General features: G+C 34.7%; 3 protein-coding genes across 52 annotated transcripts; 1 reads left to right on the plus strand and 2 right to left on the minus strand.

Annotated features, from left to right (window-relative positions):
• Positions 1-376: 376 nt before the first annotated feature.
• On the minus strand, positions 377-3576 carry LOC123678468 (transcription factor SPT20 homolog). Its single transcript, XM_045615503.1, has 3 exons — positions 3449-3576; positions 1912-2010; positions 377-1736 (listed from the first exon to the last, which is right to left on the minus strand). The coding sequence occupies exons 1-3, from the start codon at positions 3449-3451 to the stop codon at positions 570-572; spliced, it is 1269 nt and encodes a 422-aa protein (XP_045471459.1). The 5' UTR covers positions 3452-3576; the 3' UTR covers positions 377-569.
• A 3485-nt stretch (positions 3577-7061) lies between these two features.
• Positions 7062-19088, plus strand: LOC123678262 (glutamate--cysteine ligase). The gene is made up of 8 exons (XM_045615175.1): positions 7062-7916; positions 8191-8363; positions 8985-9181; positions 10420-10788; positions 12711-12908; positions 13031-13219; positions 18275-18456; positions 18712-19088. The coding sequence occupies exons 1-8, from the start codon at positions 7471-7473 to the stop codon at positions 18872-18874; spliced, it is 1917 nt and encodes a 638-aa protein (XP_045471131.1). The 5' UTR covers positions 7062-7470; the 3' UTR covers positions 18875-19088.
• A 381-nt stretch (positions 19089-19469) lies between these two features.
• On the minus strand, positions 19470-54808 carry LOC123678263 (antichymotrypsin-2-like). 50 transcript variants are annotated; one of them, XM_045615189.1, is made up of 5 exons: positions 49616-49679; positions 48388-49280; positions 48086-48227; positions 20052-20230; positions 19470-19749 (listed from the first exon to the last, which is right to left on the minus strand). In XM_045615189.1, exons 1-5 carry the CDS (start codon positions 49662-49664, stop codon positions 19735-19737), a joined length of 1278 nt encoding a protein of 425 aa, XP_045471145.1. In that variant the 5' UTR covers positions 49665-49679; the 3' UTR covers positions 19470-19734. The 50 variants fall into 50 exon arrangements, with proteins under 50 accessions (XP_045471145.1, XP_045471167.1, XP_045471146.1 ...); XM_045615209.1 differs by lacking the exons at positions 19470-19749; positions 20052-20230 and adding exons at positions 23033-23173; positions 26109-26256; XM_045615210.1 differs by lacking the exons at positions 19470-19749; positions 20052-20230 and adding exons at positions 24360-24438; positions 26109-26256.
• Positions 54809-72089: the final 17281 nt, after the last annotated feature.

The following is a 72089-nucleotide window of genomic DNA, read 5'->3' on the forward strand; positions in this document are numbered from 1 at the left end:
TTCGATTGAAGACATTTCTTTTATAACTGCATATTCACACAATCTACACAGGTACTTCACAGAGTGATTAGGTGTCAAAAAATGATTTTGGTTCACTATTTTCAGTAATGAACTTTCCTCTGTTGGAAATTAAGATAATTGAATTAAAGAAAAAATAATTTCAGCTATGGAATTTGAATATGAAAACTAACAATGGGTTATAAATTCGATATGAACAACAACAAAGCAATTCAAGAGTACCTAACAGTAATTTGCAAGTTAATTGCTCATCTCATGTGATGTTTTCACCTTAAACCTCCAATAGTTGAGGATAAGTTCGATGATAATTTCAGCTAAAGATTAACTATTTCCAACTTTTAGAAAAGAAAAAAAATACTAAAAAAAAATATATATTTCTCAAAATTATAAAACAGTACAGTTATGTACATCGATATGGCAAAACACGAGAGATAACAACAATCTTGAGAAGAATCATTGCTATCAACTCCAACAAAAAACAAATTAACTATGACTAAATTAAATCACATAATTGAAGGTACACCCACTGAAGAAATATGGCATATCTGAACCTAGTTTCTAGGCTTGGAGTTGTGGACAGTGGCGTGGAAGCCAGTTTTCCAATCAGCGAAATATTTCACGGTTCTGACATTGCCATCTTTCTCGACCAGAGAATATTCCCCTTTTACTTCATCTCCAGCACGTTCTTCTTTATGACTCTTAATATCTCCAGTATGCTGATCGTTGACAGCGTATTGGAATTTGTAGTAGGCATCATGATCTTTCTTCTTCTTACCAGTTTCTATGTCGATCTCCTCAGATTCATCATATGCACCATCAGAATGATGATGAATTGGGTGGTGTCTTTCGATGTTGGTCGATGATTTAGCTTGGTTGTAGATGTTTGAGTTGCTCTGGTGCAGGTTGAAGCCTTGGTGTTGGTTGTAGCCTTGGTGCTGGTGGCTGACGTCGTAGTTGATGGTTTGCTTGATCTTTCCTTGATGTTCTTGACTCAACTCAGTCTTGACATGTTCATTCTGTTGGACATTTGCGTTCAGCAGCTGTTGCTGTTGAATTTGGGAAGAGAGATGAGCGTTGTTGAAGTGTTGACGTAAAGATTCATAGTCCTTTTGGATGTTGATGTTGGAAATCAGTTGTTGATGGATTTGTGAGTTTTGGGACTCTTTTTGAGATGACTGATAAGAAGTCTGGTAGATATCATTAGAAACTTGAGGTGGCAAATAACCCTTGTTGGTATTTTGGTATACAGCTTCCAAACCACCTTGCTGTAAGTCCTTGCTCAACTGTTGGTAAGACGATTGGTAGTTTTTCTGTTGATAAGCTTGATTAGCCTGATATTTCTGCAGCTCCGCGTCTAGCAACTGTTGGAGGGAGATCTTATTCAATTGTTGGTAAGAGGCTTGGTTATCTTTTTGTTTATAGCCACCGATTGTTTGTTGATAAGATACTTGGTATGCTTGTTGTTGTTGTTGTTGCTTTTGTTCCTGGCTTTGGTATTGAAGTTGGGCCTGGAAATTTTGCAAATTCTGCAACTGTTTCTGCTGGTCGTTGATCTCATATAACTGTTGATGCTCGATCGAGTGACCAAAAGGACATTTAGGGTAAGATTTTGCTACTATGACCGGATGTTGGTATTCTTGCTGTTGGATGGTCTGTGGCTGGAGCAAGTATTGAGGTTGTAGTACTTGGTACTGGGCTTGTTGGTGACATCTTAGACCCTGAAAATAATATATTATGTAGGATTATATTGAACAAATGTTGGATGTCTTTATGAAAACAAAAATTAGAAGATTTCGGTGAATATACTCATCGGGACTATGCTTGATTTTTCCCGAAAACGACAGTAATATAAAAAAATAATGAGATACAATAGTTTCTGCTAATGACACTTACTTCACATTTGGGGGCATACTGTAGAGGAACTGGAACTGAAGTTGATGTAGTATCTTGAAAATATATTAACACACTCAAAATCCAAAACCAAGTGGCCATCTGTAAGGAAAACAAAAGGATTATAGCACCTTCTATAGCTGCAATTATTCTTCATTATCGGTATCTTCAGGAGTATATCTTTGTTCGTCTTGGTTAGTTAATAAAATTTTAAATTATATTTTGGAAATTATGAAAGCACTAGAACAAGTACTACACCACACTGATCTTCCTAGCTCTAGAACACTATGTTTTTTAAATAAGATAAATCGAGTGATCAACTCAAAAATTTTCGATACCCATGAAGAAATTTCAGCGCAGAGTTCAAGCCTCAATGAATTATTATCAATATAAGAGTAAATTCAACAAATTCGTTGACTCGAAGTGATAATATGATTTTTGAAATGACAAAAAGTCGACCGTAGTCATATCGGGGACGTTTATTGGTTGTTCCATGAGTTTCATAGAAATTTTTCTCAGATATAGGTTACTAGTAATGAGCAAAACGTTTTCTTCTTACGAATCTAATAATTTTAAAAGAATTATGTAACATTTTTAGCGCTTTAACACGAAATTCCATTTGCAATACAATATTCAAGAAACTTTTTTTCGATATCTTTATCACTTGTAAAAAATCGTAAAACACTTCATATGAGTTGAACTGACAAAATGTAGCTTTGTGTAAACATAAGTGCGATAATCCTTTCAGTTGGATTTTGAGAGCTCATTCCCCGAACAGAGCACTATATTAATTCTTCACGATATTAAATTTTGAGCTAGGAATGTTCTCAATTGATAAGGTTCGACTCACTCACGAATCCATCCTCAAATTAAATTCTGTCCGTCCGTCCAGCTGTAAACACGATAACTCTCGAACGGAGAAATTTAGAAAATTGTAATTTTCAGGGTAGGTTTGGAGTTAGAATGCCCCTGATGAGTTCGTTAAACGGCAAAATCCGACTAAGGGTTCCGTAAATAAGGCCGTACGAAAATTTCTTCTCCCGATTATATCAAAATTATCAATTCGATTAGGATGAAATTTCACATTTGGAACTAAAATAATAATCATGTTGCTCGAGCCTTTCAACTAGAGAAAGTTCATGTAAAATGTTTAAAAAAATCAATATTTCAGTGACAAAAAAACCGATCGAGTTGAGATTTCACTTGTAGAGGTTTAAAATGAAATTATACGATGATCGCACTACCAAAACCATAGAAAAGTCAAATTTAAAATGTTCATCTATAATAATCACTCGAATACGATAGAATGAGCGCTCAAAAGCTCCCGACGACAATACGTGCTTTTCTCCATTTTTTCAAACATGTGGTGATATTTTGCATGAACAGATAAAACATAAAAAACCATAGTATAAAAATCGCACTGTTTTTTCACAAGATTTGAGATAATCTGAGGTACAGGACGAAATATTTCGCAATTTTCGCATTTTTTTACGAATCTTCGGGTGATATCTCCTTAAGATAGAAACGCACAAGCACTCACCATTTTTTCAAGACTACTTTGTGCGAATGTCCAGTTTTAAAGTGAAAAGCCCGACGGATTTGACTGATTCAAAATCGACGAACAGAATCTTATATAGACGGAAATGTAGTAGAGTGGATTTTTAGCGGTAGGTATCCTCAGAACACGAAATCCCTATCCCTCGCTGGACTTTCACAATCAGCATCCAACTGGACCACTTCGTTATCAACCTCCGCGGGGTGGGGTTTTGTGGCAATGTACGTTTTTTTCTTAATTTATTCCAAACCGGGCAATTAATATTATTTCTTGATAATGTAAGAGTTTTGTATCGTTTATCTTCCCGAATTAATCTGTTGATCTTCGATTTTGGCTCATTATATTGCAGATTAATTGGTTTACTAGTTTTGACCATTCTTTTTTTTAAGTTCGTACAGGGTGTTTAAAATACTGTACCAAGATTTAGGGGCGTATTTTCCAAATCGAAGTAGCACTTTTTTCCTTTCTTCGTTATTGATCTACAGAGCGTTTCAATTTTTTGAGCGCTCGTTCCCCGAACAGATAATTGCGTCACAATATCTGAATTTTCTTTTAATTTTGAGCAGGGAATGGTCTCAAACGGCTCACTGATAACGAATCCATCCTCAAATTCAATTCTGATGATCCTTCTGTCTTGTCGTCCAACCGTTAACACAATAACTTTCGAATGGAGTGATCTATAGAAACTTGAAATTTTCGTTGAGCAAAATTCGACTAGGGGTTCCGTAAAGTTGTTTTCCTGAATATTCCGAAATTACAGATTCTATTAGGTGTACAACTTTGCTTCCGCCGTTTTGCAAGAGATGCAGCAGTAAGTGGTAGTCGAAATAAATAGATCGTAGATGTCATACAATAAGCTAAGGTATTTTTAAACATAACGGCGTCGATTTGTGTCTGCATCTTAAAGATATTCTCTATTAAACATGTCAGCTTACGAGTCAAATTCTCGTCATTTGCGGGAGGTTTTTATTTTCTGCTTTAATATGAAGAAATCTGCTTCTGAGGCTCATCGAATGTGCTCAAATACCTATGGTGAGGCCGCTATTAGTGAGAGAACGTGCCGAGAGTGGTTTCAACGCTTCAAGAACGGTGATTTTGACGTCGAAGACCAGCATGGCGTTGAAAGAGGGAAAGTTTTCTGAAATGTAGAATTGTAGGCATAACTTGATAAAGACTCGTGTTAAACGCAACCAAAATTGGCAGGATCATTGGGAGCGACACAACAAGTCAATTCAAAACGCCTGAAAGTCTTGGGAATGATTCAGAAACAAGGAAATTGGGTGCCGTACAAGTTGAAGCCGAGAGATGTTGAAAGGTGCTTGTTTGCTTGTGAACAGCTGCTTGCAAGGCAAAGATGGAAGGGATATATGCATTGTGACTGAGGACGAAAAATGGGTTCATTACGATAATCCCAAGCACAGAAAATCATAAGGATATCCCGGCTATGCTTCCACATCGACGGCCAAACCGAATATTCACGATTCCAAGTTCATGCTCAGTATTTGGTGGGACCAGCTCGGCGTAGTGTATTATGAGTTGTTAAAACTCTAATTTCTCCACAGCACTCTTGACCAAGAAATCAAATGAATGCTCATTATAATAATGTGACAATTAGTACCGATTTTGAAGTATTGTTGAATTCATCACGTAATATCTAAATGATAGACGTTTCGTCACGCCCAATGCATAAAAATTTTCAATTTTTCAATTGTTTTAAGTTAGGATACATATTTCATTAAACATTCTGCATGCTCTATGATGTTTCATGGATATACTAAAAACAAATGGATCTTAATATTGCCATTTGGACGAAAAATTTTACCTATTAACTTTTTTTAATGAGAAAATCATATAATTTAGGTGTATGTTATATCGTCCGAAAGGACATTTCATTTTCTTTCAATATATCTTATGATATGCCGGCCATTCCATCTGAAAAAACCCCTTTTTTATCATTTTAGTATATCTCGTTGAACTTGCGATTCTGGACTACCCTGTATGATTAGGGGCATATTTTTAATACGTAAAATGATACACAACTTATTGGTAATCCATACATGAAATCACAGTTTTCTAGGATTGCAAGTACCGAAGTAATGAATGTTCAATTGAAGCTGAATGTTTTGCATAAAAAACACCAAAATCAATCTTTTCATGTCTTTTTATTAGCAAAATCTTAAAAAAAAACTTAGACAATCGTTTCAATCGAAAATACATAATTTTAAATGAAGAAAATCCATTTTCCTTGATTTTGTGCCGTTACATAATATAGGTGTACCTAATATAAGATTATATCCAAAGAGAAAAAATCGTACATATTAATACTTTTTCGTTCCCTAAAAAAATTGTCCCTAAAAGTTAAATATGGTATTTTGTTGAAAGTATCAGTATCATTACATACTTCCATGGCATGCATGCAACATTCAGAAGACTGAATGAAGTACAAGAAGCAAAAATCTACCTGAGAAATTTTGAGAATAACTTAGTACGAATTCAAACAAGCTCGCAAAATCTCTTTACTGTATTTCAGTGCTTTTCTCATTTCTTTATTGATATTTATTTTTTATTATGTATATTATATGTTGAGATAAAATGGAAATAATAAACCGTGAGTTAAAATTTGCTGCATTGCTTTCAATTTTTTCCCTTGCGACTTAGCCTTTAAAATTTATTGATCGGGTTCTCGAGTTTAGGTAACCAGTGCGGCACCTATAGCAATCGAACCCGTGAATATCGTAGCATTAAATCTAAAAGTTATAAGTATGCTGTTTCACCAAAATACCGTTACATTCATGCACTTACATTACTGAAAATTTCGCCAAAAGAGTGTTGTTATTGTATTCAACATTCGAAAGGATCTCGTTGGACTAGGATATCAACTCGATTAATCTACACGACAATCTGCGCCCGTTATGGATTGATCGATAATCGAAGATCTAGATTCCTACGATAACCTTAATCTCATCTAACCATGCAAATTTCTTAATCTATAAATCTCGATCTGCCGAAAGTTATAATTACGCCGTTTTTCTACTTCCAGATCCGAGATGAATTTGCTAGAAATTTTTTAATTCGCAGCTTGCAAAACGCCTGCATAGGAGCGCCTTTCTGTTACACCACTGTTGAAGCGACGTAACTTAGTCGTTAAAATATTCATATTTTCCTACCGTGCATAATGATAGTCTTTAATTTCACTCCAGATACGCCTACTAATTAAAAGGTGGCCAGAGGTACACATCTTTCGTTATCTTTTATTGGCGTTAGTGGATGCAAATGGGATTAATTAGTTTGATAGAAATTCTTGTTTTTATAGATTAACGAGAAGTGGGTAAGGTGAATCTATTTAGGAGATTCGATTAGCGAAAGCGGTTCAGTCTTTTCGGACTGTTCAAATGCTGAAGAATTGGAGGAAATATGCTTTGCAAGAATCAATATTGCAATTCTCACAAAAAACGATATTTATACCAATGAGAAACTTCAATATTTTTCGGGATACGGTCCTGTGAACTCCCGACCTATATTTGACGACCTAGATACTGACCTGTTGCGAAAGGATTCATTGACATCGATAGTAGCTCTACAAAAGCACTACTAATAGTTACGATGTGATCGTCAAGGTCACAAGTTCTGTCAAGTCACTAATCGCGGCTTTCCGCTCGATTAGTACAATACAAATAAAAATATTCTATATTATTTGTATTATAAAGTCTGGCTGCGAAATCGTTTCGCATTTTCAAATAGTACTTATGGTGATTTCGCACTCAGTCAGTTGGATCCACTCGTTCGGTTAGGTAGGGTTCAATTACAGCTGAAGCGCTTCAGATAAATTTAAATTTTATTATCTTTCCGATCGAAGTGAAGTGCAGGAATAATTGGTGTTAATAAGGAAATACTTTAAATAACTCGAAATCGTTTTGCGTCTCACAGATCATCGAATACTTCAGACAGTGTTGTGAAATATCGTGCTGTGATATAACTTTCAATTTCAAATTCTGTGAACTGTTATAATGGGACTCCTGTCTGAGGGTAGTCCATTATCTTGGGAAGAGACCAAAAAATATAGCCAACATGTACGCGAGCATGGTATTCAACAATTTATTAATCTCTACAAGAGACTGAAAGACAGACAAGGGGATGTTTTAAAATGGGGCGATGAAGTTGAATACATCATAGTGAAATTTAATGACGAAAGGCAAGAAGCAAAAGTTAGTTTGAGAGCTAAAGAAATTCTGGCTATTCTGACAGAAAAAGAACAAGCGGATCCTTTAAGCTGTAAATCTTTGTGGAGACCAGAATATGGAGCTTACATGGTTGAGGGAACACCAGGTAAACCGTATGGGGGTCTATTGGCACATTTCAATATTGTTGAGGCTAACATGAAGATGAGAAGAGAAGAAGTAACTCAGCTTTTGAAGGAAAATGAATGTGTTATGTCTATCACTAGTTTCCCAAGGTTTGTGGCATATTCACTTTACTCTTAATTTTTGATGGACACTTCATTAACTGTATGATTTTATCATCATAGAATGCTCTATTTAACATGGAAAAGAGTTCATTCGTAATGTCAAATCATTTCAATCCTTCAGTTGATTTTTCTTTATCAATCTTCTTGTTTAAATTTTTCATTCCAAAACTTCATAGTACACTATAGAAACAAATGATATTCTGAAGTACCTATAAATTGTTCAAAAATTGTTTTGGGTCTGAAAAAGTTTTAATGTTTTCAGATTGGGCTGTGAAAATTTCACAGAACCTCCTGTCAAAACAACTCCGGATGAGGGTTGTACCAGATCATTATTCTTTCCAGATGAGGCAATTTATTCTGGACATCCTAGGTTCAAGACATTGTCAAAAAATATACGTATGAGGAGAGGTCAAAAAGTTTCTATGAACTTGCCTAGTGAGTAATCCATTATTGCTTTGAAAATTAGGGAATCTTTGAGAGTTTTTAAATTTTCATAGTTATTTTGGAGAATTTTCAATTTTTTATTGTGAAATATTATGAAATATTACCGAACAGTTTCAAATTCAAAGAATTGGAAAATATCAGGAAGTTTGGGTTATCAATTAAAAATTTACACGGCAATATTGATTGTTTCTGATTACTCACCTTTGGGATATTGCTTATTGTTTAGGATGTTATCAGAGAGCTCACGGAATCGCATTCGATATTGATAAAATACTCAAGTTTCCTTATCTTGAAAATTTCCTTCAAGGAAAAAAGTATTTTTAATTAAGAACAAATGGCACTCTAGAAGTTTCAATATTGATTTGGAATTGTTTACAGATATCAAATTATGAAACCATATCTTAGGAATGTCATGATTTTTCAAATTTTTTCATTGCAATTGCCTTGATTGAGAATATTTGTTAGATAATCCCATACTTTTGTATTTTTGTAGGGATATAAGGATATATTTCACTTATTTTATTGTTTGTTTGGATGATTTAAGTTCCTATCCATCCTATGTTTGTGAAAACATTCCATTTAAAATATTTCCCCTTTGCAATTTTATCTTAGTTTTCAGAGATAAAAAAACTGTGATCCCCGTAGATGATTCTTACAAATATTCAAAAGCTGCCCTGCCTGATCATGTATATATGGATGCGATGGGCTTTGGCATGGGCTGCTGCTGTTTACAACTCACATTTCAGGCCTGTAACATTAAAGAGGCAAGGACTCTTTATGATCAACTCACTCCATTATGTCCTATAATGGTAAGTCAAAATATCTCATTTTAATAGTGCTGATAAACCTTGTACCGTAAAAACTATTTTGAGAATTGCTTAGATCTAGAAGAATATCAAGGCCATAATCACCAAGAGCTCAAATTAATTCATTCAGTAGTTGAAATAAACAGTAAAGTACAATAAACTCATTCATAAATACTCTATATATAACTTCATTAAAGTTAATGGTGAAAAGTTTTAAAATTTCTATTTGATGATTATATGCAGGTTATTGGAAGCAATCAAGTGCAAAGATAATAATAAAAAACGATTTTAAAAAATTAAGATAAGACAGTGATGTAATTATGTGATGATGAAAAGCATCCTGAGGTTTTTTTGATAAGCTTCTTGGCCGGACTTGATAACTGCGAAGTGATTTCTGGATTTATATTCGCAGAGATAAAAGATATTCCAAGAACTCTTAATAATTCTCAGAAGTTACAGGGTGTTTTCAAAAAGAAAATGAGAAGTAGAGTATTCATAGTAATATTTAAACAAGTTTTTGTGAATAATTAGGATGATTATATAATAGTTCTAAGACATTAAGGGATAGTCAAAGCCAATATCCACCATATTGATACATCTAAGATCATTAGGGTGGTATGTCCATTCGCTTTTACAAGATTGCCTTATTTTCATTTAATTTCCATATCATTCTGTAAAGCGCTCATATCAAATTTCCGTGTTGTGTCCATGACAGTTGCATTAAATAGCGCCACCTATGGAAGAAGGGCGAAACACTAGGAAACCCTGGTCCGATCTAATGAGTGGACACATCAGTATTTTTAGACATCTAAGATGCATAAAAATTAGTGGACACACCAGTATTCAAATATATCTTAGTGAGATGTCTGAATTCTATTCAGGTGACCCAAACTTGAGATTGCCAATAGTTTCCCTTTCTTCTGTAGATTGCGCCATTGATTGAAATTGTCATATTTCCATGAAAACGACAGCGGAATTCGATGTAAGCGTCATTGAAAACTATGCTTAAATCAAGTGAAGTAAAATTCAAGAAAACTGGTCCCCTAAAAATCGCCAGTTATCTTAAATTTTTTCAAGAGTGAGTGGACACACCAGTTTTTCTTGACATCTTGGTTTGATCTGAGCAGACATAGAGCTCTTTGGAAAGTCATAGAACTTCGCGTTTTTCTTATACAGCGCTGGCCATAGAATCAGTTTCCCTCATCCCCTCGAGAAAACGGTGACTTGAAGATTTTTTTCAGTTGGCATTTACTGCTGCCTCCCCAGCACACAGGGGGTTCCTCACAGACGTCGATTGCCGGTGGAGCATCATCGCAGCGTCCGTCGACTGCAGGACAGACGAGGAGAGGGGGTTGAAGCCGCTGAAGGAGAACAAATTCGTGATCAAAAAATCTAGGTACGATTCCATAGACTCCTACCTGTCTCCGCAGGGGGAGAAATTCAACGATATTCCCTTGATCTACGACCATGAGGTGTATCAAAAGTTGAGGGACAACGACATAGACCACCTTCTAGCCCAACACATCGCCCACCTCTTCATAAGGGACTCCCTGGTGCTTTTCTCAGAGAAGGTCAACCAGAATGATGAAGAGGACACGGATCATTTCGAGGTGAGTTAAAATATGTAAATTGATTCAGTAAATCATCACTCTTTTTGAGTTTAGACTTGAACTAGTGCTTATAATTTCGTTAGGATGCTTGTATCAGGTGTGTGAATAAGTCTTTCCCGTTTTTTGTAAAAGATGGCGCCACCAATACTGTGCGAGTATTTAATGGTTACATACGTCATAATCAAAGCTTATTCATCTGTCAACAATTCCACACTAACACATTAGTTGAAATTTTTTCGCATCATAAATTTTTGAAATCGTGAAAATGTCGAAATTTGAGCCGAGTCGACGTCATTTGCGGGAAGTTTCACTTTATTGGTTCAATTTGAAGAAATCTGCTGCCGAGGTGCATCGGTTGCTTCAGGAAGTTTATGGAGAAGGTTGTGTCGATGATTCAAGTGTTCGCGGATGGTTTCGACGCTTCAAAAGTGGCGATTTCGACGTGGAAGACAAGGAGCGTTCCGGGCGGCCGCAAATCTTTGAAGATCAAGAATTGGCGACTTTGCTTGATGAAGATTCGTGTCAAACGCAAGAAGAACTTGCTGAAGCATTGGGAGTTGACCGAACAACCATTTCCAAGCGTTTGAAAGCCATGGGAATGATCCAAAAGCAAGGAAATTGGGTGCCGTACGAACTGAAGCTGAGAGACGTCGAACGGCGTTTTTTCACTTGCGAACAGCTGCTTCAGCGACATAAAAGAAAGGGTTTTCTGCATCGTATCGTGACTGGCGATGAAAAGTGGATCCGTTACGATAATCCGAAGCGAAGAAAATCATGGGGACTACCCGGCCATGCATCATCATCGACGGCCAAGCCAAATATTCATGGCGCCAAGCTCATGCTCTGTATATGGTGGGACCAGCTAGGTGTGGTTTACTATGAGCTTCTGAAACCGAATGAAAGGATCACAGGCGAGGTCTATCGACGACAATTGATGCGTTTGAGCCGCGCACTGCGAGAAAAACGGCCACAATACTCCGACAAAGTTATTTTGCAACATGACAATGCTCGCCCACATGTTACACAGCCGGTGAAAACATACTTAGAAACGCTCAAATGGGAAGTCCTACCCCACCCGCCGTATAGTCCAGACATTGCTCCGTCTGATTACCATCTCTTCAGATCGATGACGCATGGCCTGGCTGACCAGCACTTCCATTCCTACGAGGAAGCCAAAAAATGGGTGGATGACTGGATAGAGGCCAAACCGGTCGAATTTTTTCGCAACGGGATTCGTATGTTGCCAGAAAGATGGGGAAAAGTTGTAGCTAGCGATGGCCAATACTTTCAATAATTCATTTGTAACCATTTTTTCACAATAAAGGCTCAAAATTTGAAAAAAAACGGGAAAGACTTATTCACACACCTGATATTTTTCGAATTTTTAGACGGGGATGGTCTTAAGAGGTAATACCACCACATGACTGGTCAGTTCTAAATTATTGATTTTTCCTCTTATAACCACCTATGACGATATGACAATATGTATTTTCAATTTGCGAATGTTATTAACTTTTTGGTTTTTCGCAAAAGATTTGATGATATGATCAATGTACAAAGCACTGATATATTTTTTAAATATTCCTGAAAACAACTCAAAAAAAATCATTACAAAAGAGTAAAAACTATAATTTTGTAAGAAAGTAATCGACCATCGTACAGTGCTGCCCCCTACTTATATGCTTCGTAAAGAGGAAGAGGATAAAGTGAATTTACACCGTACAAAGTTTGGTCATCGCAGGAGCGCCAGAGGGAAAATGAACGGGTATCTAATGTTTGGCTGATACATGGAAAGCCACGTGGTGGGAATCCCTCTTAAATGTTAAGATTCGACCCACTGAAGACGAATCTGTAGTCAAATATCCTTATTTGAAATTTAACGTTCCATTTCGTTAAAATTCTTCCGTTTTTTCTTGTTGCAGAACATCCAGTCGACCAACTGGCAGACCATGAGGTTCAAGCCCCCGCCTCCCAACTCGACGATTGGTTGGAGGGTGGAGTTCAGGCCGTGCGAGGTCCAACTGACCGATTTCGAGAACGCGGCCATCGTGTGCTTCGTGGTTCTACTGACCAGGGTCATCCTGTCCTACCAGCTGGACTTCCTGATACCGATCAGCAAGGTAAATTCCGAAAATCCGCCCTCCACAATCGAGAACAGACGCGGAACACAATAATATCGGCTCTAGGAGCGAGCCCTGAGGGACGCCACATACTCAATGCGACGGTTTCCCTTCGATTTCAGGTGGACGAGAATATGGTAAACGCGCAGAAGAGGAACGCCTGCGCGGAGGGTCTGTTCTGGTTCAGGAAGGACATCACCACTCAAGTAAGCCCGCCTGAAGCCAGCGAAGTCTGTCAGACGAGCAAAAGTGGGCAAAACCTATGCGACAGTTATGCCAAGATGACCGTGAACGAGATCATCAATGGGAAAGTGAGTAATTCAGAATGTTATTCATGTTATTTCAGGCGTCTCTATTTGAGAGGCGGCAATTCAGCCCAGTTTTCAACATTCCCTGCAATAAAAATCTCCAAATCGGCTTCACTAAACCGCCGCCTGTATAATAAATAAAACAGGACATCCAAACCAATATGAACTGAATTCCCTATTACGTTCATTGGAAGAGGGATAAAATCATTAGGTATTTCACAAAAACGAGAAACAACAATACCTTCGCTTTCGAATTATTTGGAAGCCGATGTTTAAACATTCCATATATGGAAAATTCCTAATTTTGCATTCGAAACTACTTACTGTTAGATGTCAAATGTTTTCAGCGGAACACATGTTTGTAATCCCAATTAGTTATCGAAACAATACTGAAACTTTGATTGCCCTACTGCCCTTTGTATCTTGGGGTGTGATAGGTAATCATTCTTCGGTCGTAAGCGGTGTCATGTGGATGTAAACTCAGATATAGTATATGGCCGGACAGAATCGACTTTAACGACAGATTCATCTTCAGTTTGTTGAACTTCATCATTTGAGACCATGTCCCGATCAAATTTAGATCCGAAAGCCGATAAAGCATTCGGTGAACAAGCGCAAAAAAACCTTTATAAAATACAAATAGAAACAGTCACATATGTTTGAAATTTCAACATAAAAATTGGTTTAATTCCTGATTTGCTTCTAAAAACACTGCAAATCGTACATTATGTTATATTAATTCCTCTTTCAGTACAGGTATCACAATTTGTATAAAAAAAACAATAAATTTGAACACATTAACACAATATATATTGTGAAGAATGATAAATTAGTAGACCATTATAAATTCAAATTAAAACGCTCATTTATCTTCAAGGTATCGAGCTAGCAAAAAATGCAAATCATTATTCTGATACAAAATTACATAAGATTATGACAATGATTTGCATTTTTGGATTGAAGCGAGGTCAAAGATGAGTAGTTTCAAGTAAGGGATGGGATATGATTTATAATATTTGTGTGTTTTGTTATCATTATCGTCTATCGCTGGAATACAGTGAGGTAAGCAGTGGAAGAATTGTCGAGCGTTGTTTACCGAACAGATCGTTTTATGGCAATGTTTGTAATTTTCTGATTTTAAATCGGGACTCACTGATGAAGAATCCGTTCTCAAACAAATTTGATTCTGCATGTCCGTTCGACCGTATAATAACTTTCGAACGGAAGGACCTATATGCTTGAGATTTTCAGGGTTGGTTCAAAGCTTGAATAGTGCCCTTAAGTTTGTTAAAGGGGAAAATCCTACTAGGGGTTTCGTAAATATGGCCGTTCATAATTTTGTTTTCCTTTTAATTTCAAAACTGCAGACTTGATCAAGATGAAATTTTGCATTTTATGTAAAATAACAATTTCAAACTTCATTTAAATTTTCATGTTGATCTCTTATAGAATAATAAACATAGATAGAGGGAGTGTGCGCAATTTGTGTCCCCAACATGGTTAGATTACGTTGTCGGATTGTGATATATTTTCAAATCCACAATTTGACTATATCGTTATAAATGTATATTATATTGAATGAAATATGTTTATTTGAGTTTTTTCCGATTAAAGATGCAAATTTGAATATTTGGAATCCGATATTTTTCCTAATTGTCGAATTTATAATGAGCAGAATATTTATTATTTTCTGTATCTACCTTCTGAAATCCAAGGTTTGGCAACTTTTGCTCTCCTAGTGACATCGGTCGTTTCACGTCGTTTGCCGCGCTTGAAGTTTGTTTTCTGAATTTCTAATATATTTAGGTATTTATTTCAATATATTTTGAGTTGATATGAAACGTTGATTATTCACTATGGGACATAAGAAGTGCGTTCTTTGTGGAGAAACTCGCGAATTGAGTGAAATAGCGTATCACTGATATGTTTTTATTTCCGCGCGCTTCATGTCAAATTTGATAGATCATGTTGGGGCCAAAATTTGCTTACTGAATATGATATATGCTCCCTCTGTTTATTACTCTGAGTGATCTCTCAACCAGATCCATAGAAAAATCAATTTTTCGCTGATGACAAAAATTGCCGGAACTGATATTTTCAGTGAGATAACAGTTTCAAGCTATCTACAAAATTTCATCAGAAACATGGAGAATTCGGGAAGAATATTGGAAAAGAAATACCCAATATATTCATGATTAGACATCTTATCGAGTTGAGACCTTGCGTTTTTTATTTATTTACACGGATGAACGGTTTGAAGTTTGAAGCAAGGCTATGCAAATTTCTCAGATGGAAATATTGAATGTATAGCGTACAGACTTATTCATTGATTAAATAATTGACTGACTGGTTGATTGTCTCAAAACAAAACAATACATCTGGTATTTAATTTATTATATTATTTTATCTTTGTTGGTGAATTGTGTGATCCTAGGCATTGTGTGATCAAAATAGTAAAGTAAGTAGTTAGTACACACACACTGCATCTTGCGTGAAAATACCTTAGTTGACAATTTGTCCAGAATGAAATATGCAATAAAATAGGTATTCGAAAATACGTCATATTAAAATGAGGCTCGATTATGTAATTAGATATAGAATAATGATTTCAAGCTACGTACAAAATTCGTGTTGATAGCTTTAAAGAGCCTTAAAAAATACGAGCCGAATATAAAAAAAAAATCAGGAAAGCACTAACGTGAAGTCGAGAACTTTCGGAGCTCGTTCTTTCATGCGCTAATTGCGCCCTTGGAGAACACATATACCTGTATTTAGGGATTCACGGCTTGGCTTGAGCTGAACTTGATTATAAGTGAAGCTCAAGTCAAGTAGTAGTTTTTCAATCTCAAGTCAAATCAAGTATTTATTTATCGAGTAGTTACTTAACTCATATCAAGCTACTTGATTTTTAGCACTTTTATTGTGTAGTGCCACATCAATAAAAAAAATGATGAAATGAGAAGAAACCTTGCAAAAAACACTTTATTAAACTTATTGTATAAAAGAACGGAAAATATCAACCTTTTTGGAATAGAAACATAAATTAAATCACTATAAATCATAAGAAAATGAAAAATAATAAAGTTTCTTAATATTGAGAAACATCCAGGCTTTGTTTGATTTCATAATTTTCCATCCAGGATCTAAGACCATAGTATTATACTATGCTAAGACACATTAGGCATCTTATAGATTTGTTGCCTAACCTATTGCGGGTTTTTGTAACTGTGAGAGCAGCTCTGGAAAATTGTCTTTCAGCAGTAGCTGAAGATGCTGGCGTTGATAAAAAATCCTTGGCCATTTTGGCTAAGTTTGGAAATATATTTCTGAAACTACCAAAATCTACCGATAGATTTCATAGAAATGTGAGAAAACTACTAATAAAGTCACATTGGCGAATGCTTCATTCTCTCGGCGCTCAATGAATCCCCTTATTTAGTCTAAGCGCGCACGAGATTGCAGAAATATATGCATTGCGACACGTGCATATCAAGATCAAGTAGCTTGATATCAAGTCAAGCAATAAATATCTGAAATCAAGTCAAGCTCAAGTGTGTAATTTTTCACAAGCTTGATTTTCAAGTGAGTACATAGTTGGTTAAAATGTCAAGCTACTTGGCTTGATGAATTCCTACCTGTATGTGATCTCCAGGAGTACGTTTTGCGCATGAATGAACAAGAGCTCAAAAACTTCTGACTTCATGTACTCGTTTTTTTTTAATTGAAGAAATAGTTGAAATGTGGTTGTATATGTAGAGAGCACCTCTGTTGCCAAATCATCAACTATCGATATCGATGTCTCATCCATACTACTACATATCTATAATAATCAGCTACCGTCAATCTCGATTACGTCATCGAGATTAATGGTATTATCTAGTCCCGGCGTCAATTTTAATGTAATAACATACCTGCGAGTTACATAGCTAAGCTATCTTATCATCGACTTGTAAATATCTGATACAAGTTTTTGCTATTATTCTATCGATTTTTTTTTAACGATATCCGACACACTTGAAGCTTGATACGCACGAATTGCGTTTTGCTTACTAGCTCGGCGGTGCCCTATATACAGGGTGATTGAATTTTTAGAAGACGAACTTCACCAATGAATTACATATTTGGCAATTTCGATTGAAATTTTAGTTTCATGACGGATACACTAGCTGATCAATTGCTGATTTAGAACTCAACTCATTTTTTTATTGAGGAATACCGAATGAAACTAGGTGCGTCCTCGATTCAATTGTGGTATTTTGAATTTTTGAAATCAATTCGAGTATGGTTCTCATTGGAGTAAAGTATACTCCATCCTTGTGGTATCTCCTAAAAATATAATCAAATGGATTGGGATCTGACGATATCGGAGGACATGGGACTGGACAAATTTCTGAAGTGGAGTCTTTATTAACTGATTATAGCTATGTGTGGAGCGTCATTCATTTGTATAGATGCTTTTATTATAACACTGAAATATTTTTCAAAAAGTATTCTATAATAGTAATTTACGTAACAAGTCCGGAAAATAGGGTTTTTTTGGACGAATAGACAAAATTCCAGGACTCGCTTACGCTCGTCCTGGAAGTCTGTGAGTCCAAAAAAACCATTTTCGGGCGTGTTGCGTACAATATTTTTTCGGCAACCATGTAAAATAACACTATCGCTGCTGCTTTCCATATTTTATTGCGATTGCGATAAAAAAACATGCAAATTTTTGACAACTAATTTCATATGAACTGTCAGCCGTTATCTCGGTTGCTATGGATTCTATGATTCTTTTCCGGCCTAGTCCGGGAAGTACGTACTTTCCGGACTAGGCCGGGAAATGCTACTTTCTCAAAGCGTCCGGGAAATGAGCACTTCCCGGACGGTTGCCGAAAAAAGTATTTTTTTATGTAACAAGGGCCGATATGAAAACATTATTTTTACAGACCACTTGTACATACAGAGTTGGTTCTAAAAATTGATTGTTAAGGATCAGTTTTCAATAGTAACTAACCAATCCAAGGGTCTAAGTTCTTTTTGTGGCTTCTCACTAAAGAAAAACCTTATTTTCAGGAGGGAGAGTTTCCAGGTCTGATACCATTGATAAATAATTACCTAAGCAGTATGGACGTGGACGCAGATACACATTGTACAATACAGCAATACCTAAAGTTCATCCAAAGAAGAGCATCAGGAGAAATACTCACCACAGCTTCCTGGATAAGGAAGTTTGTAACTGAACATCCTGACTACATGTAAGTATAGGGGTAAGTTTGTACCCTTAAGGTTGCAAGCTTTATTAAGGTTCTATCCTTTTAGAAACCTTATGAAAATATTTAATACACTTTTGGAAAATTATTTTCTGTAAAAAAATTTTTTCAATTATTCCAAAACTACCTTAAAGAAAATTTTCAATAGTGTGGAACTATGCTTCCTATTTCTTCTTCTTGTGCAACTGTACTTTTTGACATGGTAGTATTTTATTTTAATAGAGCAATTTATTTCTTTAGGCAAGACTCAAAAGTGACCGAGTCCATAAACTATGATCTGTTGAAAACCATAGATGCAATACAGTCTGGCAAAATGAAATGTCCAGAGCTGCTAGGAACAAGCGTTATTTCCAAGACGAGGGAAAACATCCCAGCAGCAATGACGAAGGACTCTTGCGCTTAATAAGTGCCACACGTTTTATTTAATTTTTTCACTTAAAAGTTTACGTCTGGTTACGTGAACTAGAAAATAGAATTTTCTCAGTATTCCAAGAATAACAAAGGGCATTTTCATAAATATTCCTCTATTGTCAATTTCTATTTTGTTAATGTTTTTTAAATATTTTAGCTTAAAAATATAGGTGAGTGGTTTTTATGATTAAATTGATTTTGAAAAATCTGTTTGTTTGTCTAACCCCAATACAGTTTGCGAAAAGTAAACAATTTTCCTGAAATTTTGATTGATATAAATTTGAAGTATTATGTAGAGTGGTGTCCACTTAAACTGGCAAATCAAGCAGTCAGGGAATAACTTGTGAAAATTGTCATTGTCTATCATTTTTCATAAAACCTGATGATTCTGACCTTCTGGCAGCCAAATGACTCTCAAAATTGAAATCTGACACCATTTATTTGTTCAATGAATAATTGTGGTGAATACCTACATAACATTTATTTAAGATGCTAGGTACCTATATGATTTATCATAAAATATTATACAAAATATTAGTTCTCTATAGAATGATTTAACATTTGTTTTCAACAATAAATGACACAAATAAAAATTATGGAATATAATATAAAATATTGTTCCTATGTTGAACATAATTAACATTTGTTTGAAAGGTTCAGTCTGTTTCGACTATATCATTCATATATTTAATTCTGCTGATGATCGCTGCAATTGTAGCCTTCAAAAATTGTGCTGAATATTCTCATCGCCAGAAACAGGGTGGTTTACTCTACCGTTGAATAAGATGTTCGTTCCATGCGTCATAAGTGTCATGAATGGGTGGTTTGCTACGAAAACATCTGGCATACTCTCTACCATGAATAATTCTGAAAATGTTATAGTTTTTTAGAAGTGATGAATTCATTAATGGGAAATCTTTTTTCTATTATCAATATGGAAAAGGTTTCTTATACAGTAGAATGAAAAAAAAAATTCAGATTGATTAATATACATTTTTTGTTTTTGTATCTCTACGAAGAATAGAGTTTGTAAAAGTAAGGAGAGGAGAGCTAGTCGTGCTCTATGTAGGCTTTGTTACTGTGTTCCATCGCCATTTCAGGCATAGCATTATTAATTTTTTACCTTAACACATTATGAAAAAAATATTTGCTTGATAGGGTTAATATACCTGACTATATGGATCCTTCACTGGTTTTCCCTTAGGAGCAATATTCTCATCTCCAGAAATGGGATGAACCACCTTACCATGGAATAAAATATTCGGTTTTTGCAGCAAAAGTATTATGAAAGGGTGATATGCTAAGAAGTGAGGAGGAATTCGTAAAGCTTGATATTCGAACATCATTCCTGGAAATAGGAAAGTTCCAAATTCATCATCGCTATTAAGACAACTATAACTGATAATACAGGTAGGTAGATGGTTTTGAAGTGTGTAGTTGTGATGTCTTGGCATTTTTGCTAACATAAAAATTGGTGAACACACATATTCAAAGCAGATCATTAAGCATACATTGAGTGAAAAAACCACATTTGAAACATAGAACAACCTCTCACCAAATAAGAGTGAAAAGTTTCTGATTGGGCATCATAGCTAAATCCATATTTTATTGAATTTATTTGTAAATACCCCGCATGATTGATAAAATACAAGTATCTACTAGTATAGTCAATATCTTCCAAAAGAATAAATTAATATTATGATTTATGACGATAGAATTTAAAGGATAAATTATATGCAAATTTATCATGTCACACGATGTGTCATTTATTAAAAATGCCATTTAAATTATTCATTAATAACAATTCAATATTTATAGTATGAGGCAAAGGTTTTTGGATTCCCCAAAGGTGCTTTGATATTGTCACCAGATACAGGGTGTACAACTTTCCCGTGGAATAAAACAGTTGATGCTGATCTGAGGATGACAATAAAGGAGTGATCAACACGAAAATAGTGGAGCATTGGGATCGAGTCTCTCTCAATGAGAATACCTGGAAAAAATTATCATTAGCAATAATTATGAAAAAAAGGAGAGATATACAAGGTGCAGCAGGACTATTTTGAAACGGCTATTATTCTCTATTAGTAGGATTATAATACAATACTGAGCTATGAAAGGATGGATATGAATCTGAAATTTTTTTCTGGGGAAAAATAAAAGATTTGTTGTTTATTGTTCATTCATTAACTGAAGTTGTTTCATTTGTTATTTTATTACTGATGACTCAGTTACTATCACCAACCATACTTGAAAATGCCGTCTGGACAGTGGACGTTTAATACAAAACCTACTTAAACATTTTTTGTTTCTTTTTTTTTTGTACGGAATCAACACTAGAGAGAATAGGAAATATTGTAATATAGGAGTAAGAATTTATTCTTAAAACAGTTGAACACAGTACGACTATAAGACTAGACATAAATAAAAAATATTTCAATATTAGTAAAATATAAATACAAATATCATCTTTACATCACTTTTTTGCCTAAGAGTATTCAATTGTTATGGATGATGAAATTATGAAAATCAATTAAAATAAAATTTCTTGAAAGCTTCACATCTAAAGCGTTATATTGATTATATGAGAAAAAGGATCCTTGACGGGTTCTCCCCTAAGAGCTATGTTTGCATCACCAGATACAGGATGGCTCACTTTACCATGGAATAAAATGTTTGTTTTGTGTTGTAAAAGTATTATAAAGGGATGGTCTGCTAAGAAGTAGTGGGGAATATGGGCACTCAAGAGGGCGAATCCCATTGCTGCAAATCGAAAAATTCTAAATTTAGCTTCGGTAATGAGATATCATCTATTGAATATTTTGAACATGTAGATTGTTAACTATTGTGGGTTTTTGTTTGCTCATTCATTTTGAAGTTATGTAAAAAGAAAATCACATTTAGTGGATGAGTTTTAAACTATTGTATTTACAATTTAACTCGAAATTGGTGAAATATTTCATCTATATTTCCTAAAGGTATATACAGGGTGTTTCCTAAACATGCGGCAAAAATTCAGGGGGTTGTTCCTTGGACTATTTTAAGCATGTTTCGTCCTTGGATGATTTTTGAAAAACCTCTTTGTTTCGAAGATACAGGGCGAACAACATTTTTCATATTTTTAAAATTAATAATGTTTAAATAAAAATGCGTACCGCACTGTGTTTACTAAGTAGGTACAATTTATGGCCTGCTCGTTCCCCGGACTTAAACCCCTTAGATTATTTCCTATGGGGCCATCTAAAATCATTAGTTTATACCCCTCCAGTAGAAAATGTGGAAGACTTGCGAAATCGGATCATTGCTGGGTGTAACTTAATAAGAAATGATCCTGGTGTTTTTGAAAGGGTTCGGCAGTCAATGAGGAGAAGATTGGATGCTTGTATGCTGGCTAGAGGTGGTCATTTTCAACAGTTTTTGTAGGTTGAGTTGAATTTTCATGTAATTTTTCATAATAAAATGTTATTATCTGAAATTTTGTTTCCCCTATATCTTCGAAACAAATAGGTTTTTCAAAAATCATCAAAGGACAAAATATTCTTAGAATAGTCCAAGGAACAACCCCCTGAATTTTTGCCGCATGTTTAGGAAACACCCTGTATATACATATATTATCTTTATTTCATAAGTATATTATAATAATATTACTATCTTTAACTCAAAAATACATTATAATAGACGAAGACGTTTTATTTATTCATTGTATTACGTTATTAGATTGGTTTTCTTATTACTGATGATTGCTACTATATTGTGTTAGTATGCTTGAAACTGCCACCTCAATAGTTCATTCCATAAAATTAGCATATTTTGTTGGGTTCTTGACACTTCATTCTTCATTGTCATGGATACAAAGGGACCACTGTAGTACTTATTGAACTGAATGAATTCATTCGAAGGTATGATTGAATATCCTGATGAATATTGAGTTATTGGACAAAGGATAAAGAAAAATGTCAGATTCTGATGAAATATTTCTGTTAATACAGACGTTTTCTTTACATTTTTTGCTTAGAAATAAAATATAAAAATTATCAATGATTGTATTGAAATTATCAATATAAAGCCAAATATCTTCTGTATATCAATGTCTACAATTTAACATAGATGTTATGGGCATATGGGTCCTTCACTGGTGAACCTTTAGGAGCAATGGTACCATCACCAGATACAGGATGGCTCACTCTACCATGGAATAAAACGTTTGTGTTCTGTAGCATGAGCACTATAAAAGGATGATCAGCTAAGAAGTATCGAGGCATAATAGCAATTGGTAACACGATTTGTATTTCTGCAACAAGAATCAGTTTTATTGAAATGTAAAAAAACTGGCCAAAAAATCCCATTGAGTACTATTCTATACTGGGAGGAGTGAATTTAGATAGTTTCTGGATTAGAAATGAGTCCGCTCAGTGATTATGTTTTAAGTATTATTCTCAATGAAGAAAGAACCCTTTGAAGCTCAATTTAAACTAAGGAATCATACAAGCATCAAGAAAAAATGGCATGTCAAAGAAAGCAAATCCAACATTCCTAAATAGTAAAGATGCCCAGTCTTGAGTGCAGACTTTTAATAAATCTTCCTCGAATGCAAAAGAAAAAAGTCTTTTTCACCAAGACAATGCTCTTCGTCACAAGCACTCGGTGTATTCCCCAGATCTGGCTTTTTGCAGGCCTCAATTGAATGCTCCAGAGAAAGAAATTTGGCTCTAATGGTCGAGGTTAATACCTTATTTCGAAAGCACAGAAAATATGTTGAAAAGTTAAAAGATCCTTGGAGTACATATGAATCGCTCTTGAAGATGACTATGTTAACAAATAAATCCAATCATAAAAAAATTTTTACTGCTTTATTGAGTAAAGTGTTAACTCGAAATAGGAGTTATAGTTCATCTATTTCTTGAAGGTATCTTACTATCATTATTTCAGAAATTCATTATAATCGTCGAAGACGTATTTTTGTTCTACAGACATCATGCTGAGATATTAGATTCGTTGTCTTATTACTGATGACTTCTATTATGTGTCAGTACCTAAGCTTAAAACTGCCATCTCATTATTTCATTTCATGAATTTGTGGGTTCTTTACGAAATCATGGTACTCTACTTCATTATTATCATGAAGCCAACCCTCAAAGAATCACCGAAGTGTTGGAGAAACTGTAGTATTAAATTGAATATATTCGTTCGAAAGTTAACATTGTAAACAAGGTGAAGAAAAATCTTGATATGATATTATTGTTTATACAGACATTTTCTTTACAGTTTTTTTTTTGCTTAAGAATAAAATATAAAAAATAGCAATGATTGCATTGTGAGTATCAAAAATAAAGTCATATCTTCCGCTAGTCAATATCTACAGTTTAACATGGATGATATGAGCAAAGGGGTCCTTCACTGGTGCACCTTTAGGAGCAATGTTACCATCACCAGATTCAGGATGGCTCACTCTACCATGGAATAAAACGTTTGTGTTCTTTCGCAAGAGCACTATGAAAGGATGATCAGCTAAGAAGTAGCGGGGCATAGGGGCACTTGTTAACACGAATTGTATTTCTGCAACATTAAGAATCGTTTATGTTGAAATTTATAATGTAATATAGCGTAAAGCTGGCCAAAATTTCCCATTGAGAATCATTTTTTACTGATAGAAGCTACTAACTATAATTCTACCCCGATGGAAGGCATTTAAGATAATTTTTGGATTAGAAATGCATCATCCCAGTGATGAATATGTTTTTTATTTCCAATGAAGAAAGATCTCTTTGAAGCTTAATTTAAATTTAGGAAACATACAATCAAGATAAAGCCTCAAAGAAGATACATGCCAAAGAAAGGAGATCCAACATTCCCCACTCCGAGTATTCATGGAAAATGTGTGTATAGAAGTGCAAATGTGTAAGTTCCACATGAAAACTGAATATTCAGTTATAAATTAGCTTTAACAAGTTTATTGCAAAATTTTTTCATTTCCTTCTAATTTATCAGACTGTAGAGTTGTTAATGATCTAAATGCTCAGTTGTGAATAATAAAAAAATGGGTCATTGTGAAAACAGTCTACGAGATTGAAGAGTTAAAATTTCTTTAATTTCCATCATGCGTGTTAGTAATTTTACATAATTTCATGAATAATTCAAGACACATCAGTCAATAAGAGGCACACCACTTTTTTTCTTGGTAGTACCAAGCTTCGAAAGATGTCAAAATTTCTGATCGAGTCTGGATCGAGATATTGATGAAGTGACGCTATATTTGTTATTGTTTGAAAAATGGACAAAACGAGTTTCTTGTTTTTGATGAAACACTGGTTTTTGAAGAGAAAAAATAGTGTACAAGTAAAGCAATTGCTTCAGACTTCGTTTCATCGACAATAATGGTAAATGTTGGTATGCTTGTTGCCCGAATTCTGTAGTTGTTACAGAAAACATCAAAAAAGTCTACTAAATGGTTTTGAGTGATCGTAAATTGAAATTGCGTGAGATAACAGAGGTGTAGAAGATATCAGAAGAGAATGTAGGTATTCAATATTTTTTGTGAATCATGAAAAACCTTTGCTCGAAATAGGTGCAGCGCTTGCTCACCGCTGATCAAAAGAAAGAAGGTTGATTCCAACGCTGCTTGGAGCTCTTCAAGCGGAATAAAAAGAATTGTTTGATTCGTTATTTGACATTGAATGAAACATGAATTCATCAGTACACACTCGAATCAAAGCTGTCTAAAGGTACCAAAATCTCAAACAGCAGCTAGCAAGGTTATGGCATCCGTATTTTGGGGAGTGCATGGTATATTGTTCATTGAGTACCTTGACAAAGTTAATATTACATATTCATTGAGTACAGAAATTAGCATAACACGTCCTCAAATGCAAACGAAAAAATTCACCAATACAATGCTCCTTGTCACAAATAGATTAAAACCATGAGCAAATTGAAGGAATTGCGCTTCCAACTGTTTTATTCTTTTTCTCCAGATCTGGTCCCTTCGATTACTGGCTTTTTGCAAACCTTAAAAGAATCCCACAGAAAAAAAAGAATTTTCAAGAAAGAATATGTTAGGCCCTTGACTTATTGAATGAAGTGTTAAATAGTGATAAATACTGAAACGGAGAATAGTATCGAACATGTTCTAGTAGAGATACTTGCGAAGTGATAAATATTCTTAAAAATTTGAATTATTATCATTTCGAATAAGTACCCGTTTCAATAAAATTCAAGTTATATCATACCTTCAATTCATCTGAACACTTTTAGGATGAGACATCCTACCATAAAAAAGAATTTCGTCTTTGAATTTCAAGTTTAAAATGAACGGGTGATCAGCTGAGAATCTTTTCGTTAAGTTTGGGCGCGGTAAGGGCATCTGTATAAGAATTCCTGAAAAAATTTGACAGGTATTCACAAAATATAACATTATATGGTCCTAGACAGATTGATTTGTAATTAATTGAATGGTGGTTATTTGGTGGTAATCCATTTGATTGATATTGATTGAATACAAGTTAATCTTATTCCCACTATCTTATTATGTTTCAGTGACCCTTTGCTTGTCTGAGAGATGGAGTCGATGGCTACACATCTTTGGGAAGATCGGACGCCTTGGGATATGAATTCGACCATAAGTAATAATCATCATGCTACGCTATGGAGATGGGTGGTGTAGATTATAATAATAATAAGTAGTTAGTGAGTATATATGTATTATAATGCAAAATGCTGATCTTTTAGGTATTGCAAGGACGGTGAGGAAATTCCTAGGAGGTGACGAACAGATCCAAGGATCAGCGAGATCATGTGAGTGTGGACCAGAAGTTCGACTAGGAACAGAGGGACCACAAGGACCGGACACGACCGAGCTCTATCCTTACGATATTTTAAATATCTGGGGTCGAGTGAATGTTCCTCTTGTGTGCATATCGATTTATTTGTGATTAATTAATTGATTTGGTCTCAACTTGATGGAAATTCATGTATGCCATTGCTGAAAATCCTTTATTCAATATGCCTTACAAAATAATCCATTAATTATTACAATTTAATGCTGTTGATATGTGAAAGAGTGTTTTGTTGGTTCTCCTTTAAGGGGCTTTAACATTGTCAACGGATACAGGGTGTACAACTTTCCCGTGGAATAAAATAGAGGATCCCGATCTGAGGATGAATATAAATGGGTGATCAACAAGGAAATATTGTGGCATTGTTTCGTCAATTGAGTCGGTGTAGAATACGACAAGCCCTGCAAAAATTATCATTAGAAATGAATTCGAAAAAAAAGGAAATATACAGGGTGCGACAAAAAGTAGGATGATTTTGAAATGGCTGGTAATTCAATCCGTCTCTATGAGAACGTCAGCAGTGCATTTGTATGAGCATTTTTGAGCGCTCGTTCCTCTTACAGTTCGCTGTAGCATTTCGTAACACTGTTTGTAATTTTAGAATTTTGAGGCGGAATGGCCCCAAACGATAAGTTTCGACTTGCTGATGAAAAATTCATCCTCAAATCCGGTTTTATTCGTCTGTAACAACCTAAGGGTTGTCTCACCGGTCTCCACTGTCACCAGACTGTATACAGGCTGTTCTAAAAGCTCTATGACAAACCTTGACAGATGATATAGTTGTGTCCATTCTAAACATTTTTTTTCTTATAATGGGTGTTTTGTTTCGAGGTATATAACTTTAAGTTGGCATTACTGTTCAAGATGGCGACCGATTCAATAGCTGTCAAGTGATTTATTCTCAGTTTGGTTTGGCAATTCATCATGAATAGACTTACGCCTGAACAACGCTTGCAAAGAATGCAATTTTATTTCGAAAATAATGGTTCTGTGCGGAATACGTATCGCGCACTACGTCCATTTTATCGTTTAGCGATGAAGCGCACTTCTGGTTGAATGGCTACGTCAACAAACAAAACTGCCGCATTTGGAGTGAAGCTAATCCTCAAGTGTATGTCGAAACACCGTTACATCCAGAAAAACTGACTGTTTGGTGCGCTTTATGGGCTGGTGGAATCATTGGTCCGTACTTCTTCAAAAACGATGATGGCCAGAACGTTACAGTCAATGGTGATCGGTATAGAGCCATGATTACCAACTTTTTCATTCCTGAATTGAACAACCATGATGTCCAGGAGCTGTGGTTCCAACAAGACGGCGCAACATTTCACACAGCTCGTGCCACAATCGATTTATTGGAAGACACGCTTGGTGACCGCTTAATTTCACGTTTTGGACCTGTGAATTGGCCTCTAAGATCTTGTGATTTAACACCGCTAGACTACCTTCTGTGGGGCTATGTAAACTCATTGGTCTATGCGGATAAGCCACAAACCCTTGACCATTTGGAAGACAACATTCGCCGTGTTATTGCCGATATACGGTCACAAATGTTGGAAAAAGTCATCGAAAATGGGACGTCCAGATTGGACTACATCCGAGCCAGCCGTGGCGGTCATATGCCAGAAATCATATTTAAAATGTTATGCCACAAGATTATCTTGTGGATAAATAAAATTCATGTCAATCGAATAATCCATCGTTGTTTTATTGCAATTTGAAGTTCTATAGCTCTAAAAAAAAAACACCCTTTATTTCTAGGTATACTAGATATATGGAAACTGATGTCGGTCTCTGAGGGACAATTTTCATGAGAAAATCATTGGCGAAAACCGCAAGTCCATAGCTATCACCGTTACATAGTTACAGGGTGTTTTTCGAAAATGCTCATTTTGGAAATATTGCTGCATCTATTTTTCTGTTGAGCAACTTTTTTCGAATACGTATCGCGCACTACGTCCATTTTATCGTTAAGCGATGAAGCGCACTTCTGGTTGAATGGCTACGTCAACAAACAAAACTGCCGCATTTGGAGTGAAGCTAATTCTCAAGTGTATGTCGAAACACCGTTACATCCAGAAAAACTGACTGTTTGGTGCGCTTTTTGGGCTGGTGGAATCATTGGTCCGTACTTCTTCAAAAACGATGATGGCCAGAAAGTTACAGTCAATGGTGATCGGTATAGAGCCATGATTACTAACTTTTTCATTCCTGAATTGAACAACCATGATGTCCAGGAGCTGTGATTCCAACAAGACGGCGCAACATGTCACACAGCTCGTGCCATAATCGATTTATTGAAAGACACGTTTGGTAACCGCCGAATTACACGTTTTGGACCTGTGAATTGGCCTCCAAGATCTTGTGATTTAACACCGCTAGACTACTTTCTGTGGGGCTATGTAAAGTCATTGGTCTATGCGGATAAGCCACAAACCCTTGACCATTTGGAAGACAACATTCGCCGTGTTATTGCCGATATACGGCCACTAATGTTGGAAAAAGTCATCGAAAATGGGACGTCCAGATTGGACTACATCCGAGCCAGCCGTGGCGGTCATATGCCAGAAATCATATTTAAAATGTAATGCCACAAGATTATATTGCGGATAAATAAAATTCATGTCAATCGAATAATCCATCGTTGTTTTATTGCAATTTAAAGTTCTATAGCTCTAAAAAAAACACCCTTTATGACAGCAGAGAGGTGTATTTGGCAGGGACCACAGAATTGCAAAAGTGACGATTCTATTGTTGAAAATTTGTTGACAACAACACTAAACATGAAGGATTTGATAGTTTTCCGGAAAACTGATTCTCTGAATTAGAAGGCAACAATAAAATTACAATTATCGAATTTGATAATGTGATGAATGGATGCTCTTTTTGATAGTCGTTTATTGAATATGTTATACAAAAATATAAATTCATTCCAATTTGATATTTGTAATATGTGCAAAAGAATCTTTCACCGGCTCCGCCGAAGGGGCTTGAACATCATCACCAGATACAGGGTGTACAATCTTCCCGTGGAATAAAACAGATGTTGCTGATTTGAGAACGAAAATGAAAGGGTGATTGACCAGGAAATAATCGGGTATTATATGATATTCTATGAGAATCTCTGAAAAAAATCATTATTAACAATGATTTCGGGAATAGTAGGCATGAACCTTCACCGAAAAATGGAATTTAGCTGTGTGAGTTCTGAACTAAGTAGAAGAATATATGAAGAAACATATCTTTGAAAATATTGAAGAACATGCGTATCCTAAAATAAAGTAAAAAGACGAGTACATAACTTGGAGCATACTCCTCATGTTTATCGGTAAATTATTCTATTCCCGTTTGGGGCTTAAACACAATCGTTTTACAGCAGTCACTACGATCCGCTGTGTAGGTGTAGGTGTATAAGACAGGAAACATTGTGTTGTGATGATTTCATCAGTTATTCAAAATTGGTTGAGAACGCCACTACAAGAAATAAACGATTTTATGGTTTTTAAAAACTGTTTGATTCTTCTGCTGATTCACGCATTTTAAACAAGGCAATAATAAAATTACAATTATCGAATTTGATAATGTGATAAAAATATGTCATTGTTGACTTCTTTTATTGAATATGCCATACAAGTTCATAAATTCATTCCAATTTGATATTAATATCATGTGCAGAAGGATCTTTCACTGGATCCGCTGAAGGGGCCTTAACATTATCACCAGATACAGGGTGTACAACCTTCCCGTGGAATAAAACAGATGTTCCTGATTTGAGAACGAAAATGAAGGGATGATCTACTAGGAAATAATCGGGTATTGTAGCTGATTCGGCCACGATAATAACCCCTGAAAAAAATCATTATTAACAATGATTTCGAAAGTACATAGTAGGCTTATACATTCACCGAGAAAAGGGAAGTTGTTATGTGAGTTCTGGGCAAGAAAAATATATGAATAAACACCTCTATGAAAATATCGAAGAAGAATGCAACATGCTAATTATAAAATAAGTAATAAGACGATTACCTACCTAATAAGTAATATTTCAAAATGTGGTGTGAGAATTATAAAGAACAACGATGAACAGCAATTTTTCGTTACATTGAAACTTCGTTAGATTTCCAGTTTGAAATTATTCTGGATGAAATAACAGATTATGAATAATGAAAATGAAAAAATTAGAACTGCTATAATATTATAACTTCGTGCACAATTTTGTGTTAGTAGTGGCGTCAGAACTACAAAGACTGAAGCAGAATATCGAAAAAAAAATGATGAAAGCATAGACGTGAGGACAGGAGCTTTTGATCGCTCCATCATTCATATGTCAATTGTGCTCTTGGAGCAATTAGCGCATGAATAACGAACAGCCAAACGCTCCTCTTTACCAGTAAATTATTCGTTAACCGTTCGGGGCACAAAGCCAATCGTTCTACAGCAAAATCACCGCACTCCGCTATGGAGCTCAGAGGTGTATAGGGCAGGGACCAGTGAGTGCCAAACTAACGATTCCACTTTTGGTTAAAAATTTGTTGAGAACGCCACGCTTAAACATGAACGATTTTATGGTTTTTAAGAACCGTTTGATTCTTCTGCTGTTTTACGCATTTCAAACAAGACAATAATAAAATTACAATTATCGAATTTGATTATGTGATAAAAGATGTTATTGCTGACTGTTTTTTATTGAATATGTTATACAAGATCATAAATTCATTCTAATTTTATATTTATATCATGTGCGAAAGGGTCTTCCAATGGTTCTGCTAAAGGGGCTTTAACATTGTCATCAGATACAGGGTGTACAACCTTCCCGTGGAATAAAACAGATTTTCCAGATTTGAGAACGAAAATGAAGGGGTGATCGACTAGGAAATAATCAGGTATTATAGCAGAATCAGCTACTATGAGAATCCCTGAAAAAAATCATCATTAACAATGATTTCGAAATTAGAAGGCATATACCTCCACCAGAAAAAAGAAGGTTCTTGAGTTCTAAACTAGAAGAATATATAAAGGAACACATATCGAAGAAGATTGCAACATGCTGATCCTGAATTAAAGTAAAAATGTTCCATCCATTTTTCTCTTACTGCTGTTATTCCTGATATCCCATCATTAAAAATCGAGTTTGAACTAACTTGTGTTTTTATATTTTATACGTACAATCAATGCCTTAATCAGAGGAATTAAAAAATAAAAAAAAATTGGCACATTTCTTTAGGATAGTTATTGACAAAATAATATCATAAAATGATCACATTTTTGAATCGATAAAAGATAACATTATATGTGAAAGTTGTCATCTAAAACGACATATCTGCGCTCAGTAGTAGATTCCTTGACAGGATCGCCTCTTGGAGCTACACTGCTGTCTCCAGAAACAGGTTTGGTACACTTTCCAGCAAATAAGAATGTAGATGACTCCTTCAGAATTAATATAAAGGGATGGTCAGCCAAGAAATAATTTTTCTCATGAAGTGCAAAAGTTTTGATAGAAGTACCTAAAAAGACGCGATATTAGCATCCAAAATAATCATCCTCAAATTGTTAGAAAAGCAAACAGGTGTCACACCAATTGTAGTTATTCAATGATTATGTACAAGGAGGGCCAAATAGGACACTTTTGAATGGGAAGTCCTATTTCTAGGTATACTAAATAGATGGAAATTGATGTCGGTCTCTGAGGTGTTTTTCGAAAATGCTCATTTTCGAAATATTGCTGCATCTTTTTTTCTGTTGAAAATTTTTCATTTCTGTGAAAACCATTTCAGAGCAACTTTTTACGTAGAATTCAATGACGTTATCAATTTTCTGCAAACTGATATATTTCATGAGATATCGCTATGAATTTTTTTTTTGATGGGAAACCCCGTATATTTCTACATATTTCGATAGAGCTGAAGATTACCATTCCAAAAATAAACCTATACCTCTAATAAAGATGAAGCATACTTGGTATTTTTCTGATAATATTAATGATCTATCCTTATATTATAACTTTAATTCTTCCTTAAAGGTAAAGGTCTAAAGACGTTAGGTCAGGCGACCTATCCGGCTACCTGTTGGGACATTGTAATGAGTAATTTTTTTTCGAGATATATAACTTTAAGTTGGCATTATTGTTCAAGATGGCTACCAATTTGACAGCTGTCAAGTGATTTATTCTCAGTTTGGTTAGGCAATTCATTATGAATAGACTCACGCCTGAACAACGCTTGCAAATAGTGCAATTTTATTTCGAAAATAATGGTTCTGTGCGGAATACGTATCGCGCACTACGTCCATTTTATTTTGTTTAGCGATGAAGCGCACTTCTGGTTGAATGGCTACGTCAACAAAGAAAACTGCCACATTTAGAGTAAAACTAATCCTCAAGTGTATCCAGAAAAAGTGACTGTTTGGTGCGCTTTATGGGCTGGTGGAATCTTTGGTCCGTACTTCTTCAAAAACGATGATGGCCAGAACGTTACAGTCAATGGTGATCGGTATAGAGCCATGACTACTAACTTTTTCATTCCTGAATTGAACAACCATGATGTCCAGGAGCTGTGGTTACAACAAGACGGCGCAACATGTCACACAGCTCTTGCCACAATCGATTTATTGAAAGACACGTTTGGTGACCGCCTAATTTCACGTTTTGGACCTGTGAATTGGCCTCCAAGATCTTGTGATTTAACACAGCTAGACTACTTTCTGTGGGGGCAATGTAAAGTCATTGGTCTATGCGGATAAGCCACAAACCCTTGACCATTTGGAAGACAACATTCGCCGTGTTATTGCCGATATACGGCCACAAATGTTGGAAAAAGTCATCGAAAATTGGACGTCCAGATTGGACTACATCCGAGCCAGCCGTGGCATATGCCAGAAATCATATTTAAAATGTAATGCCACAAGATTATCTTGCGGATAAATGAAATTCATGTCAATCGAATAATCCATCGTTGTTTTATTGCAATTTAAAGTTCCATAGCTCTAAAAAAACACCCTTTACATGACAGAAAAATATACTATATTTTTGGAATGATAATTTTCAGAAATGGAAAATTTCCAATAGAAAAATAGTTAAAGCAATATTTCGAAAATGAACACCCTGTAACTAAGTGACGTGGATAGCTATGGAGTTTCGGTTTTCATGTTTGAGATTCCCATGATACCGACATCAGTCTTCCAAGTGTCCAAGTCTTCCAGTCTATCTAGTATAGAAATGGGACTTCCTATTCGAAAAGTGTCCAATTTGGCCCACCCTGTACATTTTTGTGGAAAACGGGTCAAGATATGAAATAAGCGGCAAGAATATTATATCATTATTCAAAGTCATTTATTGAGAATTCCATACAAAATCATAAATTCAATCCAATTTTATATTGATGATATGTGCAAAAGGATCTTTATATGGTTCTCCTGGAGGAGCTTTAGCATCATCGCCGGATACAGGCTGTACAATTCTTCCATGGAATAAAACTGATGATGCTGATTTGAGTACAAAAATAAATGGATGATCGACCAGGAAATAAGTTGGTATTGTAGCAGATACGGGTGAGATGAGAATTGCTGAAAAAATCATTATCATCAATGATTTGGACAAAAAGTGGGAATAGACCTTCACCCAAAAAAGAGAGCTGATAGTTCTGAACAAGAAGAATATTATGAAAAACCTTCGAACACACCTCTATAAAAATATCGAAAAAGAATGCACCATAGTTAAGATTAGTCAGTAGTTGCCATGTCATCATGCCAAGCTTGAAATGATAAGATGCAGAAACGAGAAGTAGGTATTTGAAGAATTGCGGAAATTGAATAAAAAAATTATTCCCAAAATCCTTTATTTCCTATTAATCCAATAATGTATAAAAATAATACTGAAACTGTTTTTTTTTTCAAATCTTTCTCATTGTTCCACAGAACAAAACATCGTTTTTCAATCTGATCATGAAAGTATGTAAACGGGTGGTCTGCAATGAAGATCTCTTTAGGTCTTATTACCAGGGACGCTAGAACGGGGAATATTGCTGAAAAAATCGAAAAAATTGGATGTAATTCGCATATTTTCTATGAAGAGTTTTGGAAATTCGTATCTACTTTCAGACAGTGTCAAAGTTTTCAGATATGGTAAAATTAACTCAATCTAACTAAATATTTTCCCAAAAAAAAGGGTTTTTTTTTATTCAGATTGTAGATTCCACAATCGTCAAATTGAATACACTATATAATAATTACTCGACTACGCAGTTCTAATAACCGGTAGGTACATCGGCGAAGGCGAAATATGAAGATCTAGGCAATTTTTCGCTTGTTCAATGCGTTCTCTATTTCAGCTAGTATATAGGACCATCTATGGTACAAACTGGATACCCAAACCAAAATTCATTAAAATCGAATCAGAATTGGAGATATTAAGGCTGTTTCAATGATGTGAGGACACACAAATAGACATACGTGAAACCTGAGTTGTTCAGGATGGTGAGAAAAGCTATTTCGAACAGAAATTTTGAAATCGAAGATATATTTCATTCGAACCCAACCATAATAACAAGGCTTGAGAACCGAAATTTGAAAAATTTCAGTGAAGTTATATCTGACAAACAAAAGGTATTTTGTTGCCTTGAAACAGACAAAAAGAAAGAACAGAAGTGGTAATCTCATTCAAGATTGATAAAACATATATAAAATGAAATATCATGACTGAAGATTTTTGGGGCTACACTTGTATCCTTAGAAACTGATTTTGTACACTTTACAGTAAACAAGATCGTGGGTGACTGTCTCAGAATCAAAGTTAAAGGGTTTTCGTCCAAAATCTAATTTTTTCTATGCATGGCAAAAGTTTCGACAACAACATCTTAAAAGACACGATATTAGCATTAAAATCGTTAGAAAAGCAGTAAGCAGATATCAGATCAATTGTAAAAAGATCATAAAAAAGATCAAAATGATTCAATATACGAAATAAGAGGCAATAATCAAGGTTATACCACCTTTATTCAAAGTCATTTACTGAAAATGCCATACAAGATCACAAATTTAATCCAATTTAATGTTGATAATATGTCCGAAAGGATCTTTGAATGGTTTTCCTGGAGGAGCTTTAGCATCGTCAACAGATACAGGGTGTACAATTCTGCCTTGGAATAAAGTGGATGAAGCAGATTTCAGTACGATAATGAAGGGGTGATCAACAAGAAAATAGCTTGGTATTTTAGCTGACACGGCTTCGATGACAATTCCTGAAAAAATTATTAACAACAATTTCGACAAAAAGTGACTTCCACCCAGAAATAAAAGCTGATTATGTGAGTTCTGAACTAGAAGAGTATTATGAAAAACCTTTGGGCTCAATCCAATGAAAATATCGAAGATAAATTCAACATATAGTTAATATAAGTAGTTGCCATGTAATTATGCCAAGCTAAAATGATAAGATGCAGAAACCAGAAGCAATTGAAGAATTGCAGGAAATGAATAAAAAGTATATTTCCATAAAACTTTATTTCCTGTTAATCCAATGCATAAATTTAATACTGAAACAATTTTTTCAAAGCTCCTTCATTGTACCACAGAATAAAACATTGTTTTTTAATCTGATCATGAACATGAATGGATGGTCAGCAATGAAGATTTCTTTTGGTAGACTAGGTGTTATTTCTATAGAGACTAGAACAGGGATTCCTATTGCTGAAACAAATCGAAAAATTGAATGTCATTCGCAAATTTTCTATAGAGGTTTGGATATTCGCATTTAATATATCAGAGTCAGAGTTTCTAGAATAGAGTACAATCAATAATTCCGATAATCATGAAGACATATCTGATGAATTGATAAAAGGTCTTTTTTTCCTTGAAACAGACAGAAAGAACAGAAGTGGTCATCTCATTCAAGATTAATAAAATATCATGACTGAAGATTTTTTGGGGCTACACTTGTATCCTTAGAAACACTTTTTTTATACACTTTCCAGTAAACAAGATCGTGGATGACTGTCTCAGAATCAAAGTTAAGGGGTGCTCGTCCAAAATACAATTTTTTCCATTCATGGCAAAAGTTTCGACAACACCTATAAAGACGCAATATTGGCATCCAAGAAAACACCCTCAAACTGTTAGATAAACAAAGAACAGATATCAGATCAATTTTAGTTCAATGAATTTTGTGCATTCTTGTGGAAAATGATTCAAGATATGAAATAAGAGGCAATCATTGAGGTTATACCTTTATTCAAAGTCAGTTATTGAAAATGCCATACAAGATCACAAATTTAATTCAATTTGATGTTGATTATATGTCCAAAAGGATCTTTTAATGGTTTTCCTGGAGGGGCTTTAACATCGTCACCAGATACTGGGTGTACAATTCTCCCTTGGAATAAAACAGATGATGCTGACTTCATAATAAAAATGAAAGGGTGATCAATAATAAAATAACGTGGGATTATAGCTGATGCGAGTGAGATGGTAGTTCCTAAAAAAAAAATCAATATCAACAATGATTTCGACAGAAAGTGGAAACAGAATTCCACGAAAAGCAAAAGTTTTGACAACACCTTAAAAGACGTGATATTAGCATCCAAAAGCACTGCCCTCTCAAATGGTTAGAATAGCAATAGACGGATATCAGACCATTTGTTGTTATTCAATGATTATGTGAAAAATGGTTCAAGATATAAAATTAGATGCAAGAAGGTTATATCGATATTCAAAGTCATTTATTGAAAATGTACAAAATCATACATTTAATCCAATTTAATGTTGATGATATGTCCGAAAGGATCTTTCACTGGATTTCCTGGAGGAGCTTTAGTATCGTCACCAGATACAGGGTGTACAATTCTGCCTTGGAATAAAGCGGATGATGCAGATTTTAGTACGAAAATGAAGGGGTGATCAACAAGAAAATAACTTGGTATTTGAGCTGATACGTCTTGGATGATAATTCCTGAAAAAATCATTAACAACAATGATTTTGACAAAAAGGGACCTCCACCCAAAAATTAAAGCTGATTATGTGAGTTTTGATTTAGAAGAGTATTAGAAAAACCTTTGGACACACCTAAATGAAAATATCGAGGATGAATGCAACATATAGTTAATATTGGTAAGTAGTTGTCATGTACTTATGCCAAGCTCAAAATTATAAGATGTAGAAACCAGAAGCAATTGAAGAATTGCAGGAATTGAATAAAAATATATATTCCCATAAAACTTTATTTCCTATTAATCCAATGCATAAAATTAATACTGAAAAAATTTCAAAGCTTCTTCATTGTTCCACAGAATAAAACATCCTTTTTGAATCTGATCATGAAAGTAAATGGGTGGTCTGCGATGAAGATTTCTTTAGGTAGACTTGGTCTTATTACCAGAGACGTAGGAACAGCGATTACTAATGCTGAAACAAACCAAAAAAATTGGATGTGATTCACATATTTTGTATAGAAGTTCGGAAATTCGTATCTCATATTAGAGCCAGAATTTCCAGAATAGAGTAAAATTATTAGCTTTATTATATAGTTACCGAATAAAGCTATAGAAAGAATTTTATTCAGACCTAAGACCCCACAATTTGTAGAAGTAGTTAAAGCCTTAATTTAAGGCAGTTACAAACACTTGCGGACACTCAAACCGATAGCCAAACACCAAAGTTGTTAAATTATGGCATTAGTTATTTTTTGTGAATTTCTGGAAAGGCTTAAGCATTTTCTCCAGATACAGGGTGTACCTACAACTTTCGCGTGGAATAAAACAGAGGTGGAGCTTCTGATTTGAGAATGAAAATAAAAGTATGATCAACTTTCAATTAATTGGCTACTATTTCTGATATCGCTAGGTTGACAATTCCTACAACATTCTTCATCAGTAATGATATGATATATAACAAAAAATTGAAAGAATTTCTCACCAAAACGTGGAAATAGACCTTCAAGTTCATTGTTGGAGCAATAAATAGTACTAAAGATAAATATATTAAATTGTTTACTTAATATATAAGGCCTGTCTTTCAACATGCTCGATCCCTTATATATACAGGGTGATTCACCACGATGGCCTATTAGAGGTTTATGTAAAACTAAACATAATTTTGGTATTTGATGGCAATTTCAACAATATGCCATACCTTGGGTATGAACTCAACGCTCATGAGATTCTCATGAAAAAAATTGGTTGCGACAAGGACTCACATTCTTTTTTATATTTCTGCAGACGAAGTTTTTTTTCGAAAAACCTTTTTCATTTTAGATTCTTCCAATACGTTGGATTATGAGCCTGTTTGCGGTTCGAACCAAACATGTATAGGGTGTTTGTACAACTCAAATTCATCCAAATTCAAGATTTTTAAATGAGCACCTATATTTTTTATTCTTTCAGTCAATTCTACGTATAAAAAGGGAGGGTTACTCAAGCAAACCCAATACCTTGAATGAAAACTTTAAGAGTTATCGAGAAAAAACTTGAACTAAGGAAAAACCGGAGTGGAGTAGTCTTTGACTTTGACATAGAAAGATACTAAAAGTCGATCAAGAAAAAAAAAACGAAATTATTATGAGATTTCTCTATTAGAAGAATACAATGAAGAACTTTCGGACAACTTCTGTGAAACAATCGAAGAAGATTCTAAAGATAAGAAAATACCAGAAGTCTAAAGATAGAGGGAATTGAATAAAAAAATATGTCCATGAGATTTTATTTCCTGTAATATTGGTGCATAAAATCAATACTCAAACAATTTCATCAAAAATCCCTCATCGTTCCACAGAATAAAACATCGTTTTTGAATCTGATCATGAAAGTAAATGGATGGTCTGCAATGAAGGTTTCTTTTGGTAGTGTTGGTGGTATAACTAATGACGTAGCAACCGAGAAAGACATAGCTGAAACAAAAAATTGCGATGTGATTCACATATTTGGGCCAGAGGAATTCATATCTAGGAATTTTAGATTTGTTACTTAGACCCCATGCTTGTAAAATGAAACATATCAAATAATTACAGAACTGCACAGCTCTAATAGCCAAGGCAAAATATGAAGATCCTGGAAATTACAGGTTTGCGCATGCTCAACGGGTACCCTACATCTGCAAGAGATGAAATTCGTATGGAACCATCTACATCCCTAACAGCATACCCATACCAAATTTTATTGAAATCGAATGAGAACTATAGAATTTGAGGCTATTAGAATAAGGACACACAGACCGACATACATATCAGAAATCCAAGTTATTCAAAGATTTTTAAATCCTATGTAGCTATAGACCTTCACCAAAAAAAAAGAAAGAAATTGTGTAAGTTATAAAATAGAAGAGTATTATGAGGAAGTTTCGAACACACCTTTATGAAAATATTGAAGAAGAATGAATGGACATGCTCAATCTTGGACACTTATCATCATATGCCATCATGCAAGATGAAACCAAAAACCAAAAGTCTTTGAAGAAATGGAATCAAGAAAATATTAGCATAAAACTTGAACTCCTGTTACCTTAATGCATAAAATTAATACTCAAACGATTGTTTTTTATATATCCTTCATTGTTCCACAGAATAGAACATCATTATTCAATCTTATCATGAACGTAAAGGGATGGTCTGCAATGAAGGTTTTTTTAGGTTGAAATGGCCTCATTGGAACTGACGAAAAAGGCACGAATAATATAGCTGAAACAAAATGTTTTTTATTTGATTTACATTGCGGCTACAAGGCTTTGGGAACTCAATGTACTCTCAGATTGCATCGAAATAGTCTAAAATTGACCTAATCTAGATTTATAATTGCCCAAAAAACGGGTCAACGGGTACCCTACATCTGCAAGAGATGAAATTCGTATGGGACCATCTACATCCCTAACAGCATACCCATACCAAATTTTATTGAAATCGAATGATAACTATAGAATTTGAGGCTGTTAGAAGGATATAAGGACACACAGACCGACATACAGATCAGAAATCCAAGTTGTTCGAAGATTTTTAAATCCTATGTAGCTATAGACCTTCACCAAAAAAGGAAAGAAATTGTGTAAGTTATAAAATAGAAGAGTATTATGAGGAAGTTTCGAACACACCTTTATGAAAATATTGAAGAAGAATGAATGGACATGCTCAATCTTGGACACTTATCATCGTATGCCATCATGCAAGATGAGACCAAAAACCAAAAGTCTTTGAAGAAATGGAATCAAGAAAATATTAGCATAAAATTCGAACTCCTGTTACCTTAATGCTTAAAATTAATACTCAAACGATTGTTTTTTATATCTCCTTCATTGTTCCACAGAATAGAACATCGTTATTCAATCTTATCATGAACGTAAAGGAATGGTCTGCAATGAAGGTTTCTTTAGGTTGAAATGGCCTCATTGGAACTGACGAAAAAGGCACGAATGATATAGCTGAAACAAAATGTTTTTTATGGGATTTACATTTTGGCTACAAGGCTTTGAGAACTCAATGTACTCTCAGATTGCATCGAAATAGTGTCAAATTCACCTTATCTAGACTTATAATTGCCCAAAAAACCTTTGCATTTTTTTAATTTAAAAATCAGACTCAAAAATGTAGAATGAAATAGAACTGCGCAGTCTTAATAGCAAATACATTACATGACGAAGATGCCATTATGTGTATAGCTTCAATACAAATTATTATGCCAATAAACCACCAACGAAGCTGAACACTTTAGTCGTCCGAATTCGGCAGTCCGATAGATGTGCAGCTTACGACGCCATCTCTGGGGCAAATGAAGAGTCACCACAAAATGATTTTGCCCTTTTTCAGAAAGATACATCTTTAACTTCAATAAATAGGTTATTCAGAGGAATTATTGACTGAGTCAATTAAATAAACAAATAATTGAAACATTTCATTAGGTCAACTTATAAACACAATAATATCATAAGTAATCACATTTCAGAATTGACAAAAGGTAAAATTATAGTCTTATGGTGTCATGAAGCAAACAAAAAGGAAGAACACAAGGGGTTGTCTCAATCAAGATTGATATAGATATCATGACTGTGAGGATCTTTAACAGGAACACCTTTTGGTCCCACACTGCTATCTCCAGAAACTGGTTTTGTACACTTTCCAGCGAATAAAATTGTAGATGACTGCTTCAGAATGAAAATGAAGGGATGGTCCGCCAAGAAATATGATCTTCTTTTGAGGGACAAAGTGTTGATTAGCACACCTAAAACGACGCAATATTAGATGAATCGAAATGAAGTATCAGATTAAAGAATCTAATCCCGCAGATGCGGGATTCCTCTGAAATTCTGAGGGATAAAATTGCGGGATTTTTCATGCGGGAACTGCGGGAGTCAATATTTAAATTGCATATAAGACAATTAATGCGAAAACGTCTTTTGAAACGTCCCAGAAAGCAATAAGCAGTTCATAAGTTACGGACGAAGATGCAATACTAGTTACTACTGAAAGCCATTATAACTCGACATTGAGTAAAGAAATGGTTAAAGCTTCATTTTCATTAATGACAAGTGAGGTACCGTATTTAGAAAACCAAAGCAAATATCTGGAATTTCTGGGATAACAGTCAATGTCTACAAACGGCCAAGAAGATATATTTGTTATTCATAGCAAATCAACATTATGAAGTGAAATTAAGAGTTTGACTAACAGGCTGCAAATAGAGACGACTTTGGAAGACAACACACAATCCCAAACCGAAAACCATTTCACTTATGCTGATGAGGATCAATTACTTTTATCGTATTGCGTGGGTACCAGAATCAAAGGCTTCTTCTATGGCTGCACGAGTACGAACATGCACATGTTAGTAAGTTACCTTTAGTCTTTATTCGCGGTAACATGACAGCGCCGCGTTACTTTCAGGAAATAGTGAAGCTATATGTTCTCCCTCACCTTAACCGGCTCGAGAATCCAATATTTCGGCAAGATAATACCCGACCTCATGTTGCAAGAGTTAGTTTAAACTTTTTCGAATCGACCCATGCGAATCTTTTGCCATGGCAGCCCAGATCCCCCGATTTTTCGCCCATAGAGCATTTTTGGCATCATGGGGCTTGGAAATTTACCCCAGCCCCCACGCACTTTGGGAGCTCTGAGACATGAAGTATAGGTAGCTTGGGATAGTATCCCTCAAGAAGAAATAGACTATCTTATTGCCTCAATGCCGTGTTGGGGAGTGTATAGATAATCGCGGTGAACAAACACATTATTAACAATTTTATTAAAAAAAATTGTAAACCCTTCGTTTTTTTCTCCAAATTTCAATCATTTACTCCTTGCTATACTATCTATGTTTTACCAAATAAAATTTGTAATTTAAACAGCTCCTTCTGGGTGTTGCAGATTCTTTGTCAGTTAGTATACCTATTTATCGATTTGAAATTTGTTTTTTATCATCTTTAAAAATGAACAACGAAGATTTGAATATTCATTTTTTGTTGGGACAAACATAGTTAATTAGGTTCGGAATATTTTCCTTGGAATATTTTATTAATTCTTGGGTATTTTCCATGCAGTATGGAGAATATGAACGGATGATCCGCAAAGAATTGCAATTTTTCATACACAGCTGATACAAGTTGAATTTTCAGACCTGAAAGATAAAATCGTTCATTTATGTTTATGATGGCACTAACAGTAATGTCCTTGGGATTGAGAACAATAAATTGATACTCAAAGCAAAAATCCGGTTTATCATTCTGTAAATATAAAAGGTTAAATATTTTATTCAGGAGATCGCGATTGTTCACTATATGGTTTATTACTTCTATTTATATCACAAAATATATCGCACGAAAAAAATTGATCATATTAATATGAAGGTTGCGATTTTGTGATGGAATAATAGTCAAATCATAGTACAAAAATCCGGGAAATGAATTTCTTCAAATTTGAATATATGATTTTGAGCCTTCTAAATTAATAGATCGGAAACTTCAGTCCGAATGATCAATGCAGTAAGTATAGCAAAACGACGTATTTTGTGCCAAATCCTATTCAAATAGCCATTTTATAGTTTTCCAAAGAGCTATGAACTCAATTATTTCAAAGACTCATTGTTGCATATTTAAATGTTACGACAGAATACATTGAAATACTTATTCACTTAAAATACACGTATATTCATATTCAAGACCGTCCTTTGAACATGCGCGATATGTTCTATGTCTATTTTCCGTAATACGCATACCGTGTATCTTGAGTTGCCTGACGAAAATAAATCGAAATGCGTTTCTCTGCAACTCTAGTCCTCTAGTATTGAGAAATTATCATGTCTCTCGTCCCTTTCAAATTTTCCATTAATTCTTCAATTGAAATAATAAAATTCCATTCAAATTTAAATAAAGAGGGACTTGCATATCTGAATTAATTTGGGTAATTTAAATTACGTTAAAATCAATAAAACTGAAATGATAACCACTAATTATTCCTAAAGAAACGATAGTCTTATCAATCATATTTTTTATCGAAACAACGGGTTTATTTGTTCCTTTATAAATAATTATTACATAACCTGAAGTACATGATATTAAAATGATGAATAAATGGGATATAATAAATGTTTACGAACAAGAAACACTAACAATGAATAACAGGGACTAGTGTTGCATAAAAACGGCATTAAAAGCATTCATCTATGCCTTTTAAATTTCCGTTATTTTACCCATGAACAGAATGTTTTTGAGTGTTTCGTTCTTGCCACTTTTTGCAATTTGTATAATGAAGGGATGATCGACAATGAAATCTTCTGGCTCCCTTGGTAATATTAGACATCTAGCCATAATCATCATACCTGACAAATATGAATAATTAATTGATATTTTCGGCAATATCGAGTTGTATACATTGAAAGCAGCTTGGCAATAACAAGTGCAATTTGCTAGTTGGCAAAAAGAAAACAGATAATTCAATTTTGGAACTTCTAACACGGAATTTTATTGAAGAGTCAGTATAGTCTGTATTTATTCGAAATGTTTTTTGGATGCTGATAAAGCAACAGGTCAATGCGGTCAAAAGTTTTGAATCATCGACGGATGAAAGATAGGTACATCACAATCATCTATTTATAATAATCTAAAGAAAAATATTTTGGCGTAATAGTTTGGTCGAAAACTGCGATTTTGAAGATCATTGTTGTCCAATAATAAAAATTTTCCATAATTTAGAGTTTAAGATATCAAATGTACCATACTCTTTCATTTAATTCGGTAATATGTTTAAATTTTCAATAGAATTTTTCAATGGATACACCTTGAGCTTTTTCTCTGTTCGTAAGCGTTGACTTCATTGTTATATAGATATTTATAATAATAATTCATCAACAAACTTTTCATCATGTGGAATCAACAAAAAAAGATTGAAAAGCTTTGTATAAAAAAATATAGCCAGTCCGTCAATAAAAATATTTAGGTATTTAGAGGTAATTGTTTTTTTGAAGATCTCTTATTTTCAAACCTGGCTCAATTGATGAAGAAGTAACTCGACTAAAATAATAGTAGTAAAATTAAAATGAAAAAAGAAAAAGACAAATCATTTTTTGTTGATTTTTCCCATATCTATGTACGTTCGTTCACTAAAATAAGCGTAATTTACGAAAACTTTTATCCATTTCTTCAAAATGAAGCATAGCAAATCATCAACGCATATAACAAAAGCAACCTAATCGACAATAACAGACTGCCAAACATATTATTTGAATATATCTCCATTTCATTTAATTTCACAATTTTCTGAAAGGCAAATCAATCCTAGTGGTTTAGGGTTCGTCCTGGATTTGAAGAGGTGGAAGAGCAAATTTTCCGGCGAAAAGTACGCTATTTGAACCATCAACATTTTTCACACAGATAAGATGTGCAAATGGATGGTCGCACACCATATTTTCTTTATGCACATACACTCCTTTTCTTTTCTTTATTATTCTCTTGCCTGGAGAAAATTTCGTCGGTTATTTTTGTTGAAACTCAATGAAAACTTAAAAAAGCTCAAATATTACACACTGCGGCATGTAAAGATTCGGTTAATATTAAGTTAGTGTTATAGTCTCCATTTTTGTATAGGTATCTATAGTAATCGACAAACTTCTCATGCTAAATCAACAAAAAGGATCGAAGTGAAAGAAATCCTTTCTCTGATTGAAAAATATATTTTTAAGATTTATTTGACAATATTTTTGAACCAATACAGTTAGCTGATAACCTAGATGCATTCATGGTGCCAAGATTGAAAAGGAAAAAAAACATTAATCGTTTTTATGCCTCTATCGTATCTCCATGTTCCTTCGAACACAAATATAAGCGGAATTCACGAATAGTTTCCTTCACTTTTCACAATGAAGCATAGAACATCATCATATGAGAAAGAAATCTAATTGAAAATGACAGATTTCCAAGTATTCATTTGAATTTGATGAACATCCGTCATCAAACTAATTCTAACATGCATATAAAAGCAATAATAATTAAATCCTGGTTGTTTAGGGTTCGTCCTGGATTTGAGGAGGTGGCAAAGCGAATTTTCCAGCGAAAAGTACGCTACTTGAACCGTCAACATTTTTCACACAGAGAAGATGTGCAAATGGATGGTCACAAACCATAGATTTTTTATGCGTAGGTCCTGCTTTTTTCTTTATGATTCTCATGCCTGAAGAAAAGTTTTTCTGTTACTTGAGTTGGCACTGAATAAAAACAGTTAAAAAGTTTCAAAAATTAGAGACCGAGGAATGTAGAAATTCGGTTAACTTTTAGTTTGCGGCATTATCAGGCAGCATGTCATGCAGACAAAAAAAAGGAATATTTTTTATTCTGATTAATTATCTAATTGATTTTTGATCGAAAATAAATGTAATCAGCTTTTTTCAATGTATACAACTCGAACTTTTTCATAATTCGTAAGCGTTTTGTCTTAATTATTTTATTGGTTTCTATAAAAAAAACAGTTACAAATTTGTCATGCTGACTCAACAAAAAAAGATTGAAATTGAACTCTCTTTGGATGAAAAAATATTCTTTTATTTTCTGTCCAAGTTCAATATAGTGAGTCGATGAAGAAGTAACTTAACTCTACTCATAATACTAAGATCGAAAAAGGAAAAAAGAGAGATCCTCAACCGTTTTTTCTTGATGTTCCTATTTCATCCATATCTATGTACGTTCGATCACAGATACGAGAGTAATTCATGATTGATTTTGTCGACTTTTTCTTAATGAAGCACAGAAAAATATCAACGCATAGAACAAAGGCAATCTAATAGAACATGACAGAATTCAAAACAAATTTGAATTTAGCAAACATTTCTCGTTTAGCTTATTTCACTATGCAGTAAAAAGCAAGTTTCTGAAATGCAAATCGATCCTGGTTCTCTAGAGTTCGTCATGGATTTGACGAGGTGGCAAAGCGAATTTTCCAGCGAAAAAGACGCTATTAGAACCGTCAACATTTTTCACACAGAGAAGATGTATGAATGGATGATCACACAACATAGATTCTTTATACACTGCTCTTCTTTTTCTGAGTACCATGCCTAAAGAATTTTTTTTGGTTATTTTTGTTGTTACGAAACGAAGACAAATAATATTCAAAAATAAACATTAAGGTGAATAAAGATTTGGCCAATATTTTGTAAACGCTTTTGCTCGGAATCAACTCATGTACCTCCTAAAAAGGTAGAATTTTTTTTAACTCATAAGTTAGTTTATGAAACTGATTTTTGTAACAATTATTTTGGTGTAGTATATTTTACAACATCCTGGTAAGACAGCCCAGAAGGCTGTTCCTATTTCATGTAGAGGTAAATATTTTTTGAATGATTTTGAAGATGCATTCTATCTATAGATTCAATATAATATCAATAGAATATTGAATCAATTTTTTTCTCAATAAAAAGGTCATGAGGGGTATCAGGTTATCCTTCAAAATATTTGAAACATAATTTTATAACCCTTTGGCAGTAAACAATTTTGATAAGGTGTTTACAATAATGTTATAATAGATTATCTCAAAAAGGAGCTTCATTCGGTGCTATTATATCAAATTGATTTAAGAGTTATCGAATTGAAAAAAGAAAAAGTACAGTGAAATAATTATATACTTACTGTCTGAATATTTATGAAGCTATGTGTTAAAAATCTAGAGCACTAAGGTTACCACAAAAAAAAAATCAGGAATTACAAAAATCAATGATATGATAAACAATTCCAACTACAAAAAAGAACATGCAAAGCTAAATAAAAGCGAATGTAACAACAAGCAAACAACCCAGTAATTCTCTAACTAGAAAACAACATCAAATCTCTTTTTTCTAATTGTAAAAATAGATTTTATGATCTTTCTAGAAAGGAAAAAGCTCAATAGAAGAATTTTTTTATAGATGTATAAAAGACTCACCAGTAGCTGCAGCTGCTTCAGCACCTTCTTCATTGACTTCAATGAAGGCTTTTTGAATAACTTTGCTTACTGCTAAGGGTTCATTTCCCTCGAGTATTTCACTGAAGTTAGCTCCATTCGAGAAGATTTCACCAAGTCCAATCTGTAAGACAAATTTATTTATTCAGATATAGTTTTGAACTGTATCAAATAAGAGTGCGAGTTCCCATAAAATAATATTGGGGATTACTCAGTCTATTTTCAAACCGATAATGCCAAATGAATGAACATTGACAACACAAAAATGATCGAAATGTACTCACCTTGTCGAGAGCCTCATTCAAATTCACAGTTGTTTCAATCTTGAACTTGGGTAAAGCTACATTAACGTCAGAGGGGTACATATCCTCAGTGATCTTTGTCAAGTCAACCTTCTCCAATTTAGCTTCTAAATCTTTAATGCCATCCCTTTCATCGGGCAAAATGATCACCATGCTGAATTCTTGGTTAGAATAAGGCATCTCGAGAACCTTAGCTTTCAGGTTATCATCATGCTTGAATCTGAAAGACTTTTCAATATGCATCATTTGTACGTCAATTGTATCTTTTTCGTTCAAATAGAAAGGTTCGGTTCTGGTGTCACTCTTCTGGAATTTCCTGTGCCATGATCCCTTGAAATAGATAGCATTCACTAGTACAAGTCGGGTGAGAGCATCCAAATCATCAGGAGAAATGAGATTTTTTATTTTGTTCACAGTTTTTTGTTCAACCCAGCTGTTTATAGTTTTGGCTGCTTCTACATTGGCACCAAAATTAACAGTTTGCACTTCGGAGTTGAATTTTTCGACAACAGCTTTAGAGAAACTTTCCTTTAGTTTTGCAACATTGGCAACGTAAACTTTGTTGGCCATGTAGAGGGTTATATTGGGTGCGTTGTTCAATTTACTTGAGATTTGCTGGTAACCGTTGGCTGTGGATTCTTTGTCCGGTAATGCTAGACTTTTTACATAAGCTTCTTTTGTGGTACCTTCTGCACCAAGGTATGACATAGATAATACAGTATGTGCACTTATTGGCGAAAAGAACACATTTCCTTCCTTTTCTGATAATATCTTATAGAGTTTGTTTGTGAATTGCCCATTGGACTGAAGGACTTGAAGTTCTGAATTATCCCCCATCGTGATAGCTACTAAGGCTGAGAGAAGTGTGAACACTACTGCAAAAACAATATCAGAATATAGTATACTCAAAATCTGATAAGTTGTTTCATTCAATTTCAAACAATTAAAATTTCTTTTGAAATTACTAACATAAGTATCTAAGTCGTGATTTATCTTTAGAAAAGTATTAATGATGAGATTGAGCTGGTATGAACCTTTAACCTTGAATTTTATTTGCTGCCTGCGTTGCGAATCTATAGGCACTCCTTATTCCTACTCCCAAAAAAAACAATCAAGAATCCGCCCACATATTTGAATTCCTATTTTATTGCTCCAAAAATAAACGTCAGAATTAAATTTTTTTTTACCAAGCTTATACATGCATGAATACCTCTTGGTGAATAAATAAAAGATTCTGAAAACTTTGTATTTTCAAACATATATATTTGTCTTATTCATATCTTCATGATAGGATCCTGAGGAATATAAAAAATATTTGATTGATTTACTAATATTGTCTTTGTGCTCTTCGTTTGACAGATTCGAGGTTAACCAGTTTACTCTCGAACTAAAAGACAAAGAACCTACTTGGTGCAACGAACTACACATACAAGAAATCAGGTTTTATCAATGTCAGAACAAAATGAAGACTTGAATCAACAGCTGTGAATATTTCTGAAGAAAATTACTTGGACTAAGAAATTTACATCTTTATTTTATAATACTTAATTTTTTTTTCTTAATTCAAAACTTTCAAATCGCAACTGATTTAATAGTATCGCCACGATAAATTTAACGAACGCAAAAAAAAAATAAATATAAACCCTGACATTTCTTTATTTTTCTAATTTTTGTCTGCTTCTCTGTACACTAAAGAATAAACCCCAGAATTTGTTCACTTCACAATTTGAGATTTCTATATAATAATAATAGTTTATTCTCAAAAACACATCAAATATGTATAGAGAACAGGTCAAAAACACATCAAATATGTATAGAGAACAGGACAAAAACAAAAGAAAATTCTATTTCACTAGAATATTACAACATTAACAAAAGAATCAATGAACGTTTAGATCTCATGTTGAAGGAATTCTTGAACAGTATAGGGTTCCATATCTATAAGCAACCTATTCAATTTGGATTTAAAAATGTGAAATCTATCAATAGCTTGTAGTTCTTTAGGTATTTTATTAAAAAATGTATTCGACATGTATTCGACATTCCTTTCGGTGAGTGTAAGATATATGTCGATACCAATCTTAAGCTTTTCAATAATCCTTTTTTTTTTCAATGGAAAAATTTTTGGTTTTTATGATTGGCTAAAAAAACAAGGGAAATATTGACATGAAGTCAGGAGATTTTGAGAGCTCGTTCATTCAATGACCAATTGTGCCATTGAAGACCACATTCAAACCGATACACAGTTATGCGGTCTCCCAGGGTGAAATTAGCGTTAATTTATTCGTCAAAAAAAAACACATGACTGTATAGGTATAGGTATATGTCTACAGCGGCGCAATTGGTGATTGAATGAACAATGCTCGAAAGCTCCTGGCTTAACATCAGTGTTTTTCCATTATTTTTAGAGCAAAGACCTATCATTGATCGTTGCGAGGTTATCAATCTTAAAAAATTCTATTCGGATTTCAAAAATAATTATCCTGGGTTCGAATCCCACAGCATGATATTCACTATATACTGGTTCTTGAAAAACAAAGTTTCAATACTTTTGGAGCTACTTCTGAACCTCCAAATAATTAAAAAGTTTCATAAAAGCAGATGAGCAGTTGGGATATCTAGCGGGCTATGGCACTGGGCCTTCTCGTCCTATCCATATTCAGAAATAATAACTTTTTCTTAACAACAAATTGAAAGAAAGTATACAACTTCAATCGGATGCAAAATACTCAATAAAAGTACGTTAATGACATATAAAAACCAAATATTTGAAATTCGTGATTTTTTTTTAATGAACAGACTGAAAAACATTTTAATTGTAATGTCAGTGCACAAGATATTTGAAAGATTAAAATAAATCGAATATCGTATTCGGTTGTGCTTGTTATTAGTTAATTTGAAAATCGTTTATTGTAACGTGCGTTCATTTAATTTCGTTGTCAAGAGTGCTGTGGAGCAATTAGAGTAGATTTTCTGTGATAACAAGTGACGCTTAGCTTGTACCATATAGTTCCCAGATTCGAAGTAAGATTCGATCTTGAATGCCTTTTGCACGTTGGAGAAAACCATTTTTTATTATTTATTATTTAATACTTCTTTCACAGATTCGAAAATCTGAGTTCTAAATATGACAGTTTCAAGTGGAATAGAAAAATTACCAGATAATGATATGGTGCAAGCTAAGCGCTACTTGTAACCACAGAAAATCCATTCTAATTTTTCCATAGCACTCTTGACCACGAATTCAAATGAACGCTCGTTATATCCAAAATGGCTCGTTTGCGGACCCATGAATAATATATGAAATTTTGAGGTCTATAATCAGTTCCCAAAATATTGAAACCTTTGCGTAGTTGAACCGATAATATGACAAAGTTCGAAAAATATCAATTCTAACGATATTCTAAAAGAAAATGAACAACCGGTTTTTCAAATCCGGGAATACCCGAATGCAGAATGTACGGGAAAACCACATTATCAGTATAAAGAAACCGACCAATCACGACAAGGTCGTGGATTCGAACAATATGTGACAAAAACAATTCCAAAAATCGACTTACTTTTCGTGCCCATTTTGCTCGATGTTCTTAGCCACAGACCAAAACACCAACTGAGTGTTTGATCTGAAAAACTGAGACTTTTATGCAATGATCGTTCATTCTTTTGCCACTAATTACACGAACACACTGGCGCGACTCGAAAAGATCAGTTGTCATAAAACAAAAGCTAGCATCAATTTAGCGGTTTTGGTTGGAAAATGTTCTCAGAATTTCATTGAACTATTAATTTTTATGAGATAGATATTGTTAAAATGTAGCCTAGATCGTGGAAATTGGGATTGGGGAATTGTAGTTTTTCTGCGAATGGTACGCCACTGTTTGTATGAAGAGTAGTTGGAAATTATTGTTATTCATGATAAATATATAATGATGTTATTTTGATTTATCTTTAATTCGATGATAAGCTGTCTGGAAATATGGAAAATCGTTTTCTATGAAGAACTCCAAGATTGACGTCTTTTGATAATTTCGACATAGAACTTGGAAACTTCAACAAAAAATTATTTCTTCAGTCGTAAATACTTATATCTATTTTGCGTTTTGGAAGGAATAGGATGAAGTTCTGATTTTGGATGAAAAAAGAACTCAATATTTCACGTTATGTTTTCTTATTTTTTCGTATAACTCAACAGTATGAAAAAAACTTCTTTGCTTTATTATTTCTTCTTTTTGAGCGCTCGTTCACAGAACATATCGTCGCAATATTTGTAATTTTCGAATTTTGAGACGGAAATAGTCTCAAACGCTAAGGTTTGCCTCAGTGATAACGAATCTGTGCAACGGAATGACCTGGAAACTCGAAAAATTTTTGAGGTAGGTTCTGGTTTCGAATGCCGCGATTGAGTTCGTTAATGAGCAAATACCGACCAGGGGTTCTGTAAATATTGTCGTTCGAAATTTTGTTTTCCTGATAATTGCAAAAATGCATATTCGATTGAGATGAAAATATGCATTTGGATGTAGAATATCAATTTCTCTAATTCTGTGGCAAATCCGCAAGTACTTATATAATAAAAATAATGTTGATAAATAAATCAAAACTATATACATATAAAAATTCATCAAAACTATAGCAATTTAAAGAAGATTATTGGACAAAAAACAATATTTCTGTGACGATGGATTCGTTTGTGTTGAGATTTTGCTTGCATATACACCCTGTATATATTCGTAATATTTTTCTTTATCACCCCATGAGGAGAAAAAAAAATACTATCGCGTCTCTGATACAATGGAAAACAGACAAAATCTGAAGATACCATTAGATTCTCTATATTGGATAATGAATACAAACCGAATTTCGTGAAGTTATTTCCAAAAACGAATGAGTTATACAAAAAAAATGAAAATCTCGATTTTGAGTTTTTTCGAGATATCTCGGGAACCATTGGAGATATTTTGGATCTGATTACACCAACACACTCATCCCTAAATAACGCAACTTTTTTTTGTAATTTAAGCCACCCAGTATTTCTAACCGTTTTCGATATCCCTGTAGTCAGTAGTGTCCCTCGAAACAGTTCTAACCCTGTTCATTAGAATAAGAATGTGATTATATTGTTACATATTGCAATAATTCCAAGCTTCGTGCAAAATTTCGTGTTGATATTTTTCATAGAAAATTCAAGCAGAAAATCGAAAAAAATGTGGACAGCATTGAGGTGAAGTTAGGTTTTTTTGAGCCCTCGATCATATATTCGCTGCCTTTGGAAACCAGATATATGAATATATTTCTGGATCCTCCAAAGGCGTAATTGGCTTATAAAATGAACGCTCAAAAGCTCCTGACTTCACGTCAGTTCTTTCCTTATTTTAAAAAAATGATTTATGATTTCATTCGATTGCTTCGGGCTATATTCATTAGTTAATGAACAATACAATTATTCTTAAAAGCTTCAAAAGATGTTTTCTCTTCAGTAGTTGATTGATAATGTTTGGTACCTATTCTTAATGTAGACATGGAGTTGGCCTTGTAAATATTCAAATTGATTTACGTAATATTGATTGAATATACATAACAGTGTTTTTTATGAATGTTTAAATACATCTTACTATGTCAACAAATAAAGGGAATATTTTGGAGTGTGAGATTTTATGTACCTATATCCTATATGTTTTTCAAATTATTGGAATTGGATGTATTTCTCTTGATATTACATGTTATATTATTTTAAGTTTCAGTCTTGATTTCGTTCAATATTTCATTCAATCAAACATTGTCTAATCGATTTCAACAATAAACTATTCCTTGAAAATCGAAATATTCCAAATTAATTGCCTTGAAATTAACTATTTGTGTTTTCTCGATAATTTCAAGTTACTGATTTTATTTGTTGATCGAGGTGTCGATTCGATAAATAGTTTGTTCCATTATCAAAGTAGTTTTCAAGAAATAAGCGGAAGTTTAATGAAAAGATGTTCATAATGAAATATAGCGAGTTCAAGGATGTGTCGATTTTAGGACAGAAATGTTCTATAGAGGAATTCAATTGTTGATTCAATTTTCAATCAATTATTTACTCGATAGAAATGACATTCCATGAATTATTTTAAAATTCCTGTTTTGTTTGATACAAGTAGATATATAATGCAATCATATTCCGGATTTTACAACTCCAAGTTCAAACGATAAAGAATGTTTTGGAAAATCTTTCTACGCAAAAATTGCATATACATAGGTATTTATATTCTGAAAATAGCATGATATCACCGAGTAATAATCAGAATCAGAATACTTTCTTACCAATAAATATGTACCTCCAAAAGTCCAACAATTTCGACTATACCTACACAGCTTAATATATTGCATGGAACTAAAATGATCGATAACTGATGAACCTGATAACTAAAACACTACGATTAGATATTCATTATTGGAAAAATGTAGGTACACAGGATAAAACCGTTTTATCTCCACCCTTTATCGGAGAAAAATTAATATAAGTGTAATGCTAATAATGCTATTAATAAGTGCAATGATATTAATTTCTATATGCGATTATGTTGACTTGATTTGGATCATCGTACTGAGAGTATCTAACTGGCAGCTGAAAATTAATATTCAAAATTTGTCAATTTGGATGAGCTTAATATATGAGTTTTCCAAGTTATTGAGTTGATGATATAGGTACATTCGAAATAAAATAATTGAGAACATAAAACAGTATATGTCTACAAAGTAATAAAGAGTGAATTGTAGTTGTTGTTTGTTATTTAAATTGAATAAATTGATTCATTGAGGAAGCAATTACAATTATTATATTATAATTTTTCAAATTCCGTTTGTTATGTCGATGCTTCCATCTAGGTTTCAAGTTTTCGTTTACTTGTCCTCTGCGAAGAAAACTCATCCGAACGCTCCATTGATCACATTGTTAACGCATAGATGGTGCTAGTAAAACATATAAATTTCGAACAATGCGCACAACACTGAGAATAATCGTGTTCACGAAATCAAAATTATGATGATTTGAAATAAGAATTAAATAGACCAAGAAACAGTTGTTTGAAAGTTCCTACCTTCTAATGTTTTCTGTTGTGCTCTTCGATGTTGAAGATGATGCTTCAGAAATAATACCTTACAGGGATGAAGGGTTGAAAGGATATTAAGAATATTACTTCTGATCCAATTCAGAAGATACTGAAATATTTCGAACAAGAATTTCTTCACAATGTCTTTATTCTTGTTCTGTTTTAGATGATGATATAAAACTCTAATGGTTGTTGTTGATGGAGCAGAGTCTGAAGAAAGCAAAGCTATTGCTGTGCATGCACAATATTTTTCCCATAAAAAAACAGTGTTTCATCAATACACGAAACTCGCTTTTATCCATTTTTCAAACATCAATAAATGTAGGGTCACTCCACCTAGAATATCTTGTTATAGATTTAACTTAATGAACCAACATTGGAAAGCATCAATTGAAGCTTGGACTTAACTATACAGTAATAATCATAGATAGAGGAAATATACGCAATTTTTATATGTCTCCAACGTGGTTAGATTATGTTGTCGGATTGTGATATATTTTAAAATCCACAATTTTACTATATCATTATGAATGTATATTATATTGAATGAAATGTATGTATTTATTTGAGTGATTTCCGATTGAATATGCAAATTTGAATATCTGGAATCCGATATCTTTCCTAATTGTAGAATTTATAATAAGCAGAATATTTATTATTTTCTGTATCTTCCTGCTGAAATCCAAAGTTTGGCAACTTTTGCTCTCTTAATGTCATCGGTTGTTTCATGTCATTTGGCGCGCTTGAAGTTTGTTTTATGAATTTCTGATATATTGATATAAACATAAGAAGTGCGTTCTTTGTGCAGAAACTCACGAATTGAGTGAAAAATCGTATCACTGATATGTTTTCATTTCCGTGCGCTCCATGTCAAATTTGATAGGTCATGTTGGGGACAAAATTTGCTTAACAAAAATAACATATGCTCCCTCTTCCTCTATGTGTATTACTCTGAGGTCTTAATGAGAACAGAAGTTGTACTGGCATTGCTATCTGTGCGCCAGGCCCAAAACTTATTGAGTGACGTATTACGATGAAAACCATCACATTCAAAAACTATATTGGCATGAAGAATAATAATTGCTTAAAAGTAACAGGTACCTACTAGCCGCCAGCTGGTTTAGTATAGTCGTTTCACAAAGGTCTTTGAAATTTGATTAGGATCTAAATATTCTGAATGAAACCAGAGATCTGGAGATGCTGGATATTCATGAAGAGATTGCTGAAGGGTTATCTTGGCTGTAATTGGAACATTTCAGGTTTTTCAGCCGTAGTCTTGTCGGTTCTTCACTTCTTCACTTGACGATTGGCTTACTACAGCCTTCAGAGCTGTCTTCAGAGGTTTCTACGTCGTAGTCTGAAAATCAATGTTGAATGTCATAAAAAGATAATTGATTTTTTGAGTTTAGGTATTGCATAAGATTATCAAACGTTGCGTTGAATTTCTGCACGCTGCTAGATATATGGGTTTGAAATGAAGACTCATTCCTCTGAAATCTCGATCCATTTTCTCCTTTTCATCTATCTTCCCCATTCCATCTGATCTATAAACTTCGAGAGCCATAAATTTTTTCCATTTCATCAGAAACGCAATCCGACTAAACAACAATAGTTTGCAAGTCATGCGATAAGATGGGAAAAACCCGAAAACCAATTTTCTGCAGCCTAAAATTTATGTTAACGACTTGTCTCGAATACGTTCTCAATTTTTCCGTTTCTGTTTTCGCAAGAATTAATTGTCGGCAGACGGGGAGAGAGAGCCGATCTTTTCATCATACGTCTAGAAATATATAGACGATGCAAAATTGAAATAAATATCATTTTATTTGCTCTAAAATGGGGCAATATTACCATTTACTTGGTAGACAACAGACGGCTAGGCGGAACGCAGTCCGCACTGGAAGGGCGCAGAGGAGCAAGGATGGCAGGACCGTACACCATGAGCTTCCAGGCATATTCCGGAAAATTCCATATTCGATAAAAATTGAAAAAACTTTTTTTCAGTAGATCCGAGTATTTTTTTTTGGTTTGACAACACTGTAAATTCTTACTAAAGACCACGAAGAAACAGGCTGGAATATTCTGTGATCCGCTCCACAGACGTATGCAGACTAATCATCTCTGTGATTCAAAACATCACGAGCTAGATTGTTATCACAAAATATCTGAACTCATTGCGAAATAAATCAAAAATAAAAGTAATCTATTTCACTGATTTAATAGGATTTTCAGTTCAAGAAATGATCCAACCTTAATAATAGAAGAGTGAAGATTTCTACTCTCAGAGTGTGATTAAAAATGTCAAAATACAATAAATATTAGTGTAATTATGAGAGAGAACAGCCATTGACATTTTCTGAAAGATTATTTGATGGTCCTACGACAAGGGATTTCCACCCCTCATATTCCTTTAAAGCAATCTACCACAGCAATCAACAAAATGGTTTCAGATAACCGAAGGAAACAATGTTAATGGCGAATTCAGAAAAAATAGTTGGTAGTGAATTATGGAAGGAAACAACCTTTCACAACGTTCAGAAATTGCTAAATTGTTTTATAAAAATCATTGCTCATTTGAGATTACTCTTCAAAAAGTTCATAGAAAAAAAAAATTATTTTCAAGAATTCGTGGGTTAATATCGGAAGTTCCATTCAAAGTTAGCTTCCAACACTTGGACTTCTATATTCTACCCAGATAGTACTATATTGCATCAAAACTGCAGACATTTTCACGGATTCGTTTGTCTGTGAGATGCTATCATCAATTTCGAGACATTCTGAGGAAAATGTCTTGGCACCCCATTGTCAGATTATCGAGATTTGTGAGAAACAAATCACATATCATATGTAAATGAAATCAATAGTGATCACAATTGTTATCCCTGAGGATATATGATTATGATTTTCCCATTTTCCCCCATTACAGCTCGCGATGCCTGGTTATGAACATTTCGGCTAACATATTTGATATTATTGGACATCAGATATATGAGGATTCAGTTATTATGGTCTCTCTTGAAAAAATCTCACAATATGTCGTTTCTCGGTCATGTGAATTATTCTGGCGTCATCTTGTGGCATGAAAAGATGTATGGAAGAACTTGGATTTTGTATCTTATTTCATAGCCAATGTGGAGCAGTGTATAAAAAATTATCGATGGCGGTGCCTAATATAACCAAGGAAGATCATTTCTCAGTCGGGTTCTGGCCGCCGAACATCCAAATTCCATCCCAACCAGAAATGAGAGCTCCCCGATTGATGAGCAAAAACCCCGAAAATTGCAAAAAATCCATTTTCAAAGCTCCATATCTCTAAAACTGTCCATTTTTGAGCTTTGTGGCTAAGGACTTTTCTGATCAGTTCATCAAGAACTACAACATATCAAAAATTCAGCCAAATTCACGGAAAGCCATTTCCCATACTAAACGTGCGGGGTTCTTTGAGAAGAATTCATGGACGACATTATTTAGATAATCAACTCACTATTCGTATTGAAGAAAAATCTGATGACAAATAATGAGTCGATCAAATGAATAATGTTTTCCATGGATTCTTTTTAAATTTCTCTCAGTATTTACAAATGAGCACTGATTTTGATAAAACAATTCAACAATTTCTAAACGTTGTTGAAACGTTTATCTTTCTATGATCAAATGACATAACTTACTGAACACAAATAACATTAGATATGTTAAAAAATAATACGCATTGTTGCCGTAATAGCCATTCTGAATTGTATAATTCCAATTTGAAAACCCTTTAATTCTAGGAAAAGAGTGAATGCTGTCTGAAACCGATCCTGAACAGAACAGGATGCCACATTACAAATGCACTTGATATTTTTGTTTCATTTCATTTATCCGTTTTATAAATTGGTGAATTATCAATAGCATATTCTCGTTGTTTTGAGTTTCGACTCAGGAAACATCCACAAATGTATACATCATCTAAATCTTCAACTTATGGAATTATAGTTCATAAGAATCGTGAAAAATATGCAGATAAACTTTCGAGGATTCTATAATTCTAGTCAGGTAACAAATTCTTAGTAATATCTCGTCAACTTGTGCACGTGTATAAATAGGAGGACCATTTCAACCTGAGTGGAAAATTTTGTATGAATAGCTTCATCAGAACCATAGAAATCTGAGATTCTGCAAATAGTCAGAAACTTTTGGGAGCTCGTCTATCATGCGCCAATCGCTTGGAGACCATCTTCATATCTTAATACAGTTGTGTGATCTCCAAGGGTGCAATTGATGTATGAATGAATGCGTGACGAGAACTAAAGAAAATTCAAGAACAATATTGAACAAAAATTATGAAGGATAGGTTTTGGGTGTTGTTATGAAACATTGAATTCAATTTCAAATTTTGCGTGTATACATTGAATTGAAGGTACAAACGAAAATGACAGATTCCTCAGATTATGTAAGAAAAAAAATGAAGGGTGTTAAAGTTTTATTTTTTTTCAAGTTTTTTCTCATAGCTCCTCTCACAAAATTTTCATCATATTAAACATATGCTAATTTTGAATGCAAATGTACAGGTTTTTCTGTAACAGTTTCCGCTTCTTTCCTCCAGAAATTTTTTTGGTGCACCACTGGAAGTTTATAAAACGGCTGATATTTGGAAATGAATGATGAAAAGAAAAAGAAGTCCAATTTCCAATAGTGTAATAATATCATACGATATTAATTATTTATCTGGTTAATGTATCAGCAAAATGCCATCAACATAACCATTGTTAGACAGAAGGTCTCGCTATTACGTAGGAATCATAATCGAAAGTAACCCAAGGAGAATGCATGTCATCGAGGGAGAATAGCGATATACCGATTTCACCCTTATTAGGGATTATAAGTACCGGATAACTCTACCCAAGATGACAAACAAACGAAATAGCAGGCACCTTATTGAACGCTGGCATTCATACTGACTAGCGTCTGCCAGCGTTCAATAAGGTGCCTGCTATTTCGTTTGTTCATCTTGGGTAGAGTTATGCGGTACTGATGATCCCTAATAAGGGTGAAACCGGTATATCGCTATTCTCCCTCGATGACATGCATTCTACTTGGGTTACTTTCGATTATGATTCCTACGTAATAGCGTGGAGACCTTCTGTCTGACAATGGTTATGTTGATGGCATTTTGCTGATACATTAACCAGATAAATAATTAATATCGTATGATATTATTACACTATTGGAAATTGTACTTCTTTTTCTTTGTATAGAAATAAACTTTGATCCAGTACAACAGTTTTGTCCTATCTGCTATTCACCCATTCTGTAGCAGAGATTGATGAAGTCAATAAACTGGTATAATCATCACAAAACAGGAGGACTACAAGAAACACCCTGTATCTCGAAAGCAGAGCGTTTGTGGGCCCATTTTTTTCTCTTAAAATTATCCAAAGAATCTTTCAATTTCCTTTGTACCTCCACTTTAGGAACACCCTGTATAGCGCTTTCAATAAGATTATTCGAAACTATTAGGTGTACAACTTTGCATCCGCCATTTTGCAATAGATGGCTGTAGCGGAAGTCGAAATGAATAGATCGTAGATGTCATACAATAAGCTTAGGTATTTGTAAACTTAACGCCATCGAAATATTAGTCGATTGGGCGTCCACTGCGTTCGCCGTCTTCGGTGCTCATTTCACCACGTTTAAACTTAGCATATCAATTAATGATGTTTGATTTTTCTGGTGCAGACCTCGAAACTGTATTTTTCCCTTCAAAAAGCAATATTTTATCAGCACGAAATTCTTGTTTTCCATCTTTTTTCAAATAACAAAAGTAGCTACACTCACAACGCAATATCTCACAAACTAATGGCCAGACTGCTGTCAAATTTTGACACGTATTGTTTGAAGGTTGGTACTAACTAAAAATAACATGGATTCAATACTAGCTCCACCATATGTGCATCAGACCGGGGACATTTCAATTGGCCTAATATATCACGTTTTTCAGAAATGAATTAACTTGACGTACCCTATATTATCAGGTAGATCCGCAATCCATGGCAAAGTTGATGCAATAAAAGCGTGTGAGCTTAGGAAAATCACTGGCTATAAAAGTGGAAAGAAAGCCCTTCTAATAGTCTGCCTCGTGGAGTGTCGATTGAGTGGGCGCTTAACCTACTTGCATCTACGAGTCCCAATGTAACATCCACCTATTAACGCTATTGTTACGGTGAAATGAAATTGCTGGTTTCGTTTCCGACAATTTCCACCCTGCACAAATTTCCCACCTCATTAGAATGCAAAACCGCCTTCTTAGGACGTGTTAATAGGGTTACTGTTAATTTATTCAAGACATATGATTATATTTCGCTTTATTGCCTAGTTTCGCCATGATAAAGAGCACTGAATTTAAGTTGAAGTTCACTCCATAAGTTCCTGCACTAAACAGTAAAAACACATTTTTTTTTAAATATTCGACTTTATGCATCAGCATAATCACATTCAAGAATAATACAGGAATTCTAACTTGCCAATTTCTTGTTCCCAAAAAATTCGTGCATAAAACCTGCAATCACTGGGGGCCAAATCTCGAGAATAAGCTGTGTGGTCACTGGCAATGCCATCTTGAAAAGAGACCAGTTTTGTTTTCAAGATGGCATTGTCACTGGTCAAGCAGTTGGAAGCCAATAAGTTCAATTTGACCATGGTTTTCATAGTTTCGTGACTAGGAGCATTATCATATTATTAAAATGGAATATCTTTTGCATTTGGGAATCCTAGTTTTTGGCTATTTCATCGGACTTGACTCGTTTGTTACCTATTCGATTGGAAAAAGAGAGGGCAGGAGCGTCGCGTGAATTGACAGCCAAGTTTGACGCGCGTTTCTGTGGTCTATCTTTGCAAGATTAAAGTGCTGTGGCATTGTGACACCATTTTATAGAAGCCACCAGTAATGTTAATAGAGATTTTAAAGTTTTTCTGATTGATGATATAGTATTCCTACAAAGCAGTTGGTATACAACTTTGCTTTTGTGACTCAACAGGCCATTCCAAAACGTCTAAAAGTCATAGGAATGATTCAGAAATAAGGAAATTGGGTGCCGTACGCGTTGAAGCCGAGATATGAAGAACGGTGTTTGTTTTCTTGTGAACAACTGCTTGCAAGAAAAATACGAAAAAGAATTCCTGCATCGCATTGTGACTGGAGACGAAAAATGGGTTCCTTACAATAATCCCAAGCGCAGAAAATCATGGGGATATCCCGGCCATGCTTCCACGTCGACGGCCAAACTGAATATTCACGGTTCTAAAGTCATGCTCAGTATCTGGTGGGACCAGCTCGGCGTAGTATATTATGGGTTGTTAAAACCGACTGAAACAATCACAGGCGATCGTTATCGAACACAATAAATGCGTTTCAGTCGAGCATTGAAAGACAAACGGACGCAATTCAACAAGAGACAAGAAAAAGCGATTTTACAGCATGACAATGCTCGACCTCATGTGCGAAAGTGGTCAAGACATGGAAACTTTGAAATGGGAAGTCCTACCCTGTACTCCCTCGGACTCTCCTTTGTTTCGATCAATGGGACACAGTCTGGCTGACCAGCACTTCCGGCCTTATGAAGAAGTAAAAAATTGGATCGATTCGTGGATCGCTTGAAAAGATGACCAGTTTTTTCAACACGGGATTCGTACGCTGCCGAAAGATGGGAGAAAGTAGTGGCCAGCGATGGACAATACTTCGAATCATGAATGTATAACCAGTTTTTCACAATAAAGCCTCGAATTTCAGAAAACAAACGGCGCGAGCAAAGTTGCACGTCTAAGTATTTCACAAATATGTATTTGTAAAAAAAAATTACAAAAATTATTAAAAAAGAGACTCTACTCTAATTTTGTCAAAATTTAAAAGAGGACTCGTAAAGTATTTCCTTTCGACGAAAATTGGAATCATTCAATCGTTCTAGCAACACCTCACATTATATTTGTCCCTATTTCTCTTGGAAAATATTAACAGATCACGAGAATGCGGTCTTCCCTCCTAACATATGTAGTTCTTTGGATCATAGAATTAAGGTAGTGAATTATTGACCACTTCTTGGACCCCCTGTATATTAATTGGCCGTTATGCCGCCATTTGCCGCGTTTTTAACCCACATGCGCCCCACAGTCTGCATATCCTGCAGAGACAGACGTAGATCGTCTCGATTACCAATTCAAAAGTCTGCAATATTTTTAATAGATGGTGCAGAGGCGCGAGAGCCGTGAGAAATTCTTTATTTCGATCTTTCATTTCTTTATGGCCGTCGTCGCCTAATTCATCTTTACCCAGGCTGATTCCTGAGACGATATTTCACGGGATTGGGGTTAGACCGGAGGATGAATGTGTTTTTGGGGGGTTGGTAGCGGTAAATGGGGCGAGCAGGAAGTGCGATTCCGCAATCCGACCAACAAGCGGGACGCTGTATAGTCCGTTCGCCGCATTGGGATCTGTCAATTCCAAATTATCAGATCACGATGACAGTTAATATAGTTTGATCACCCTTATTTGACAAGAAATATTTTTAGAAACAAAAAATATGTGAAATTCCTCAATATTTTTGATCGTAGAATACCCTGGGACACCCTGTATATGGGGGTTTCAACGGGTTTTCCAATGATGATTTTGAAATCTAAAAAAACGAGAAATCATTGAATGTTTATTTCATTGTAAAGAGCAATATTCTGTCCTTGCAAGTAAATGGTGTTTTTTTTAGAGCTATAGAACTTTAAATTGCAATAAAACAACGATGGATTATTAGATTGATATGAATTTTATTTATCCGCAAGATAATCTTGTGGCATTACATTTTAAATATGATTTCTGGCATTTGACCGCCACGGCTGGCTCGGATGTAGTCCAATCTGGACGTCCAATTTTCGATGACTTTTTCCAACATTTGTGGCCGTATATCGGTAATAACACGGCGAATGTTGTCTTCCAAATGGTAAAGGGTTTGTGGCTTATCCGCATAGACCAATGACTCTACATAGCCCCACAGAAAGTAGTCTAGCGGTGTTAAATCACAATATCTTGGAGGCCAATTCACAGGTCCAAAACGTGAAATTAGGCGGTCACCAAACGTGTCTTTCAATAAATCGATTGTGGCACGAGCTATGTGAAATGTTGCGCCGTCTTGTTGGAACCACAGCCCGTGGACATCATGGTTGTTCAATTCAAGAATGAAAAAGTTAGTAATAATAGCTCTATACCGATCACCATTGACTGTAACTTTCTGGCCATCATAGTTTTTTAAGAAGTACGGACTAGTGATTCCACTAGCCCATAAAGCGCACCAAACAGTCAGTTTTTCTGGATGTAACGGTGTTTCGACATACACTTGAGGATTAGCTTCACTCCAAATGTGGCAGTTTTGTTTGTTGACGTAGACATTCAACCAAAAGTGCGCTTCATCGCTAAACAAAATAAAATGGACGTAGTGCTCGATACGTATTCCGCACAGAACCATTATGTTCGAAATAAAATTGCACTATTTGTCTTAAGGAATGCCTTTCCAGCAAATAACAAAGACAATTCTAAATAAGATGAGAACAACTAGATTATAACTTCACAGATAGAAGCTACATATCTGAAATTTTGGATCACTAAGTTAAAAGATGAATTTCATATGAGGTTTTCCAATAATCTTCGAGAAATAAAACGTCTAGAAAATCGCTATTGTTTCGTTGCTTGTGTAGAACGTAGCGCCGTCTTGTTGAAAATAAACTTCATCCACATCAGTATATTCCAATTCCGGCCATAAAACAGCATTTATCAAAGCATATTAGCAGATTCCATGCTTTGAACAGTTGCACCACCCTCATTTTCGAATAAGCAAAGTCCAATCAAACCAACAACCCAAAAACCACAGTAAACAGTGGCACGTAGAGGATCGAGGAGCTTTTCAACAATAATTCTTGGATTTTCACTAAATTAAAGTTTGGTCTCTTTTTTAATGATTTTTTGGAAAATTTTTTTACAAATATTTGTGAAATACATAGGCGTACAACTTTGCTTCCGCCGTTTTTTTTTTCCCGAAATTCGAGACTTTATTGTAGAAAACTGGTTATACATTCATGATTCGAAGTATTGTCTATCGCTGGCTACTACTTTCTCCCATCTTTCGGGCAGCCTACAAATCCTGCGTTGAAAAAACTGGTCATCTTCTGAAGCGATCCACGAATTGATCCAATTTTTTACTTCTTCATTATATCGGAAGTGCTGGTCAGCCAGACCGTGTGCCATTGGTCGAAACAAGTGATAGCCGTAGAGAGCAACGTCTAGAGAATACTGCGGGTGGGGTAGGACTTTCCATTTTAACGTTTCCAAGTATGTCTTGACCACTTTCGCAACATGGGGTCGAGCATTGTCATGCGGTGAAATTGCTTTATCATGTCTCTCGTATTGAGGCCGTTCGCCTGCAATGCTCGTCTTAAACGCATTAATTGCGTTCGATAACGATAGCCCGTGATTGTTTCAATCGGTTTCAAGAACTCATAATACACTACGCCGAGCTGGTCCCACCAAATACTGAGCATGACCTTGGAACCGTGAATATTCGGTTTAACCGTTGACGAGGAAGCATGACCGGGATATACCCATGATTTTCTGCGTTTGGGTTATTGAAATGAACCCATTATTCGTCTCCAGTCACAATGAGATGCAGAAATCCCTTTCGTCTTTGCCTTGCAAGTACCTGTTCACTAGCAAATAAACGCTGTTCAACATCTCTCGGCTTCAACTCGTACGGAACGCAATTTCTTTGTTCCTGAATCATTTCCATGAGTTTCAGGCGTTTTGAAATAGCTTGTTGCGTCACTCCCAATGATCCTGCCCATTCTTGTTGCGTTTGAGACGAATCTTGATCTGCCTCTAATTCTGCATCTTCGAAAACCTTCTCTCTTCCACCGCCATGCTGGTCTTCGACGTCAAAATCACCGTTATGGAAGCCTTGAAACCACTCTCGGTACGTTCTTTCACTAATAGCGACCTCACCATAGTTATTTGAGAGAATTCGAAGGGCCTTAGCCGCAGATTCCTTCATATCAAAGCAGAAAATTAAAATCTCCCGCGAATCACGAGAATTTGGCTTGTAAGCTGACATGTTTAATCGAGAATAACTTTATGATGCAGACACAAATCGACTAATACTTCGATGGCGTTATGTTCACAAATATCTAAGATGATTGTATGACATTTAGTATCTATTTCAGGGCCCCCGCAACCGCGCGTGCAACGCGTGCACCGCACGCGGGCGCCACTCTAAAAGGGCGCCGAAACCTCTCATAGACCGCATGAAGAACCGATGGACCAAAGGTTTTCGAAAAAGATTCTTTCAAATTTTTTTAACAATTTTTTTTTTCCAAACTTCTTTCTTGCTATTTATACAAGTTTCCGAACGTCGCAATCGGTATGAAATAGCCAGATATTGGTTTACAAAAACGCATACTCGATGCTAATCCTAGAGCATTTTTTGCGCCATGTGCTGCACACAGCTTAAATTTAACTGAGAATGATGCTGCTTAGGTTTCAAATGAAACAGTGGACTCTTTTGATATTGTACAAGATCTTTATATATATTTCTCTAAATTCACAAAAAGATTGGAATGTTATAAAAAGCATGATCCTCAGTTACATCCAAAATCCCTAAGTGATACTAACTAGGTAGATGGTCAAGTAGAATTGATGCTAAAGTTTCATTTTATTCAAATATGTGATAGCCTTTTAGAAATAGCAGAAAATGATACTTTTAACATAGAAACTAGACATAAAGCAAGTTCTCTTTTATTAAATATTCATTCTTTTAAATTTATTTGAAGTATAATAATTTCTTATGATGTTTCATTCCAGATGAATATTGTAAGCAAAATGATGCAAAGTGTAGCGATTGACATTAAAGTGTGCCAAAACTATTTGAAGAATTTAGTTGATCATTTCAAAAATTATAGGGATGATAATGTTCTCGAGGAAAAAATTGCGGAAGCTGGAAAACTAGCGGCTGCTCTTGACATAGATCAAGGTTTTTCTCTATACTGTAAGACGAAAGTATAAACCAAAATTGTTCGATTATGAACAAACTGATGAGGCACCTCAAGATCCAAAAACCGCTTTTAATATAAATTTCTTTTTGGAAATAATTGATCAAACACTAAGTTCCTCAAATAGTAGGTTTGATATGATATCTGATTACGATAACGTTTTTTGTTTTATTTGTGATATTCCTAAATTGAATGATAAATTTCTATTAAAATGCTGTCATGCTCTTCAACAAAAGCTTACTTCTTCTCTAACGAATCTTAGTATTGCCTCAAGTATCCTTCTCACATTACCTGTGTCTGTTGCTTCTGGTGAGAGATAATTCGCTAAATTGAAAATAATTGAAAACTATTTGAAGTCTACCATGTCATAAGAAAGATTTTCTCGATCTTAGATATAGAGCAAGAGATACTCGATAAAATTGATTGATTGATAAAAAAATTTGCAACAGCCAAATCTAGAAAAACATCCATTCAATTTCGGGATTGATCCTAATTAAATGCTTATGCCTTTATGAATAATTTATAGAAGAATACAGCTTAAGTTTAGAAACACATTTAAAATGTATTATGTTACAACTAACACCATAAAGTTCTTAAGGCAATGAACGTTGCTGATAGATTTTCAACCATTTTACACTAAATTCTCAAAAAAACAAAAAAAAATCCGATTATCCAGCTGTGCTTTTCTCCACCTCCCCCCTTTAAGGGGCGCCAAAATATGTTCCGCACGCGGGCGTTGATGTCCCTTGCGAGGGCCCTGATCTATTTACTTCGACTACCACTTACCGCTACAGCTATCTATTGCAAAACGGCGGAAGCAAAGTCGTACACCATATGTATATTACAATAATAATAATTTTTTTTTCTACATTCATGCAAAAAGCAACACTTTATTGCACTCGTCTGTCATTCTACTTCAACGTGCTGTCATCATGACAAACAAATATTTCAGCCTGAAGGAAATAACGATGTACAGTTACCACGTACTAGTACGTTTACAGCAGTAACAAATCAAGAAGTGGATTTAAAAAGTACTTCACTACGAAATATTCATATTGAAAATTGCACCAATTGTTCATTCACTTTCAACATTGAGGGTAAAAATAAAGTTTGAGTTAAATTGTTCGTAACGTATATTAGTTCCTGTTTCAATGCAAATCGATATTAATAATAAAGTATTCAAGTTCCGCTTTCCATTTTCCTACACTTAGTGCCGCACCTCAATAAATCATTTTTTGCTTTTTGCATGAAAGTAGAAAAAATTTTGTATGCAACTCGTGCAAAAATTGTTTATTGCACTCGACGTGTTGTCCAACTCGGCCTATTTATATTATAATTTCACGGAAACATTCACTTTTTGCACTTGTTGCATAAATAACTATTTTAATTTGCCTCACCATCTTATACTTAGTCACTAGCCATCGCTGATATTTTTGTTCTATTTTTGACGCCACGCCATTGCTCAAATAATTCTTACAAATAATGATCCATTGCGTAAATTCGCAGTCACTGAATTCCGACCACAGAACTGAAGTGCTTTGCAGTCGATGACCGCCGAAGGGATGGTCTCGGCCATGAATTACAAACCTCCAGCGGATACCGGTTAGCAAATCTAGCGTGTCTTTTCTTGTCCGTTTCCCCTTATTTTCGGCGAAAGTCGCCGAGAAGAAAAACTAAGCACGGCTCATAATTCCGAATGCCGCGGCTGCCTCCCGGGCCAGATTTATGTTAGGCAGTCATTGACCCAAATTCCGAATGAATAACTTTTCGAAGTGAAGGGTAAAAAGTCGCTGAAATGTGGCGTTTATTGCAGCAAAAAGATGCCCTGAGAAAGAGCTGCATAATTTCATATTTGAACATTTTAAATGGCCTCTCATGTTGCGTGTTAGAGCGGATAACGTGCTTTCGTTGTTCACTGAGGAAAGGAAACTTTTGGAACACTAATGCGGTGGGATTTTTTGAAAATACCGGAGGAGTTAGAGTGGTTCATTAAGACTGGTGGGGATAATCGAAATAATTCAATATTATGGAAATATGGATTTTCGAGAAGTTGGCAACATTTGAGGTTGTTTATTAACAATCAACAGCTTTCGTATTTCATTAATGAATATACAGGGTGGCCATTTGAAAACGAAACAGACGAGATTACAGACGAAATAAAGTTTTTCGATAGAAATACTCGGACAGGTCGATTTCTGTTTCGAGGGGGACAACTTAAGATGTAGGTTACGGACGCATAGCGCTTCAACCCTTGCTGCTACAACCCACACCCCCAAATTTTGAATAGGGAAGATGGGGTGAGTGATACCTCATTTGAAAGGTATTTTTATACTGATTTCAGCACATTAATTGTTTTTTCATTTTATGCATTAGTTCTCGAAATATTCTTAACTGAGTATTTGAAAATGAAGTGGTGTTTTCATGGCACTTGTAGTAATCGACATTTTGAGCTTCAAAACAACTATGACTGTGGCTTCCTTCCTAACTAACTAACGCACGAATATTTCGAGAACTAATGCATAAAATGAAAAAACAATTACTGTGCTGAAATCAGTATAAAATTACCTTTAAATTGAGGTATCACTCACCCCATCTTCCCTATTCAAAAATTGGGGGTGGGGGTTGTAGCAGCAAGGGTTGAAGTGCTATGCGTCCGTAACCTACATCTTAAGTTGTCCCCCTCGAAACAGAAATCGACCTGTCCGAGCATTTCTCTCGAAAAACTTTATTTCGTCTGTAATCTCCTCTGTTTCGTTTTCAAATGGCCACCCTGTATATGAAATACTTCTATGGTAGAATTTTTGAAAATGTCTAGAAGCCTGAGAATATTTATTTCTTCAATTGGGTAAATACCCATTCTTCACCATCAAGATACTGTAACCACATCTATAGATTGTGTACAATTTCTTGTAATTTCTCTGGATGAAGGTTTAAGATGGTTTAGTCACATTGATTTGGTCTGCGGTAAATTGAAAAGTTCATTTTTCGCTATAAGTAGAGCAAGACACTTGTTTCCCATGTCATCGTTGATCAATATTTATTACAGCTTAGTATATAGCCATTTATCGTACAACATTCTACTTTGGGGAAATTCTTCAGAGGTTAGTAGGGTCTCTATTATTCAAAAGCGGATTTTGCGCATGATATATGATATAACACCAAGGACGTCTTGTAGACCAGTTTTTTCACAAAATGGTATTCTCATGCTGTCTTGTATTTTTATTCTTAAAACCTTATTATATATTATGGAAAAAGAGAATAGCATCACAAAATTATCTAGCTTTCATAATTACCATACAAGAAGTGGGGGAGTGCTGTTTATACCAAAATACAGAACAACAAAATTTGAAATGTCGCCCACATATCAGGGCATAAAATTGTTCAACCATCTACCTTCTTCCCATATTACGTCTCTGAATCTTAGAGAATTCAAGGCCAGTGTGAAAGCTCTATTGTTAAGAAATTGTTATTATACTGTTGGTAAATTTTTGAACGATAAAGAATGTTTTTAAAGAAATGAAAAATTTTCAACAGAAAGAAAGTTACAGCAATATTTCGAAAAAGAACATTTCCGAAAAAGGCTCTGTAAATATGTAACGGTAATAGCTTTGGAGTTGCGGTTTTCGCCAATGAATTTCTCATGAAAATTGGCCCTCAGATACCGACATCAGTTTTCCTCTATACAGTATAGAAATACTACTTCTCATTCAAAAGTGTCTAATTTGGCCGACCCTGTACAACATAACAAAGGTTTGACATTGCGCCTGAAGTACTCCAGTATAGCAGTTCAACATAGGTGATTTAGCTTGTGTTGATGTGGAAATGTTCAATTTCTTCTTTCTTTTATGAGGTTGGTATTTTTTTTATGTAATTTTTTTGTAATTCGGTATTGGAAATAAGTGGATTATAATTTGGAGGATGAATTATAAAATTCAATGGCATGGAGCGCTGAATGGTGGATGCATCATTTTAACTCTGAAGTACCTTTTTTTTAGCTAAGGCGTGACGTCATCGATCGAAGAAAAATAATCTTTATTTGTTTCTCATTTGTAAACGTCAGTTTCCAAAAACACGATATTAATCAAGAAAGTTTATTTTATCAAGTCACTAACTTGTAAAACTGACAGTTAACTTGCAAAATTTTTACAAGTTAGTAGTATTATTTACATTAGAAAATTTTGTTTTATCGTCATATATGTTGAAAATCATGGTACAATTGTTATTTCCAGTAACACAGATTTTTCCATGTGGGTATGTCAAAAAAAATCTTAGGCTTTCTGTTCCAGGAGGCCGAAGATTTACATATTGTCTGTATAACATGCAAGGCTTGAAGCTGCAGCCATCATCGGTTATGGTGAATCTTCTTGTTGTTAAATTTTTTGTTTGCCGCAATGTCACAATAACGTATTTTCCCATATCTTCTAGATCATTCATGTTTAAGGAGAGAATTTTGTCACATCGACAACATCCAAAAATCCCAAATATTGTTACAATTTTAGCCAGCAACCACTGGTCATCAGGAGCATGTAAAAGAAATTG

This window comes from Harmonia axyridis, chromosome 4 (genome assembly GCF_914767665.1).
Source record: "Harmonia axyridis chromosome 4, icHarAxyr1.1, whole genome shotgun sequence".
Classification (NCBI taxonomy): domain Eukaryota; kingdom Metazoa; phylum Arthropoda; class Insecta; order Coleoptera; family Coccinellidae; genus Harmonia; species Harmonia axyridis.

Bases quoted from the DNA above. Each gene is read 5' to 3' on its own strand.
- LOC123678262 (XM_045615175.1), top strand. From the start codon at position 7,471: ATGGGACTCCTGTCTGAGGGTAGTCCATTATCTTGGGAAGAGACCAAA. The intron at 7,917-8,190 runs GTTTGTGGCATA...TAATGTTTTCAG, and splicing joins TCTATCACTAGTTTCCCAAG to ATTGGGCTGTGAAAATTTCA. The intron at 18,457-18,711 runs GTAAGTATAGGG...TTATTTCTTTAG, and splicing joins ACTGAACATCCTGACTACAT to GCAAGACTCAAAAGTGACCG.
- LOC123678468 (XM_045615503.1), bottom strand. The intron at 1,737-1,911 runs GTAAGTGTCATT...TATTATTTTCAG, and splicing joins AGTATGCCCCCAAATGTGAA to GGTCTAAGATGTCACCAACA.
- LOC123678263 (XM_045615176.1), bottom strand. From the start codon at position 49,664: ATGTTTGAAAATACAAAGTTTTCAGAATCTTTTATTTATTCACCAAGA. The intron at 49,281-49,615 runs GTATTCATGCAT...TTGTTTTTGCAG, and splicing joins TTTTATTTATTCACCAAGAG to TAGTGTTCACACTTCTCTCA. The intron at 32,219-48,085 runs GTGAGTCTTTTA...GCGTCTTTTTAG, and splicing joins TGAAGCAGCTGCAGCTACTG to GTACTTCTATCAAAACTTTT.